This window comes from Lissotriton helveticus, chromosome 7 (assembly GCF_964261635.1).
Source record: "Lissotriton helveticus chromosome 7, aLisHel1.1, whole genome shotgun sequence".
NCBI classification, from domain to species: domain Eukaryota; kingdom Metazoa; phylum Chordata; class Amphibia; order Caudata; family Salamandridae; genus Lissotriton; species Lissotriton helveticus.
The window spans coordinates 12125867-12197955 of record NC_136068.1 but is presented as its reverse complement, the minus strand read 5'-3'; positions in this window follow the sequence as shown (position 1 = coordinate 12197955).

Here is a 72089-nt window from a genome sequence, read left to right as displayed (position 1 = left end):
TATCTACCTGACGGCTGGTGCTTCTTGATTTCTTCCTCCTTCTTCTACCTGAGAGGTGTGATCGCTGTCTGCTCCATCACCCAAAGGTTCCTTCATGTTAGCCTGTTGAACCCATGCTTGGTTTTCTGTATAGATCTTGGCTATATGGCTTAGCCTTGCCTCAGCAGTGATGGAGTTATGTCTGTCGAGATTTTCTCGACCAGAGCCATTTATTCCCCTAACTTCTTGTGTTTCTGGTTCTGAGATAACTCAGACCTTGATCCATTCCTCCTCAATGTGCTTCTGTTTGGATTCCATTTGAGGCATTTTCGATCCAAGTGGAAATCTCTCTATCTTTGCCTAGAGTCTGGTATACCAGATTTTTGATAAATCCATTTTTCTCAGCTCAGCTTGTGTGTGGACGCCCTTGGTATTTTGTTGTATTGCACATGTTGCCTTGTTAGTAGACCTTGTTTTGGTGTGCTTTTTCTTTCTCCCCCTGGAAAGCTGTTTGTCAGTCCCATATCCAGTTTCCCCTGTTTTTAATGGTGTGTCTGGGAATGTCTGTGCTTTCTTGTGCATTTCTCCATGCTTTTAGCTTGATTGTGTTGTTTTCATTCCATATGATGAATATTCTTCATTTCCTCGTGTGGCTGAGGCATCCAGTTTGTTCACGCTGTTTGCCCTTCAACCCTACTTCCACTTGGAGCATTAAAAGATCACTTGTTTCATATTGAATCATTGCAAAGTGTTGCATATGTTGAATAAGGGTGCTACTAAGAAAAATATTATCAACTGTTGTACAATTGTACGAAAAAATATTTGGCAAGTTCTGTAGTTGGCTCTTGGCGAGTGCCTCAGGAGAAGTAAATTTGTAGATTTGTAGAAAGCTGTTAAAAGTTTTTTCAGATGGTGCTGAAGTCTGCCCCCAGGTGATGGGGGTTAAAGTCCCCGGTGATCACTGTGGCGGTGCTCGGCGGTACTGAGGGTGCTGCACCCCACGCTGGCTGTATTGATGGCAGAGATGGCTTCCTGTGATTAAGGCTCCCAGGCCTGACCTCCCTGACTCTGTGCTCACCACGCTCCAGCAGCAGCGGCCCTGTTGGTGGCTTATAGGCAAGGAGTGGGGATTGGGAGCCCCTCAAATTTGTACCGTTACTGCCAGTGCCGGTGGGGCCGGAGGGCTGAGAATAGCCCGGCCCGCTCAAAGCTGCCGTCGCAGTCCAGGCTGTCTGGTCGGCTTGCTTTGCGTGCGTTTGTCGTCACTGCACATCAATATCTGATGAGGCCCCTGGTGATGAGGGAGGCCTACTCGATTTTGCTTCTTTTCAGAAGGATAGGAGATCCTAGAATCGAGAAACAGAGGGGGAGATTTACAGCAAAACATTCACACATACCCTGGGAGGAGTACGTCAGCAGCAGTCAGCAGTAGCCAGTGAGAGGAGCCTGGGAGCGGTGCCGCGAGCGGAGCCAGTGCGGAGCGGTGCCGGAGCGAAGTTGCGATCAGGGAGCAGAGAAGTCGTCGAGAGCCGTCGTTGAGAGTTGGTGCCCAGAGGTATCGGGGTCGAGCGGAGGCAGGTCGGTGTGGTTCCCCCGCTCCCCGCCCCCCTGCTCCCCCTGCAACCGCTTCTGGCATCCGCACCCTGCAGCCAGCAGCTCGCCATCCCCGCTCCTCTCCCGCCCCTCCCCCCTCCCCTGGCACATCGAGAAAAAGCAGTGCTGCGTGGAGGTGGGGGGGCAACAACAACAGGGGGGAACAAGCAAGCAAGCAGTCACCCGAAGCCATAGTCTAGCCGAAGAGGAGCAGAGTAGAGCCGCGCCGAGCCGTGCCAAGTTCTCCAGAGTCTCCAGTGAGCGCCGGAGAGCAAACAGCTTCCCCAGAGAGTACTAGAGAGTACCAGTGAGCCAGGAGGCAGCCGGGGGGGCCTGGGAGCCCGACACCCTCGCTGGGCATTTGGGTAGAAGGTCCAAGAGCTGCCGAGTGACCAGGGTACCTCTGCCCAGGGGGCTCGGAGCCAGGCGGAAAGGGGCAAAGGGTCATAGAGGTCAGGGTGGCAAAGAGCCCTCAGAACCCCTCTTCCCCCCTCATTCACCCCCAGGAATCCACAAGCGACGGAGCTGGCGTCGGCGACGGCGATAAGGCCACAGGAGTACTGCACAGTGGTCCCCCGAGCCCCCAAGCCCCCGAGGCATCTACAGAACGGCGAGAGCAACAGGGGCTACAGGAGTAACTCGAACGCCAAAGTCCCGCCAGAGAGAGCACAACTTATCCACCCACCAACCCACCGTTGGCCCTCACAAAGCCTCCAGAAGCCCACAACAATCAAACAACAAGTAAAATCCACTATCTCTAATCAAGATCCTCCCGCCTCAGCCAACGCAGTGGTGCGGTGCGGAGGGCAGTGAGGCCGATAGGAGAAAAGGAGAAAAAGGGAAGGGAGCAGGCTCTTCAAAACATTCACACCCCTTCCCCATCATGAGATCCGGGAAAATCAGAACAGATCCCACAATTAATTTTAAAAAAAGAAACCAACAACACTCCGGTAATACGAGTAAAAAATCCAACGATACCTCCGACGAGGACCGAGTAGACGTGCAAGACATAATTGCCAGCGCCCCCACCGTCAAGACGCCACAAACAATTCCAGGTCTAACAAATTCCAAGACTACAGACTTTTTAATTCTCCCTGCATCGCCATTGGTGCTGCACACGCAGAAATTAAACTCTGTCAATAGCAATAAAAGACACTGTCCCAGTCAGTGGGATCGCCGTTGACAGCCTTGCAGCCTCAGAGTAACACCTCTCGAGTGATCAGTGATAATCCTTGGAAAACTCCCAACAAACTAACATTCAAAGCACAAATTAATACAAGGGAAGTAGCTAACAACGTCAATGCACACAGTGAGTCATGCTCTGAACATTTGGCGTCACCAACGGCAAAAACACCAAACATGTCAGCGAAGCGCCGCTCATCAAGCCTGGGCTCTTACTTTGGACCAGTGGCACCTGACCCTGGGGCTGTCAACCCAGCCTTAAGAAGGGATATCAGTGACATATTTGACAAGGACACAACAGGCACAGAAATCGTCGAACAGGAACATGACGAACAGACAAAAGCCAACGTCCACCCAAACCTGGAACGAGCAAGGGCACAGCAGGGCCGACCAAGCACAGAGGTCCCACCAAAGGAGGATATATCATCACAATCCTCCCCTGGTTCGGACACATGGGGAGAAATAGATCGCATACGCACAGCCAGTCTAATAATTCAACATGAGGCAAACAGCCAAACACCGAACACCCCGTCTGGTCTATTTGCCCTCCACTACACCATTCGCTCACCGATCAAAACAACCCCACCAAAAGGACCAGAGCCCAAGAAAAAAAGGGAAAATCATGGCCAGGCACAGGTCAGGGTGGAGACCCACGGGTGTTGGGTCGGAACAAGCAAGGGGTCAATGCCAGGTCTAGTCCCCAATCTAGCAGTAACCAACTAGACAACCAGTCACCGGCGCAGGCTCCACTGTGGCCGCCATTCATAAGTTTCATGGAAACCATTTCCACAGCACTAATCCAACACTCCGAAAAATTTGAGTTACAGATAGATCTTCTTCAAATCCTGGCATCTCACGTGGTGGGCGTTGACAGAAAGATACTAGAGATAAATTCCCTTATAGAACGGGTACAGAAAGACCCGCACACATTGTACCACGAATGCCAGTGTATCGAAACAATGAACCACCTTAAAGTTCTACCGACCATTTTAGCTGACATGCTGTCAGAAGTACAAAACAAAACAAATGAGCATAAAAAAATCACGGAAACTCACGCCATAGAAAATCTTCCGGAAAATTTGTCAAGCACAACTAGTTGCGACACCTCAACCGGCGAGGACATTAGTGTGGACCCAACGGAAGGCAGCCCCACAATAAATCACTCACGAACAGTCCAGACAGCAATTCCAGAAGACAAAACATCCCAACACAAAGGCACTGAGGATTCAGCTAACCCAGGGAGTGAAGATCCCTGCTCCCTACCAAACGGGCAACAAAAACAAACTGCCTCCCTAACAAAACGTGAACGCAAGAGATTGAGGAAAGCCAGGCAAAACAAGCAGCAAGGAATAAAAGTAACATTACAGCCCAATAGGCATCAGGGCCAAGACCTCCCAGCGGCTAGCAACCAAAAAACGAACCTGACCTCAGAAACAACACCCCAAGAACGGAAGGGTAAAGACTTAAGCAAAAAGGTCCAGGAAGAGCAAGGGGAAACTTGGCAGGATCCCCTTCCACCAAGTCTGCCCCTGACAGCCACATTAATAGAACCTTCCAGTAGCCAAAGAGCACACCCTCCAACACAAGAGTACTCAAAAACGCAACCGGCGGGTTGCTCTTCTGTGCAGAAGCCGCAAGGAAAACAAAAAGGCATCATGCACTACTTTTCGATAACGACAAAGGCACAAAATGAAAAACCTACGCCCAACGTGCAGCAGCTAAGAGCCACCATTCAAGGCCTTGAGTTCCCAAGACCTCACCAACCCGCCTCCGCCGTTGAGCCAGCAGCTTAGCCCATTCCTTCCATCCAGGGCAACCCAGTTAAGACAGTCAAAACAATCACCCAAATCAGGAACGAGGATCAAAAAGAAGAGACGGATTCAAATTACCCAGCAGGTACACTAACACACGAAATCATCCCACACTATAGCTCCAGAGGGAAGCACGATATCCTCAATCGGAGCGCCATTCTAAAACTTACTAATGTGATTGAATCTCTGAGTCATTTGAACACAAACCATATCGAAAGCATTGAATTTAAACCAATCGCAAACACAAACGGTGGAGAAATGACAGTGGCTACATGGAAGGACCCCATGATAGCTAAAGAATTTTGGCAAAACAGACAATAATTTTCAAAATGGGGAATCGAAATTAGACCAGTAGCATTAGAAAGATATCCGGGCCCGTTATCCCTGTTGGCAGGGGAAGGATTACGACCAAACAGCGGAATACTTCGGGGGCAGTCGGCTGCTCGGAGAACATCAAGGGAGGATGGTCCAACCTACGTATCATTCACCATGGCACATTAGGAGGATCAAATAACAGACGCCAAATCTTACCCCCAACATCAAGTCCAGTGGACCACAAGACGAATGAAGCATGAACACCAAACTTGAAAGTATGCTCATGGAATATAAATGGGTTGGGGGGCAAAACAAAAGACGCAGAATTATCTGCATTTCTAAAACAATTTGACATCATTCTACTCCAAGAGACCTGGTCAACCATGCCCGAACCTATAGATGGCTTCAAAGAAATCTAACTATACGCCATCAAAAGAGGCCTATTAGGCAGGGCCGCTGGAGGCCTATCGATCTATTTGAACACCAGCATTCCTTGGTCCTACGTCACCATCGACACGGGACAAACATGGATCCAGTGCATTAAAATCAAGTTACCTCCTGATCCCTTTTTAGGACCACAGGGCGCTCAAGAGTCTCGGTCATTGGTAATCTGTAATACCTACATCCACCCGGAACCCAAGAAGAAATCGGAGAAAATTCTGACCGTAAAAGCGCTTGTCAAATCAATGCAATCCACTTACCCACAGGCAAGGTTGGTAGTGTCAGGCGACCTGAATATGTTTTTACTACAAAAGGACCATGTCCCAAACACCAACCAAAACAAACGGCAAAACCATTCCCCCTACGATAACGAACCTCCAGAAAAAGGACAAGTACGGCCAACAGTGCGCACAAATGTTCACCGATATCGGACTGATCACTCTGAATGGCCGCTTTCCGCAAGATCAGTTGGCATCCCTGACCAGAATCACCAAACAGGCTCAAGCTGTTTTAGATTACACCATAGTGGACCTAGAGGTATTACAAACAATAGTTACCTTCAGAATAATCCACAGATTGGAGAGCGATCATAGCCTACAATCAATTGAGCTCAGCTACCAATACTCCTGGGCACCAGCATGTAACGATTTGATTGAATCCCCGAGTCTATATAATCTCAAGCGATTAGTATGGAATGGAAAGAACGTCGAAGAAATTATGGTACATGTGAAAAAAGTGCATGCAGAAGTCATCGGGTACAGCCAAACGGCACACCAGGACAATTGGGAAAATATGATCACTACCCTAACGGACAGATTTGGTCATCAAACGTACACAAACAAAAGGAAACCATGCAAGGTATTCCAGGCACCCTTGGACTCAATAGTGTGCAAAAAAAGGATTTCAAATCAAGAAGTCAGAAAGTTATTAGGAAAAGGCAAGCTAAAGGGTGATGATGCCAAGCGCCAAATCCATAATCTAAGGCAAAAATATAAAAAAGACGTTTGGTTAGAAAAGTCAAAACAACAAACAGAAATGTGGCAACAACTATTAGAATCAAGCATATCAAACAATAACTGGAAATTTTGGGCAGAAATCGACAAAGTTGCAAATGGCTCCGCACAGGTCATCAAGTCAAACATTCTACAGGAAGATTGGATTCAGCATTTAGAGCAAACCCAAAATAACAATCTCCAATTATAGAATTTATACCATCTTACTTATCAACAACACGAAAAGCAAGAAGCGGACCAAAACTTTGACGAACACTGGATTACACCATTCCAAGTACAAATGGTCATCAAAAAACTAAGGTCAAAAGGCGCGCCAGGCCCAAATGGTTTGCCAAACGGGCTGTTCAAATACGATCAACCCTTCTGGCTGGAATACCTCACCCCATTGTACAACAACGCCTTCCAAACAGGAAGCATTCCTCCATCATGGAGAGGGAGCATTTTGCACCCAATATTTAAAGCAGGTACAAGAACTGACCCAGCAAATTACAGGCTGATCGCTCTAATCAACGTAGAGGCTAAAATATACGCATCCAATCTCTTGAGAGCCTTGGAAGACTGGGTCAGCTCTAATCACATTCTCCCAATAAATCAGACAGGGTTTAGGCCCGGAACCAACACTACATGTAATCTTCTCGCATTAAACCTTCTTGTCGAAAGAGCTAAGGAAAGGTCAACAAAACTGTATACCTGTTTTGTAGACTTAAAAGCGGCATTCGACACAGTACCAAGGGAGATTCTATGGCAAAAGATGGCCGATTGGGGTATACCCACGATCTTGTTACAAGCAATCGTAAACCTATACACATCCACCTGGGTCAAGATCAAACTAGGCAATGGCAATGGCAACAGAATGACATTTTTTTTTTATTCCCACTCAAATTGGCCTCAAGCAGGGATGCGTATTAGCTCCCACCCTTTTCAACATCTTCACCGCCAACCTTGATAACAGCATCTTGGAGATACAAAGACCCGCCAAAGTTAGCACATCACAAAATAAGGAGTCTACAGTACACTGATGACATAGTTTATGCAGCCAGACCCCCTTGGGTCTACAACGTTCCATCACAAGATTGCACAAATACATCAGTGCGAATGGGTTGCAATTTAACTACAATAAAACAAAGATTGTCTGTTTTGCACCACGGCAAGGGCGGCAATCTTTCAAATGGCACATTGCGGGTAACACCATAGATCGAAGCCCCTCTTACAAGTACCTGGGAGTAGTGGTCGACTCAAGATGGACACTAAAAACCCACCAACAGCACAGAAAAGCCCAGTCTAATAAACTACAGTTCGCTCTAAACTTATACCTCTTGAAGGTAATTGAGGCAAAGTTTCTACCATCTCTAACGTACGGTTCGGAACTATTCAGAGGCAAAGATGCAAACTTCCTGAATTTACAACAGTCAGAACTGTTTAAATACATGTTTCATATACCAAGGTTCGCATCACAAGCGCAAGTATGCCTTGAATTCGGGCTATCAAATCAGCACCAAGTCAGACAAGCCGCCATACTAAAAATGTGTTGGAAACTAAGAGCAGCACAAGAGGACACGTTGATGGGCCGCTGTTGGTCTGATATAAACAATCGAACAAACGCAAAAAATACTTGGAAAACATCATTGGAAGAAGCACTGACACAACTTAACATGCAAAATGCATAGAATACAAATTACACCTTTGCGGCCTTCAAAAAAAATAGCCAACAGTGCGGCAAAACGACAATCTTGGATCATCAACAAAGCAGTACTAGCAAAGAAAAAACATGGCTGGACGGTGCTAGCCACGTACGAGACAATTGCCCCGCAACCATACTTAGTTAACCACATAACAGCTCCTACACAACAAATGCTTCTAGGAATACGTCTGGGAACCTATACTTCAAAAGATCAGACTCCCGCATGGAAGCAAACATGGCCGACATCACTTTGCAGACTATGTGGCCGAACCGAAGAAACACTGATTCATATACTGTGCATTTGCCCACATTGACCAGTCTGAGACGTTACTATCTATTACATATATTTCGGTTTTATGTCGGCCTGCCATCATGTTAGCACTGAATAGTCATCAGCTGCAGACAGCTTGTAGGGCCGCCAAATTCTTGCAGAAGGCGAGCCTTCTAATCCTGAAAACTGAAAAAATGGGGACCACCGGCCCCAAACCGAAAGACTGATGAGCAAGGAATGGCTCAAAACACTGACAAAGTAATATGACTTTTTAAACGATCAATTTTTTTAAAGATTGTTGATGTATTTTTACTCAAGGCCAGTTTGAACAGGTCTTTCTTTTCTTTTATGTATTTAATATTGTAAAGGTTTTAATTACGCATATACAATAAATTACTTTACTTTATAAGTGTGAGAGTGCTTCTGCATGAGCAGGGCATCCCTACAATCCACAGAGTCCATTCTCCTGGGTTGAAAGTGCAACAGCCATTAAGACATATACAGTGACCATGCTTCATTACACGATGACCATCTTTAAACTGGCCGTAACAAACCCCATTGTGTTTGGTATCAAACATGTTGGAATCATACCCCAACACTGTAAACTGTCTTAGAGGTATGATTCCATGCTCTGTAAATCTCCTCCGAGAGGCCCTCAGTGCTCCCGGTACCAGTCTGTTAGACCCGGACAGCAAACTATAATGGCTGCTGTCAACCAGAAACATGATTCTTTCCTTCTGCTGCTCGAGCAGGGGAAGCTAAGCTTGAGCAGGGGAAGGCAGGACAATAGGTTTCTTGTCACAGGGAGGTGTGACCACCTCTCAGACAGGACTTAATGTAATGGTACAGGGTGTTGGCGCTTGCCAGCGCCACTAGACTGCTCTGAAGGGCACATTTAGTGCTCTCCTTGCATACTCCATTTGAAACCTGTTCAGGGAGCCGTTGGCTCCCGCTCTGGTGAAAAACTGGACTAAGGACATTAGAATATCCTCCCAACAGTCCAGCCCCTCTTCTGTGAGAAACCCCTGAATCGTTTCAACTCTTTCCTTAGGGTACTTGAGGGCTTATCTGTGGGTGATACCTTAGATTCGTCATGGTACAAGATTCAGACCCGAAACAACTTCAACTTCTACAGTCAGCGTTGTTCTTCTAAACCCCAGGAGAAGGGGGGAGAAAAATGGCAAAGCCAAACAGGACACTTCTCAAGGCCCTCAAAAACTTGCATCTGGGGGTGAATCCCAAAACTACAAAAAGGGTAAACAAAAACCTTGGTGTTATTAATGTAAAGACCCATTGGACAATAGATGCTGACTGTCCAAAGGCCAAGCATCCTACTACCACTGACCCTAAGGCAACTGCGCTTCCTAGCACCAGTACAAGTGTTAGTACAGCATCCAAGGGATTAGTTGGGTTAACCTTGGGTTCTGAGATGGGTTCTGGCTTAGTTAGCTCCAACTAAGGCTGTTCTAGTCTGTGATGGTGGCATTGATCTTGCCACCTTGCTTGAAATCCCCACTAACTTGGGCAAGTACTTACAACAACCTTTAAGCAATGACACAGGAACAATCTATTTCAGGGACACAGGGGCCAGTGTAACCATGTTGACAGAGAAACGTGTGTCCCCTGACCAAATCATACTTGGACAAATGTACAAAGTCCCCAAAGCTAGCAATGTCAGGGCTGATCATTCCTTGGCAGTTGTGAATCCCAGCTGGGGAGGGGTAACGGGATTTAAGAGAGTTGTGGTATCTCCAGACCTACCTGGAGGTTGTCTATTGGGCAAAGATTTGGACACTTCAGCCTGGTCTGAATTAGAGTTCAGGACTCATGCAGAGATGATGGGCATCTCTGCCAGTGCCTTTGCTGTAACCAGGGTTCAGGCCAAACAGCTCAGCACTGAAGGAGCACTGGGTGCTCTAGCAATGGGCCAGCTTGCTCCTAAGAGAAGGAACAGGAAGGGTAAGGAATTATCCTCTCAAACTCCCAGTGAGTATCTGTCTCCTGAAGGAGATGAGCTCAGTCCCTGTGAGGGAACTGCTCCAGAGGAACTTGGTCCTGACCAGGCAGTATTCTTAGAGGCTGAGGGCCCTTCAAGGACAAACTTGAGTTTGGAGCAGTACAAAAGGGGGTGGTGATGGACGGAGCATCTGAACCAATCAAACACTCACACCCAGTCAAAAGATCTGGGTTTGATCCATCACCGTTCTTTAGCCCACTCTGCCACCCCAGTTCAGACACAGCCATATGCAAATCAGTCTGACCCTGTGCCTCATGGGAACAGTCCAGCCCGAACTGCCAAGCCATGTCTTCCCTGGACCGGAAACAAGCTACAGAGGACCGGTTTCTGGCATTTCAGGCGACAAAGACAGGGTCCCATAGTCTCTCATTTCAGGTAATGGAGTTGGCTTCAGCCTAGGGGGATTCTTGGCTCTACACCTACTTGCATGCTAGGTACACTTAGGTACATCTAATTAGGGTTCTATCATAGGAGTATGCAAAATTACTGTCATTTATTTTTAAATCTACCTGTATTCATTGTTTTAGCACTATGGTTGGAATCTACCATCCATTTACTCTATTGATGCTTATAATCATTTATATCTGTTTCTGTTTTATGGTTGTTTCAGCACACCTATTTTACACTAGAATGACCCTGGTTCAATAAATGCATAGTGAAAATCCTCCCCACCGTTTTTTCTGTGTATCTCTCTGAGACAAAGTGATCATGAGTAACAGAGCATAAAGTACTGTACTGTGTCCACAATCCCTGATGGGACAGGGTTGTCATGTTCGATAGTTGCCAAGAACTCTTCTCTCGTTGGTAAGGAGTTTGCAATGGCATTGTGAAATAGCTGGTATACAGGTGAACATACCCGGTGGGGGTGTCTGGAATCAGTCTTGACACCAATTCCACAGACTACGTGCAGATCCTATATAGGTTTATAGGTAGTACACAACACCCTGAAGGGTATGATCATGGGACTCCCAGAAAAACTCAGGCGAAAATGGGATATCTTACTACCCTTCCTTTTCTTTGCTTACAGAGAGGTTCCTCTGTAGGGGGTTGGCTACAGCCCAGTTGAACTTCTGTTTGGACATCCAGTTAGGGCTTCATTGTGTCTAGTTAAGGAGGGATAGGTGCAACCTCTCAAATCTGTTAAACAAGAGATTGTGGACTATGTACTTGGCCTGCATTCCCATATGGCTGAGTATATAAAGAAAGCAAGTAGAAACCTTGAGGCCAGCCAGGAGCTTCAGAAAGCTTGGCATGACCAGAAGACTGTGCTGACTGTTTACCAGCCAGGACAGAAAGTATGGGTGTTAGAGCCTGTGGCCCCAGCAGATCTCCAGGACATCCTTGAGAAGAGAGGTGAGGTCACCTCCTTGGTAGACTTAGGCACTCTAAGAAGTCCCCACAGGGTACTTCATTTGAACCACCTGAATACTTTTGTGGACAGGGCTGACATAAGCTTGCTTACCCAATGACTTCTATTGAGCATGCAGTCATGTTCCCACTCTGCACACAACCTGCATTGGGTTCCTAGATATACACCTTGGGTGGTTCCTTGGGTCCCGGACTCCTGTACATCTTCTGGGTCCAGTCTCGACTTGAATTGTGGTTCGCATTCCACTATTTTAGTATATGGTTTGTCTCCCCTGGGTGATCACTGTGTATTTGTGCTACTTACCTGTACTGTCTCCAAAGTTTTGTGGGGCAGATTTACAAGCCCCTTGCGCCTCTTTTACGCCGCCGTTGCATCACATTTGAGACACAGCGGCAGCGCAAATCCAGCACCATATTGCGGGGTACTTACAACGTGACCCATCTGGGAGATGCGTCACATTGTAAAGCCCTGTACCACAAGAAGGCGTTCCTGCGCAGGGGGGCGTTCCGGTGCAGGAACGCCCCCTAAAAGTGGCTGAGTGAAATCTACAAGATTTCACTCAGTCACTTTTAGGGCCATGCACTGTCAAAACCGTGTGCCTGCTTGAAGCAGGCGTAAGGATTGACGCAGCATGTTAGAGGTCGGGCACCCCTGACCCTTGCTGGAGCTGCGTCGCACTTGCGATGAAACTCCAGCAATGCACCGATTTTCCGCGCTAGATGCGTCACGCATCTGCCCATCCGAGCGCCACGGTTACTGCATTGTAAATGCGGCACATCAGTGGTGGCGCACAGGTGGGCAGATGCATCGCAACTCTCTTCTGGCGCATCTCTGCAGAGATGTGCCAGAAGTCGTAAATCTGCCCCTGTGTGTATTGTATTTCCGTCTCCGGGTAGGGGATATTGCAAAGTGTTGGTGAGTTTTAATAATCAATACATATTTTTAGAACTACACTGTGTGGTTCTTTTTCACCTAATCTATACCATAAGATTATGCACTGGTAAACCAAGCTGCTTTACATTCCTTCTGAACTAAGCCTGAAGGCTGCTGTCCACAGCTACCAAGGTTGTCTAAGACTACTAAAATCACAATAAGTGTTTTCTGGACTAGTGCATGGTGCTACACTTACATAAGTGAGCACCATATACTATGCCAGCCTCCTATAGCCACTTTGTGAATAAGGAGAAGAGGCCAGCAGAACATAGCTAAAAGTGGCATTCTGGTGGCAATATCCCCTTTACATATGCCCCATCGTCTCTGTGCGAGAACTTTTCTTGGATGTTTTGACTCTTCAGATGCCTAAAATTAGATGGTATCTGCTTTTAGTGTTCCTCTGGCCACCTCCGAGTTAAAATTTGTTATTCAGCGAGATAGTAAGCTGAAGGGCATTTCCTAATGTGTTAGAAATGTTACCTTTACTCAGTTTTCTCTTCAAAAGGAAGGCAGGGCAAGATGAGGTGATCTGGTGTATTTTTCACTCCCATAACCAAAAATGCAGATATGTGTTGGATGAAGTGGTACCAACATAGATTTTGGTAAGACCTAGTATAGCATAACCACCATCAAAATGTGTTCAAAAAAAGCGCTGTTGATCTGAAGTCCTAGGGACTCATGCATGGTTCCAGCATATGATGAGAAGATGGCAAGTCAAGTTAGATTTAGATGTTGTTCAGTGATAAATGTGAGAGACGTGGTGTAAGTAGCAAGGAGACCAATGATACCTACAGTATGGAGCATTTTGAGACATTGTTGGACTGAGACGGGGGTGTCACTGGAGGCTTAGGGCCTGATTTAGATCTCGGAGGACAGGTCACCCCGCCGAAATGATGATGGATATCCCATCCGACGAAATATAAATCCCATAGGATATAATGGAATTTATATTTTGGTGGAAGGGGGACCATTACTGTTGTGATATAGTAACCCGTCCACCGAGATATAAATCAGGCCCTGAGTGTAATAGGGTTTATTTTCAGAACAAGGGAGGAAATCTAGTTGGTTAGTTTTTGAAGAAAGATTTTAGATTAGGATGCTGATTATACTTGTGAACCTTAAGTAGATATGCGTATTATAAACATATTTATGTATGCAAATAATGCTATTTTGCAGAAATTTGGTTGGAGGTTTTACAAAGATGGATATTTTTGCGGAAAAAAAATCAAAGGTTAAAATAACATTGTAGTTAGGTAGGGTAAAAAACTGAGTTTAAAGGGAAAATATAGTTCGACTTTTAAATACTAAAATATCCACTGAAATTCACCAGGTATAGTTTACTGATCTAACTATAATAACTGGCTCCCCTGCCATACACTGCTTATTCACCTAACATATTACATCACTTATGACATGTTTAATTTCATCTTTGATGGCATCACTGATGATAACTCAAATTATATCTTTGATGGCATCACCTATACCACAATAGTCATATACAGCATTCAGTTACTGTGTGAATGCTTGTAAGTGCATAGCATGGAAATAACGTAAGTCCTTGAGGCCAATGTGGTTATACATGGTGAAAGTTATATGAAAGCCTGGGCAAAGTTTGTGGCGTTCCACGGAACTCTGCGAAGTGCAAAAAAAACTCCACAGCGCCAGTGCCAAGTACTTGTCCGCCATGTGTAATCATCGTGAACGGCACCGTGCACAGTACTGCTTCCTTTCTGCCGTTCGAGTAGATTTTCACTCGAGCGGCAGCTTTCTCAACGCGAACGGACGGTTTCTCAATGCAGGCGGTTGCGAGGATACACGACCACTCGTAATGATCAATCTGAACGCCGCGTTGAGAAATCTTGCAGGGATTTTGATTTCCCATGGTTGCGCTCTCCAACTTCATGTTGACGATCGTGAAAAAGGAATAGTTTCACCGAGAGGTGGATTTTCCTCATTCTCGCTCGCCAACTTGACCTTTGCAGAACTCTGCAAGCTCCGTGTAATGCAGAGTGCAGAAAGCTCCTCAAACTCTGTGAGCGGAGTGGAGTTCACTGCCCAGACTTAGGGGGTCATTAGGATGGCGGACAGACCTTCGTCCGTCCGCCACCCCCGAGGAAGAAGGACCGTCCGCATGGGCAGCGGCGGTCTCTCCATGGAAATTAGGATGTGACCGCCAGCCTGGCGGTCACATCCCCTACATTTAACATTGCGGCGCATGCTGCTTCAAGCAGCACCCACCGCAAGGTTAAAAAGTGCATGTTGACCTTTGCATGCACGAAGCGGCAGGCACCGCGTGGTGCTTGCTGCTTCGTGCACGCAAAGGCAGGGGGGCACCATAGGTACCCCCCATGTGCACCCCCCTTCACCCCTGGGGGCCCGCAACTGGCCCCCAAAAAGAGACCGTATGCCTTTCCACGACGGAAATGCCGCCGTGGAAAGGCATAAGACCGCCGCCATCCTAATATGCCTGGCGGTGTCTGATAGACACCGCTAGCCATGTTAGAGCTTTTCCGCCGCGGTCGGAAGGCGACCGCGGCGGAAAAGCTGCGGACGGAAAAAATATCCCCCAGCCATCCTAATCTGATGGGGGGTCTTTTTCCAGTCCGATGCGGATTATCCGCTATCATAATCGGCCCCTTAGTTATATAGTACACTGTTTAAATACCACAACATTTTGGGGTGAAAGTATTACTCCATGGTAAACGAAGTAAAGGTTAGAGCACCTGAGTGGGTTGCAGAGGCATGCTTATAGGTTGTGGCCTGTTACAAACATCTGTTAGGTTTTTACAAGCCTGTTACAAGCATCTGTGACAAAGGAGAAATCTTATGTTGTCAATACATTATCTACTAGTGGGTGTCTGGACATGTTCCCATTTTAAATGGTTGTAATGCAGTGCTATAGACAAATTCTATAAAGCAATGAAGTTTATAAGGTGTACATGTTTATTTCCAGAAGTTCGCTGAAGATTTTGTCCTATAGCAGATTGTTAAATAATGTTGACTGTATGGGAATGCAGAGGCGGTTGATCTCACAGTGGCAGTTTAAGCTTCGTTCAAAGGTTGTATGCCTTTGTGCCCATCTCAGGGATGTGTGTAGTGTATTTTACAAAAATAAGGAGTGTTGTGCATAGGACCTACAAAATGTATCTTTTCAATGGCAAATGCATACCAGTCAATCTCTTCATTTAAACAGTGGTTCATGTGAAGTCTTTACGACGGTACTTCCATTTAGATGAATAGTAACATGTGTAGCATGTTAATTTTCTTCAAGTTCACAAACTTTAAAGGATTCTTTAACAGTGACTGGATGATGTCATCAGTGATGTTATTTCAGATGCAATTATTTGAGACTTCATCAGTGATGTCACCAGTGATTTAATTTATCTTGTCATAAGTGATGTAATATGTGAGATCATATGCAGTGCGGATCACTGACTTAATATCGAGGAACAAAATATAAACTACCAAAAATATTGATGCCAAAATATCGTAAGACAACATATCGAATTCCTATCTACAAACAGGCAAGTACAAAAATATTGAATCCAAAATATTGTTTAAAAATATATACTATCAAATTTCTTAAAAATAATGTAAAATTAAAAAAATATTCAAAATACATAACTAAAATAGACTTAAAATACTTAAATAACCTTAAAATTATTAAATAATTAATTTAAGTTATACAAAAAATAAAATGTTATTTGTTAAAACATATATATATATTAAAATAATATTAATACAAAATATACAATATTATTACCGTAGGATAGCGGGAGTGTAAAAATTACTATTCCCACTCCAGAAAGTGCAACAGTAGGGAAAGCGTTGGATAGCGTAGGGGAAAAAAAATACTATTCCCACTCCAGTTAGAGCAACAGTGGGGAAGGCGTTAGATAGCGTAGGGGTTAAAATTACTATTCCCACTCCAGAGAGTGCAACAGTAGGGAAGGTGTTGGATAGCGTAGGGGTAAAAATTACTATTCCCACTCCAGTGAGTGTAACAGTAGGGAAAGCGTTGGATAGCGTAGGGGTAAAAATTACTATTCCCACTCCAGAGAGTGCAACAGTAGGGAAAGCGTTGGATAGCGTAGGGGTAAAAATTACTATTCCCACTCCAGAGAGTGCAACAGTAGGGAAAGCGTTGAAAGGCGGAAGGGTAAAAATTACTATTCCCACTCCAGTGAGTGCAACAGTAGGAAAAGCGTTGGTTAGCGTAGGGGTAAACATTACTATTCCTATTCCAGAGAGTGCAACAGTAGGGAAAGTAAAGATTTAGGGCCTTATTTATGAAGGCCCTGCGTCGCCGGTACGTCACTTTTTCCCATTTTAAAAGTGACGCACCGGCGGCGCAAGAAATTCATAAATAAGGCCCTTAATATAATAATAAAAATTTATAAAATATCAATACCAATAATAAAATAATTACAATAAATTACCAATTTAATATTATGTAACAATTAACCAATTAAAAATACAAAGTAATATTAGTTATTACAATTAATTACCTATTAATACAAATTAATTACCAATTATCAATTAATTAACAAAAAATAAAAAATGAATACCAATAAATAAATAAAAATTATCTACTTAATTACAATTAAATTACTTCCCACCCTATTCCCTTGTAAACCCACAACCCACTACGTAAAATAAATTAATACAATAAACATAATTACATATTAATCAATTAATAAAAATAAATTACCAATTAAAAATTAATTACTAATTACAAATTAATTAATTACCTATTAAACTTCAATTACCAATTAATTCAAAATAAATACCAATAGATAAATTAACATATTTAATTAATTACAATTAAATTACTTTCCACTCTATTCCCCTATAAACCCACAACCGGCTACAGAATTAAATTACGCAAAAATTAAATAAAATATAAATTAATTAATTACCAAATAAAATTGAATTACCAATTAATTCAAAATAAATACCAATAAATAAATTAACATATTTTATTAATTACAATTAAATTACTTCCCACCCTGTTCCCCTATAAACCCACAACGCGCTACAGAATTAAATTACACAAAAATTAAATAACATAAAAAAACACTTTAAAAAATTTGATATTAATAAACATTCGATATATTTAAAAACCTACATTATATACTTCGATATTTTGAGTTTGTATATTTAAAAATTCAATATTAAATTACTTACCTTCAATTCGATATTTTTAACCACTGTCCATTCGATATTATGTCTATTCTATATTTTGACTTCGATATTATGTCCATTCGATATTATGTCTGTATACCATGCAGTGCATAGTCAGGAGCAAGTTATAGTTAGCTCCATAGATGATAACTGGTGAATTTTAGAGATTTTATGTTTGAAAAACATTTGTTTTCAGGTTATTTCAAGACCTAACTATAACTTAAGTTTTTTGAGTGAATTTCTGTGTGTTAGATTTTTTAACAAAAGCTAATATAATATCACCATATGTAACTATAATCTCACTTTAATCTTTGGTTACTCGCTGAATTTCTTGGGGCTTTTGATAATATTCATCCAACTCCCCTTGCTGAGTATGGTTTTGGTTCTGCACAGCAGGGGGCTGGTAGTAGGGCTTCTGGCTAGTCCCTGCATCTCAACCTCTGTGGGTGGCTAACCACCCATTGCTGTGCATGGCTTTCGACAGGCATCCAATCACCCGCTGCAAACAGCCTTTGGCTGTGTGCAGTGGGAGGTTGGTTCCAAAGCCTGGCTGTGGTCAGCGTCCCCCCGGGTGGCCACCTTCCTATGGGGTGCTAAAAATATTTGTGCACAATGGAAGGTTGGCGGCAGAGCCTCTTCTCTGCTGAGGCCCAGCACTCAATGCCCAGGGGGAAGCAACCCCCTATTCTAAGAACAGCCATCGGCTTGTCCATCGGGCGTGGGCGAAACTTGAGCGTGTCTCCAGCTGGAGTATTGCAGTACCTCACAGCTCACAGGAGGGCCTTTCTGGGTCCCCGCGGGATTATTGCAAAGCAAATGATAAGATTTTATTTTACATATTGGTCCCTGGGGGTCTCCCTCTGAGTCCCCAAACCTAGATGTGCCAGGAGTCTTGGTGCCCCAACCTTGCACACTTATAATTTATTTTATTTTACTATTTCAAGACATGAGGCCTGTAATGGTGACCACAACATTTTCCTCTCGGGTATGGTCAGCCAATCAGATGGCAGTACCAAAAAGGCTGATAGGAGGAAAAGCTCCCTCAACCCCTGAGAGGGAAACATTTCTTAAATATTTTCGGTCCTGCTTCCAACCTTCCAAACAAACGTAACTTTTTAACCCATGCATGACCACTCTGAGCACTTCTTTAAACATAAATGCTAAAAAAAAAGGCTCACAGAATAACTCCAAACAATGGAAAGATCACTTTTAGACCAGAGTTGTATGTTTTGACAATTTTGGTGTCATTTTGTTTCACCTTTATTTATTTTTTCGGAATTGACCTGGGAAATCAATGTTTTGGGACCGCCCATGATTTTTTGGCAGCCGCTTGAAGGATTGAGGCAACATTTACCTCTGGTCGCTCCCCACGCCACACTGCTCCTCCTAGTTGCCAGTGACTGCCCCTCTGCTGCTGCTGCCAAGGGTTCGCCGCTGGTGAGCCCTGGCACTTGTTCTGTTGTTTTTTTTCTTGGTTTTTGCTCTGTTGCTCTGTTGATCACCCATTCCTGGCTGTATATTTGTGTTTTTCTCCCTCTGTTTGTCGCTCGTTTTTTCACCCTTGCCCTATGTGCTCCCCCGCTCCCCGCTTCCCGCCGCTGCTCCCATGCGGCCCCACCCCCTTTTGCCTTCTGTGCCCACTGCCCTCTCCCATTGGCCGCCCCGCTCCCGCCTCCCAGCTGCTCCTCCCTCCCACTTTGCCTCTTATGGAGGGCGCCGCGCAGAAGCGCAGCGGATGCGCGCAGCGGGCGCCCCGATTGCGCGCCAAAGGCAAGCCCGTCTACGACCGTCCGTGCCCGGACCGCGCCCAGCATCTGAACCCCTGGACCCCGCGCCTCCCACAACACCAGACTGCGCTACGACCCCAGCACCCTCCACGCACTCAACACCGAATGATAGGACCCCTACTACCGAGCCACCCCGAAGGGCACCCAAGGGCCCTTCGCCTGCCAGAACTGCGGATACACCAGCATCCAGCCCACCAAAACACCAGCCAAAGAACCCAACCACCTCCGCTGCATCCTCCTCAACACTCGCTCCGCTCGCAAACACGCCATCGAACTCTGGGACCTCCTGGACTCCACCGACCCCGACATCGCGTTACTGACGGAAACCTGGCTGAACACCACCTCAGCACCAGACATCGCCATAGCCATCCCACAGGGCTACAAGATCTCCCGCAGAGACCGCACCAACGGAGTGGGAGGCAGAATCGCCATCGTCCACAAAGACTCCATCAGAATCTCAACTAACACCAACGACACCCTCACCACCGACGAGCACATGCACTTCGAGATCTACACCAACCCTAACAGGACCCTCAGAGGAACACTCATCTACAGACCTCCCGGACCCCGACCACAGTTCAGCGACACCATCACCGATCTCATCAGCACCCACGCCCTCGCCTCCACGGACTACATCCTCCTCGGGGACCTGAACTTCCACCTCGAGGACAACAACGACACCAACTCCACCACCCTGATCGACAACCTCGCCAACCTCGGACTCAAACAGCTCGTGACGACACCCACCCATGCCGCTGGACACACACTTGACCCCATCTTCTCCGCAAGTCCCCACGTCTCCTTCAACTACACCTCCGAACCCCACTGGACCGACCACAGATGCGTCCACTTCACCTTCAGGAAACCCACCACACACCACCGCACCCAACAACTGCCGCGCTGCTGCTGGGGCAAGGTCACCGAGGAACAACTAACAACCACCCTCGCCCGGAGACCACCCACCGACCCCACCAACCCAGACACCGCCGCATCCAACCTCACACAGTGGATCAACGACTGCGCCAACACCCTCTCCCCTCTCAAGACCGCCACAACCAACCACACCAACAAGAAAGCCTCCTGGTTCACCGAAAACCTCCGGATCTCCAAGCACACCTGTCGGAAGCTGGAGAAGAAATGGCTCTACGATCAAACACCAGACAGCCACACAGCCCTCAAAAGCGCCACCCGCAGGCACCACCAACTCATCAGGACCGCCAAGAGGACCGCCTTCAAGGACCGCCTAGACAACAACACGCACAACACCAAAGAGCTCTTCAGCATCGTGAAAGAACTCTCCAACCCCAGCTCCAACACCAACGACATCCCACCATCACAAGACCTGTGCGACTCCCTGGCTGCCTTCTTTCACGGCAAGATCACCAACATCCACGACAGCTTCAACTCCGACACCCCGCACCCACCATCGAGTCCACCACCCCTGCGACCACCACCTGCACCAGCCGCCTGACCCCCTGGTCCAACGCCAGCGACGAAGACACCATCAAAACCATGAACTCCATCCACTCCGGATCCCCATCTGACCCCTGCCCACACCACGTCTTCAACAAAGCCAGCACAACCATCGCGCCCCACCTCCGATAAAACAATCAACAGTTCCTTTGAGACAGCAACCTTCCCGGAAAGCTGGAAGCACGCCGAGATCAACGCCCTTCTGAAAAAGCCCAAGGCGGACCCCAAGGACCTCAAGAACTTCCGACCCATCTCCCTGCTCCCGTTCCCGGCAAAAGTGACAGAGAAGATCGGCAACAAACAGCTTACCCGCTACCTCGAAGACCACAACATCCTGGACCCCTCCCAATCCGGTTTTCGCAGCAACCACAGCAACGAGACCGCCCTGAACGCCGCCACTGACGACATCAGGATCCTGATGGACAAAGGAGAAACAGCCGCCCTCATCCTCCTGGACCTATCAGCAGCCTTTGACACAGTCTACCACCGCACCCTATCAGCATGCCTCCATGACACCGGAATTCAAGAGAAGGCTCTGGCCTGGACCACATCCTTCCTCTCCGTCAGAACCCAGAGCATCCGCCTCCCACCCTTCCGCCCAAAATCCCCCGAGATAATCCTCGGCGTCCCACAGGGATCGTCCTTCAGCCCGACGCTGTTCAATATCTACATGGCTCCACTCGCCCACGTTGCACGACAACATAACCTCAACATCATCTCCTATGCCGACGACACCCATCTGATCATATACCTCACCAAAAACCCCCACACCGCCAAAGCCAACCTTCACAGAGGAATGAAGGCCGTAGCCGACTGGATGAAGGACAGCAGACTGAAGCTGAACTCAGACAAGACGGAGGTCCTCGGACCCACCCCATCAGCCTGGGACGACTCCTGGTGGCCCACCTCGCTAGGCGCAGCCCCGGAACCCACAGACCACACACGCAACCTGGGGGCCATCCTCGGCTCCACCCTCTCCATGACCAGGCAAGTCAACGCCGTCTCCGCGTCCTGCTTCAACACCTTCTGAATGCTCAGCAGAATCTTCAAATGGATCCCCACCGACACTAGAAGAACCCTCACTTAGGCCCTCATCACCAGCAGACTAGACTACGGGAACGCCCTCTACTCAGGAACTACAAACAAGCTCCTGAGACGACTACAACGAATCCAGAACGCCTCGGCTCGAATGATCCTCGACGTCCCCCGCCGCAGCCACATCACACCCCACCTGAGAGGCCTGCACTGGCTCCCCGTCAACAAGAGGATCACCTTCAAACTCCTCATCCCCGCACACAAAGCACTACACAACATCAGACCCACCTACCTCGACAACCGACTCAGCTTCCACACCCCCACCCGAAGGCTCCGCTCAGCCAATTTCGCTCTCGCCACTGTCCCCCGGATCCGGAAAACCACAGCCGGTGGAAGATCCTTCTTCTACCTCGCCGCCAAGACCTGGAACACTCTCCCAACCAACCTACGACAGACTCAGGACCTGCTGGCCTTCAGAAGACTCCTGAAAACCTGGCTCTTCGACCTGTAGCGCCCCCCCCCCAGCACCTTGAGACCCTCACGGGTATGTAGAGCGCTTTATAAATGTAATGATTGATTGATTGATTGATTGATTGAAGAAGGGCAGAGGTGAATGAAGGATGTTTTAGGAAAGCTTCATGAAGATCAGTCAAACAGCACCAAAGGATGGGGTACAGGGTCGGTCCTTGAGTCCGGACCCCACTTCACACGGCCAAAGGTGAGAAGGTGAGAAGAAGCTGGCAACCACTGGGCATATTTTTTAAAAAATTTACCAAATTTAACTTGGAAAAACAATATATAGCCCCTGACAATGGGGCCGAACAAGAATCAACAAAGTAAAATTCTTCTTCCATGTTTTGTCAGAGTGGATGGACAACACAATAACCCTTGTCTACAATATCAAGCTGAGAGATTACATGCAATGAAAAACCTTTCCACGGCCTTTAACATACTGTAACAGCATTCTACTGTTACAGGCCTGATGGATTTACCATATACTTTTCACAATAAATAAGCCAGGCCTACTGTTTTTTTAATAATGTTTCAAATTAAACAAGGTGAGACCTTTGTCATCAGACACAACATTTTCCTGCACACCATTCAAGCCAATAGTTGTTATCATTGGGTTTTCACCATAACCAACTCAGGCCTACTGTTCTCAGCATAAACCTTCCCAAAAGGCAACCATCAGGGCTAAAATTGCTAAAGTAAACAGAACTAGAGTTACAGTACCTCTCCTAATAAGGTCTAATAATCATTCTCATAGTGCAGACCTTCTATCCCCAAAGAGTGTTAGAGGAGATCTCCAACGCCAAAGCCTCGCCTGCCACAGTAATCTGTGAAATTCCATGTGCCGAGGCACCGGCCTACAGGCTTTAGGATGGAGGACCAACAATTAAAAGCCTATGTCTTTAACACTTGCTTTTCACAACAAGCACTGGATAAGCCAATAAGTCTCCCCTTTGAAAAGCATTAGCGAAGGTATTGGCTTTACCTGTGCTTTTCTCAGGTACTGAACAACATCTGCAGAAAAAATATATAAATATATATTTTTGCTGATGCTGAACACATTTTTTTTTAAAAGCTATCCCATTGATACAAATATAATTTTTTTAATTATTATTTCACAATGGTGGGCACCCATCATGGAGCGGTAAATTAAAAATATATGAAAGTGCTGTAAAGCACCTTTATAGACAGGACATATTTAGGAGCAAAGTTCCTATCGACTTTAACAGATGCTTTTCACAATAAATATGCGAGGCCTAATGCCTTTATCAAAACCTTTCATAATAAACAGATCAGGCCTGTAGCATGGTCTGTGGCCTGTAGCCATGCTCTTTGGCCTGTAGCCGTGGTCTTTGGCCTGAAGCCATGGCCTTTGGCCTGTAGCTGTGGTATTTGGCCTGAAGCCATGGTCTTTGGCCTGTCGCTATGATCTTTGACCTGTATCCGTGGTCTCTGGCCTGTAGCCGTGGTCCTTGGCTTGTAGCCGTAGTCTTTGGCTTGTAGCCATGGCCTTTGGCCTGTAGCCATAGTCTTTGGCCTGAAGCTAAGGTCTATGGCCTGTAGCTATATTCTTTGGCCTGAAGCCATGGTCTTTGGCCTGTAGCCATGGTCTTTTGCCTGTAGCCAATGTCTTTGGCCTGAAGCCATGGTCCTTGGACTGTTGCCATGGTCGTTGGCCTGCAGCTATAATCTTTGGCCAGAAGCCATGGTCTTTGGCCTGTAGCTGTGGTTTTTGGCTTGTAGCTATGGTCTTTGGCCTGTAGCCATGGTCTTTGGCCTGTAGCCCTGGTCTTTGGCTTGCCACAATAACCAGCTGTGTCCTGCTGTATCAAGTATAAACATGATCACAAGCTAAAACGTGCAATACATGCAGTCTTTTTAGTGGAAGGTCACATTTAGAGCCAAGCAAATCCAGTTCTCAGGAGGATCAATGTGTGCATGGGGCATAAGCCCCCCTCTCGGTACGACTCTGAAAGCTCTTTTTTAATGATTACATAAGGGCTGGTGGTAGTTGTGTTGTCAAGCCAGACCTAACAAAGCAATATAGGTTAATAACTGTCCTCCTCCCATCTGTACTGCTCCCAGAAAAAACAACATCAATGATCAAATTATCAAAGACATTTTAAAAGAAGTACAAACCATGTGTATGCCCTGAAAAATCATGCTCGGAAAGCCAGACAAATAAACAGAATTAACACACCTGCTGTAGGATGCTGACTGTATATAGTATACCAAATTATGGTATAGTGTGCATAGAGTACAGGGAGTCCCCAGAAGTTTAGCAGAGGCTAAATTAGGTAAGTACTAACCGCTCTCTTTGTGGTAGTATGGGCGAGCAGCAGGCTTTCCAGAAGGTGAGTTAAGAATTTATTTATTCACTCAATCAAGGACTGATTACACACTCAGAGACAGAATCCAGACCAATTGGGTAAGTATAAAAAAGAAATACTTATGTTTTATTTTGGAACGAAGTAGGACTTGGCACACGTAAGTAAAATATACCCTCAAATGCAAGACTGTTCAAGGAAATGCAGTTGATGTTGAAGTTGAAATCTTTACAGGTTTTTATATGCTATGAAATGTTAAAAAGCACTTGTATCGCGCACAGCTACTCCAAGGACTGTCCCCGCGTGTGCCCCGCAGGTGATTAGATTAGAAGCAGAAAACTATATAAAAAGTAGGGTCTTCAGTCTCTTTCTGAAAACCTTAGGGTCACTCAGAACAGGCAACTCTACTGGGAGTTAGTTCCAGGCTACCGCACCCATCCGTGAGAGGGAGCTGCCATCGATCCTCTGCTTGCAAAACCTGGGCATGCCATAAGCTTGGTGGATGAACACAACTGCCTAGCCGGAGCATGGAACCTGAATCTTGCTCTCAGATAGGTTGGGCAAAATGCCCATAGGGATCGGAGTGAACAATTACCAGAGATTTAAACGCCACCCTCTCTTTCATCGGCAACCAATGGAGGCCACAAAGGTGTTGCCTAACGCTACCCTCTTAGGAAGGTTAAATATTAGTCTGGCTGCAGCATTCTGAACAACCAAAGTTTATTCAAAAGGTAGCCAGGCAGACCAACATACAACGCCTTGGCATAATCAATGCCGGATGCGATCAAGGCTTGGGTGAACATTTTCCTTACTGTAATGGCGAGCAGCAGTAGGAATTTCTTCAGTGCCTTCGGAGTTCCACAGCATAGTCCCGACAATTCTTTGCTCTGAGGGCCATAGCACAATTTTTCATCAAACCAGATGCCCAAGTTCTTAGTAGGTCCCCCGTGGGGCAAATACAGAGGAGACTCATCAGGCCAAGTGGAGCGCCAAAATTGCAGAGGGAAGTTACCAAAAAAATTAGTATCTCTGTCTTGTCCTCATTACACTTCAATCAGGCTAGAGTAAGCCACTGAAAGATAGCGGTCAGGCAGGTTTGGGCATAGGACAGGAGAAAAGGAGCTGAGTATCATCAGCATAAGAGATGACTTTGGCTCCAGGTTTATCTGCTCGCTGAATGAGGGGGGACACATAGATGTTAGGAGGTAAATACAGAGCATTGGGGAACCCCCATATTTAGATTCTGGATGGCAGCCGCAATAGACGGGATCCAGATTTGATCTGTTCTATCCTACAGATAGGATTTAAGCCAGTTCCAGGCTGACCTTACCATGCCAATTTCCTGAAGGCAGGCCAGGAGCAGGGCATGTGGGATGGTATCGGACACAGCCGATAGGTCCAAAAAGATCAGGGCAGCCCTGACCCCTGAATCTAAGGTTTCACGTATGGCCTCAGGTATGCGCTGGTTCCGTGCTGTCTGAAGATCTGAAACCAGATTTGGCTGGATTAAAAAGTTCATGCAATGCCACAAAGCCAGAGAGATGTTTGTTGAGGTGTTTTTCAAGGACCTTGGTCACAGCTGGAAGAAGGGAAATGGGATGATAGTTAGAAGGAAGTGCAGGATTCAGTGCAGGGGAACAATCATAGCCTGTTTCCAGGCAGATGGTACCCTGACTGACTTTAAGGATATGTAGTACTGAAAATTCTGGACCCGTTTCATAAACCTCATCGTATCATGACGATTTTAGTATCAGCGGACCGAGAATGACGAGTACACTATGTACGAGCATTTTCGTCGCACTCGAGTGGCGAGATCACCCTGAAATCAGGGATCTCGTGCTGAACCCGCGGGTTCCATTTTGTGCATGGCAGCCATTTTGTGGTTGCCCTCACATAGGCCGATGACTAAGGCCAAAACGAGTCTTAAGGACACATACGCCTTTGCTGACTTTTGCGTGACCTGGGCAAGTTGACTCCACTGCCTGAAGCCAAACCTGTTCGGCCAGTTCCTCTCCCAGTGGCCGATCAAGATTAAGATCAAGGCACAGCATACCATAAACCTTTCATTGCATACAAACCATGTCTAATCTTACACACACCTGTCCCTGTTTCCTTCTTTATGACCTGCTTTACGAGGAGGAGGTGCCCGATTTTATTAGGGGTCCGTCCGATATCTGATGAAAATGTTGGGCCTTGCCGGGAAATTGATTGTGGGCTGGACAAACTGAAAATGGGTTTGTCATCATGAATCTGCTTTTTCTTTGTCATCAAAATGTGTGAATGGTCAACTGTAAAATAAGGAATGTTTGCCTAAAGCATAATATTTTGTATAAAAAGGAATGGCTGGCTTTGTAAGTTGAGCAGTCTCCTGAGAATATACACCGTGTTGTACTTCTAGGATACCTGTTACTGGCTGCAGCCAATAAATTCGATCTTTGACTTCACCTAGAAGACTCTGTGTTTCTGTAGTCTGGGACAGGAAGGACTCGAAGTCTTAGGGTGTGTTCCCTGGCACCGCTGGGTTCTTAAAAACCCAGTACTTCAGATAAATTTTGCAGAGTATTAACAACAGGGTTAATAACCTCAGTTGCCCCTGCCAATAGTTTAGTCGGGCAGGGATACATCGGCGAGCCAGATTTAAGAGTTTTTATGGCTGCCGGCACGTCACTGAAGGATATGGCTTAAAAATCCTCCAGTTAAACCGGAGATGTGTGAATCTTCTTGGTAGGAGAATCCATTACGAACAGCAGGCTAAAACAGGCACCTTCATTGGCTTGTATAGCATGAACTTGTTGATAAAGTAGCTTGAAAGTTCATCTCACTATTCCTGCGACGGGGCATGGACACTGATATCAGATTTGGGGGAGAGATAGCCTTTAACAACTGCAAAGATTTCTTTGGCATTATTGCCTGAATGGGCAATACGCTCCGCATGAATAGAGGCTTTTAGATTTAAATATGGAAGCATAGTGTTTCTTTTGAGCCCTTTTAAAGATCACTCTATCATCTGGACTATACTTCTGTCTACATTTGCGTTCTAGCTTTTTGCACCGTTGTTTCCCTGCTTTTATGGAGCCGGAAAACCAAGGCGTTGTGGGGGAGTTCCTATTATACTTAGGCTGCACCAGAGGAGTGAAATAATCAACCCATTTGTCAATCCAGCTATTATAGCTCCCAAGTGCTTCCTCAATTCCTCCGACAGCACGGGAATGGATTTGGCTAACGCTAAAGTAAATTAATCAGGGTCGATCTTATTAACAGCTTTCCCCTGTTGTCTATTGCCTATAGTAGCCCGCTTTGGCTTATTCTGAACTTGCCAGGTGAATCTGAGCAGGGAATGGCCGACCAAATCACCCGCAAGGGGTCCTCCACTATTGGTGGCCTATTAGAGCAAACACGATCCAAAGTGTGGCCGACCCGATGGGTGGAAAGAGTGACCAAGTGTTGCAGATGGGCTTGATTCATGGAGTGAAGAAACTCCAACGTATCCCCAGCTTCTCGATTTTCCACATGGATGTTGAGGAGGATAAAATGAGAATACTGAAGCGCCAGCTGGCTGATCACATCGTCTAGGGCTTTGAGAAACATGCCAGCTGGACCAGGGGGCCTGTAAATCAGGACTCCCCATAACGTATATAGCGGGAGACATTGATACAAAAATCTAGTGCTTCAGATTCAGCTAGTTCCCCAAACTCATTCCATTGGCAATTCCAATGTTACCTTAACACCACTGCAACTCCACCACACGCCCCAATCTCCGATCAGCCCTGATGATTTTAAAGCCGTCCGGGATGGCCATCTCAATCACGGGACCAGGGCTCTCAATAACCAATTTCAGGGAGGAAGAGCAAATCAAGATGCTCAAAATTGAGTAAATCAATTATGTCCTGTCTATGCTTAGCCACAGACTAGGCATTAATTAGGGCCGCCTGAAACGTCTGCTTATATTGTCTCGTCGGAGGCTGCCTTCTAGGTTGAGGCGGGCACATAAGCCCAGACACTAGCCTGAAATTCCATTTGCTACATTCCCTACCATGTTCCCCCACCACATCCTAGCTGCAATTCCCTGTGCAGTTAGCGAGGTCTAAAATTAAAAGTGTCTTACTACTATACATTAGAGGAGGACAACGCGTGTTTTTATTGGAATTCCACCCCTTAAGATGGCATCTCGAGTCGTCACAACCAGGAAGACCATCTTCAGCCCATTCGGGGCTAGCTCGCTCGCCAGGAAACCCCGAGCACAACAAATTCAAATACAACAGCTTAACACAAATTCAACTGACAATATTAAAAAGAGTAAATGGGTCAGCGTAAAGCACTGAGGTATCAGCAGTAACAATCACCAGGCACTGGGTTTCAAAAGAGGTAAGACAAGATAAGACCAAATAAACAGTTAGGTAAACAAATGTTACTTAAAAGAAGTAGTTGATGAAACAGAGGTCAACCACTCATGGCTTTGCAAACAATTTAAATTACACAGTAATGACTTTCAAATTACATTTTAGTTACTTTTGGATTACTTTTAGTATTATGGTTGTATGCCTAGATAACACACCTTAGGATCTCACAATATAAGGTAAGACTTTTTCCACATTTGCAGTTTAGTTCTCTTTTCTCCATAGAAATATCAGTTCAACACAAAACAGTTTAGGCCCTAAAATCTCTTAACATGGGTACTTATGGGAGAAAAGTGTTAGTGGTTTCTCGGGTAAGCACAGAACTTACAAGTGGGAGCTTTGGGGGATCGGACCAAGGTTCCCCAGTGTCTAGATGGGCACTCAAGTTGCACCACCAGCAGCACTGGGGCGGCCGGGTGCAGAGTACAGAAGCCCAATGTTAGCCAATGGAGCTAAGGGGACTAAGGGGGCCTTCAGTTAGAGACTGCTGACAGGCAGGCCACTCGGTTGTGGGAGCAAGGTTCTTGGGCTTAAGGTCAGCACTGCAGGGCCAATGACCAACACAGGAGCTGCACCACCAGCGGCACTGGGGCAGCCAGGTGCATGGTGCCAAAAGGAAGTTGGTACCCTGTGCCCTTCAATGGAGACCTTCGGTTTTGCCAAGTTGCTGCAGGCTCAGGAAGGGAGGCTTCCTGAAGGCCATGGAGGTGCAGGGGTGTCTTCTTGCTTTGGGTTTCCTGACAAGTTCAGATTACGGTAGGTGGGACCCTTCAGGTTGAGGCTGTAGGTGTCCTCTTGAGGCTTGCAAGAGATCGAGGATCACCAGATCCTAGCCTGGGATTGCTGGGCCTATCTGCTTGTAGTATTGGGTTGTGGGTATTGGGTGCAGAGTGGTGCAGAATAGCAGAGTTGCTAGAATCCAGATTCTCTGGGTGAGTCTTTGCTTGAGAAAATCCGTCTCTCATGGGAGACTGAATTTGTAAGATAGTTGCAGGGCAGGTCCTCTGGACTCTGGGGGCTGCTGGCTGCTGAACTCTCTGAGGTTCTTGCTGTAGGCAGGTCGGGAAACAGGACAGGGCCAGAAGGACCTGGGCCAAAGCAGATGGTATCTATCTTCCTGGATCAGCATGGCTCTTCGCTCCTTCTTCTTCTTCCTCGCATCTCAAGAGGCACGGCTCAGGGTTTCCCCTAAAAACTAAATTTAGGGGCGTTTATAGGAGTGAGCTGGTTGAGTCCAATGTGTCCCTTCCTTGGGGTGGGTACCCCCGTTATAATGCCACCCTCCAGTAGGAGGGGGCATGAGCGTCTGCCTAATTGGCTGATCCCTCATCTTCAAGATGCTGGGGACTCAGATGTGTTCTTCACCACACCTCCCCCACCTGAGGGGTGGGCTGGCAAAGGTGGGCAAACCTCTCTCTGACCAGCTTAGTTTTTCAGCTGATTCTGTTGCCCAAAGCGGGGGCCAGAATAGGTGGGAGCCAGTTGCTGGGGGCAGCAAAAAGCAGGGATATTTTCCAAAGGCAACAGGTCTTTGGAGCTACCCCTTTCGGGGACCCAGCCCATCTTGGGGATGGAGGCTTGACACCTCTGCCCAGAATCAGCTATGTGTCTGGTCCCAGAGAGCGGAGGCTCTCTACCCAGGGGTCCAAAAACCTGTCTGGTGGTGGCAAATGGCAGGCAGATATTCAGTCACCCCACCAGGGCTGGCTGATTTTCAGGGGGCATCTCCAAGATGAACTCTGAGTGCATTTTAATATGAATCCAACACTGGCATCGGTGTGGGTTTAATGTTTTGAGAGGTTTGGTACCAAACTTCCCAGTTTTTGGTAAAGCCATTATGGAGCTGTGGAGTTCATAATGACCAAATCCCAGACCATATACTCTTTATGGCTTTACTACACTTATAATATCTAAGAATGAGCTTAGGCACTGTAGGGGTACAGGCTCATCAGATGTCAGGCAAAAAGTGGGGGGTAACCATGCAAAAAGAGTCTCTTTCCTACACCTTCTTGAAGGGCAAACAGTATGTTGTGGAAACACACAACTTCTGCCCTAACACAATATGCACTGCTAGCTCTCAACAGCTGGAAAGAGCCAAAGTCATTTGACTGATTATTATTTTCACATAGTTGTCTGGCACAGCTGCACTGTCAAGCCAGATGATAAAAACGCCACTGATTTAACAATTTTACTGCCAAGTTTAAATATGTCTTGGTCATTTTTGGTCCACAAGGATCATGTTTTTGCAAAACTCACCCAATAATCCAAGTCTCATTTCATGATGGGCTGTTAGGCTCCATCGTGGAAGATCATGGAACTAAATAGAATTTCACAGCGTTGATACACAATCTAATATTTATCAATTTAATATAATATTCACTCTACCTAGTGACAGCTTTAGATCTCTCCCATTGCTAGAGAAATGGGAGAAGACAAAGAAGAAAAGACAGATACAATTGTTGCCTTGGACTCTGAAGGGAATTCAAAGGCTTGGCCTTTTCATGTTGTTGTGATACTTTGGAACCCAGGCTCGAAGGAGTGGGTCAGCAAGAGTTGATTCCATGGGGAAGACATATTTATTTTGATAATATAAGTTTTTGGGACTTATTTAAGCTAAAGAATCACAACTAGTGTCCCGCCAACTGCAGTCAAATGACTTATGTGCCAAAATGAAAGGATTTATAGCGTGAAAAACCTTACATTTTATCTTTTGAAATTTCCAATTTTTAGATGTTGGAAGGAACTGAAAATCCTCAAATTTCTATAAGAGCCACTAAATATATGGTTGAATAAACTGACTGATTTATCTCCATAATATTATCTCTGTGGTGGAGGGAATTTAACCGGTGGACTGAAGTCTGGGCCTGCTTTAGAGCGAGACTGACGAATACTCCGTCCATCCAACCTGCCGTATAGAAAGACCCCTGCTTTCAATTGAAAAGACAGAATGTCAGACAATGGAGGGGGTGCGTCTGCCATCATTTTCAGAGCCCACCTTGAGGGCTCTGCGCCCACCATTTCTGTAATAGGTGGCTGTGAGGTAGGCCTTGCAATCGAGTTATGTTATGTGGGTTTGTAGAGCGGGGCTAATCCCCCAGGAGGCAGCCTTCGCGGCACATTGGAACTGACACAGTGCAGGGCAAATCGACACAGGATCTCGCACTGCAGCACTTGCAGCTCATCGGAAACGACACAGTGCAGCGCAACTCGACACAGGACCTCGCACTGCAGCACTTGCAGCTCATCGGAAACGACACAGTGCAGCGCAACTCGACACAGGACCTCGCACTGCAGCACTTGCAGCTCATCGGAAACGACACAGTGCAGCGCAACTCGACACAGGACCTCGCACTGCAGCACTTGCAGCTCATCGGAACCGACACAGGCCGACACAACACCCTGCATCAAGGACAGAAGGTACAATCCTCAGTAGGACTAACCTGGTTCCTATACCCAGCCCACACTTCATCGCAGTCGGTCACGCACAACCAAATAACTACGAGTGGCGCTTTGCACTTTTAGACACTATACTTACCCGACTTCTTTCAAATGTCATGTCTCCCTTTCAACTGATTGGATATTTTAGTGTCAGAATAAAGGTCGGTTCCACACATCCCGGTTTTACATTGATTTCGACTGCTAAACATTTGTGGTAAAAATCAAATCTATTGGGCATGTGCACAAGCCCTTGCCGCCAACAGAGCATCACTTCTTATTAAGCTCCTGTGATGTAGTGCCCTGCAACATATATGTAAAGTGGGGTTAAACTACCACTTTTCATGGCTTAGCGTTCCTTTATAAATATGCTGGCCTTTCACACAGGTATCTGTGCAACAGGGGTGTAAAATGGGTGTTGCTGTTGGCATTCCACTCCAACACCCATTGCTTTTTGACGCTGCCGCAGATTTGCAAGGATCTGTAAATCTGAAGCGTCAAAAACTAGCACCATGCAAGAGCAGGCAGTAGAATGGCAAAACAAGGAGAAATGAAATGTGTGCCACATTTTTCAGCACACATACAAAGAGCAAAACACAATTAAGAATGCAGCCCACCTAGAAGTAACACATCGCCATTATGGATTGTTTATAAAGAATGTACATGGTGTCCCTTCCTGCAAATAAACAATCCTAATTTTTTTATATCCAAGGTAAACACCTTCACATAAAGAACAACACAGGTACCCTTGCACCTGGTGCTCTTTTTCTCATAATTGTTAATGGAGATTAAGGCACATAGTTTACATTTTCTATATTTTTTATTTCTGTTGGCTGGTAAACTGAAATAATATAACTCACATATTTATTTTGGATTATTTGTGTACAACAAGAGAATTTGGCAGCCAAGGTTTTATAGTGGCTGGAAATATTTATTTGTTTCTTGATCCACCCAGCATTATGTGACTGACGGTTGAATTACTATTAATTAAGATACACTTCCTGCTATATATTCCCCATCCTAAAATAAGGGCTATTTTTTCAGGGTTTCTTACCTATGAGGGTGAGGGTCTTCAGGGAGTGATTACAAGGGCTGCTCTCTGAGGGTTTCTTACCTATGAGGGTGAGGGTCTTCAGGGAGTGAGTCCAAAGGTTGGTCTCTGAGGGTTTCTTACCTATGAGAGTGAGGGTCTTCAGGGAGTGAGTCTGAAGGGTGGTCTCTGAGGGTTTCTTACCTGTGAGGGTCTTCAGTAAGTCCAAAGGGTGGCCTCTGAGGGTTTCTTACCTATGAGGGTGACGGTCTTCAGGGAGTGAATTCATTGTTTGGTCACTGAGGGTTTCTTACCTATGAGGGTGAGGGTCTTCAGAGAGTGAGTCCAAAGGGTGGTCTCTGAGGGTTTCTTACCTATGAGGGTGAGGGTCTTCAGGGAGTGAGTCCAAAGGGTGGTCTCCGAGGGTTTCTTACCAATGAGGGTGAGGGTCTTCAGGGAGTGAGTCCAAAGGGTGGTCTCTGAGTGTTTCTTACCTATGAGGGTGAGGGTCTTCAGGGAGTGAGTCCAAAGGGTGGTCTCTGAGTGTTTTCTTACCTATGAGGGTGAGGGTCTTCAGGGAGTGAGTCCAAAGGGTGGTCTCTGAGGGTTTCTTACCTATGAGGGTCTTCAGTGAGTCCAAAGGGTGGTCTCTGAGGGTTTCTTACCTATGAGGGTCTTCAGGGAGTGAGTCCAAAGGGTGGTCTTGAAGGGTTTCTTACTTATGAGGGTGAGGGTCTTCAGGGAGTGAGTCCAAAGGGTGGTCTCGAAGGGTTTCTTACTTATGAGGGTGAGGGTCTTCAGGGAGTGAGTCCAAAGGGTGGTTTCTGAGGGTTTCTTACCTATGAGAGTGAGGGTCTTCAGAGAGTGAGTTCATAGTTTGGTCTCTGAGGGTTTCTTACCTATGAGGGTCTTCAGGGAGTGAGTCCAAAGGGTGGTCTCTGAGGGTTTCTTACCTATGAGGGTGAGGGTCTTCAAGGAGTGAGTCCAAAGGGTGGTCTCTGAGGGTTTCTTACCTATGAGGGTGAGGGTCTTCAGAGAGTGAGTTCATAGTTTGGTCTCTGAGGGTTTCTTACCTATGAGGGTCTTCAGGGAGTGAGTCCAAAGGGTGGTCTCTGAGGGTTTCTTACCTATGAGGGGGAGGGTCTTCAGGGAGTGAGTCCAAAGGGTGGTATCTGAGGGTTTCTTACCTATGAGGGTGAGGGTCTTCAGGGAGTGAGTCCAAAGGGTGGTCTCTGAGGGTTTCTTACCTAAGAGGGTGAGGGTCTTCAGGGAGTGAGTCCAAAGGGTGGTCTCTGAGGGTTTCTTACCTATGAGGGTGAGGGTCTTCAGGGAGTGAGTCCAAAGGGTGGTCTCTGAGGGTTTCTTACCTATGAGGGTGAGGGTCTTCAGGGAGTGAGTCCAAAGGGTGGTCTCTGAGTGTTTCTTACCTATGAGGGTGAGGGTCTTCAGGGAGTGAGTCCAAAGGGTGGTCTCTGAGTGTTTCTTACCTATGAGGGTGAGGGTCTTCAGGGAGTGAGTCCAAAGGGTGGTCTCTGAGGGTTTCTTACCTATGAGGGTGAGGGTCTTCAGGGAGTGAGTCCAAAGGGTGGTCTCTGAGTGTTTCTTACCTATGAGGGTGAGGGTCTTCATGGAGTGAGTCCAAAGGGTGGTCTCCGAGGGTTTCTTACCTATGAGGGTGAGGGTCTTCAGGGATTGAGTCCAAAGGGTGGTCTCCGAGGGTTTCTTACCCATGAGGGTGAGGGTCTTCAGGGAGTGAGTCCAAAGGGTGGTCTCCGAGGGTTTCTTACCCATGAGGGTGAGGGTCTTCAGGGAGTGAGTCCGAAGGGTGGTCTCTGAGGGTTTCTTACCCATGAGGGTGAGGGTCTTCAGAGAGTGAGTCCAAAGGGTGGTCTCTGAGGGTTTCTTACCTATGAGGGTGAGGGTCTTCAGGGAGTGAGTCCAAAGGGTGGTCTCTGAGGGTTTCTTACCTATGAGGGTGAGGGTCTTCAGGGAGTGAGTCCAAAGGGTGGTCTCTGAGGGTTTCTTACCTATGAGGGTGAGGGTCTTCAGGGAGTGAGTCTGAAGGGTGGTCTCTGAGGGTTTCTTACCTATGAGGGTGAGGGTCTTCAGGGAGTGAATCCAAAGGGTGGTCTCCGAGGGTTTCTTACCTATGAGGGTGAGGGTCTTCAGGGAGTGAGTCCAAAGGGTGGTCTCTGAGGGTTTCTTACCTATGAGGGTGAGGGTCTTCAGGGAGTGAGTCCAAAGGGTGGTCTCTGAGGGTTTCTTACCCATGAGGGTGAGGGTCTTCAGGGAGTGAGTCCAAAGGGTGGTCTCTGAGGGTTTCTTACCTATGAGGGTGAGGGTCTTCAGGGAGTGAGTCCAAAGGGTGGTCTCTGAGGGTTTCTTACCTATGAGGGTGAGGGTCTTCAGGGAGTGAGTCTGAAGGGTGGTCTCTGAGGGTTTCTTACCTATGAGGGTGAGGGTCTTCAGGGAGTGAATCCAAAGGGTGGTCTCCGAGGGTTTCTTACCTATGAGGGTGAGGGTCTTCAGGGAGTGAGTCCAAAGGGTGGTCTCTGAGGGTTTCTTACCTATGAGGGTGAGGGTCTTCAGGGAGTGAGTCCAAAGGGTGGTCTCTGAGGGTTTCTTACCTATGAGCGTGAGGGTCTTCAGGGAGTGAGTTCAAAGGGTGGTTTCTGAGGGTTTCTTACCTATGAGGGTGAGGGTCTTCAGGGAGTGAGTCCAAAGGGTGGTTTCTGAGGGTTTCTTACCTATGAGGGTGAGGGTCTTCAGGGAGTGAGTCCAAAGGGTGGTTTCTGAGGGTTTCTTACCTATGAGGGTGAGGGTCTTCAGGGAGTGAGTCCAGAGGTTGGTCTCTGAGGGTTTCTTACCTATGAGGGTGAGGGTCTTCAGGGAGTGAGTCCAAAGGGTGGTCTCTGAGGGTTTCTTACCTATGAGGGTGAGGGTCTTCAGGGAGTGAGTCCTAAGGGTGGTCTCCGAGGTTTTCTTACCTATGAGGGTGAGGGTCTTCGGGGAGTGAGTCCAAAGGGTGGTCTCTGAGGGTTTCCTACCTATGAGGGTGAGGGTCTTCAGGGAGTGAGTTCAAAGGGTGGTCTCTGAGTGTTTCTTACCTATGAGGGTGAGGGTCTTTAGGGAGTGAGTCTGAAGGGTGGTCTCTGAGGGTTTCTTACCTATGAGGGTGAGGGTCTTCAGGCAGGGAGTCCAAAGGCTGGTTTTCCACCAGGCTCTGTTGTCACCCATCCTTATAAAGAGTAAAGTCTCACACAGGGGGTCTGGACACGATCCTCTATATTTGGAGGTGCGGGTCTGTAATCCTGGGGGGCTCTGATGATGTCCATCCAGCTGCTGCAACCCCTGCACTCCCAGACCCTCCTGCTGAACTGCGATCTCTGCTACCCCCTTTGCCACCCTGAGCTTCAGAGCGCTTTGCTGTTCCTGGGAGGGCCCTGTCCCAGCTGCAGGGGTCCGGCTCCTCACTGCCTCCCTGTGCCCCCCCTCAGCCCCTGGTGCCCTGCTGCTCTGGAGAGGGCTTCATTATCCTTTGTTTACCTCACCAATGATGTCATTTACCTTGTCATGCCTGATGTTTGTGAGGTCATAAGCAGTCAGAGCTGGCTTTAGGGCAGTGTGACTGGTGCAGACTCACTGGGACATGACTTGGGGAGGGGGCGCTGCCTTGGGGGGGTGGGTCTGGGGTGGTGGGAGGAGGGGCTGCTGTCTTTAGCAATAACTTACGGTTTAAAAACACCTCCAGCAGAATTCCTTGTGCATACATTTTTCAGGCAGCATTAAAAATGTCCCGATAATTCTTGTGATTGCTGTTCCTGCTAGAGAGAGAGAAAGAGATCAGAGTTTTGTTGAGGGGCTCGTTTGGCACGCCATAAAGTAGCACAGAGAATTAATAAGCTTGCTGCAAATAACAATTACTGTGCACATCACAGATCTGTATTGTATGTGGATAGCTGAGTGGAATAATGCTTTTGTCACAGAGATTATTTAGTCACCGCAGTTAATAAGATACAACCCTAATATAGAATAGTGACTGTTACAAACTGTCATCAAAGAGCTGTATGCAAACTGCATAAAATAGGTTAGGACAGTCTGGGTTACCCCCCCCCCCCAGTCTTTCATTATCTATTCCTAAAGTTGCCTAAAAGTGTTTGTTTGGTTAGATATACATTCTTGTTAGTAAAGTCAGCCTATGCTGGAGATTTAAAATAAGTAATATGTATGAGAGATGGGCTGTGGAGCGATGAGGGGCACATTTGCCTGGTGGTAGTGAGGGAGTCCGAGCAGGTGGTAATGGGGGTAACTCCAAAAATGATTGTCGCACCGGACATCACCAGCTCTAAAGCCGACCCTGAAAGCAGTGCATGGTGGCAGAGCAAGTTCTAGTTAGCTCCATAAATTAAACATTTGGTGCCAATGGAGCCAGGTCTAACAATCACTGTAACTTATAGTTTTATTATCCCCGCTGAGCATGGTTTTGGCTGTGCACAGCTGAGGGCTGGTAGCAGGGTTTTCGGACAGTCCCTTCATCTAAACTTGAGTGGATGGTCAACCCATTGCACCGCATAGCTTTTTGCAGCCATCCATTCCCCTGCGGCAAACGGCCTTTGACTGTGTGCAGTAGGAGGTTAATTGAGGGACATGGCTGTGGTGAATCCCACTGTGAGAGGCCGGCTTAGTATATGGTGCTCACTTATTTAAGTATAGCACCCTGCACTAATACAGACAACCATTATGGTGATTTTAGTGGTCTTAGACCCCCATAGATAGATAGCTTTCTAAGTGGTTGATGTGGAGAGCAGCCTTCAAGCTTAGCTCAATAGGAGTGTAAAGCAGATTGTTTTACCAGAATTGTAATCTTATTGATATAGATTAAGTGAAAAAGAACCACGCAGTGCATTTATAAAATGTATTATTTATTATAAAGTACTCACGAACACAAACAAGTATCTCCTACCCAGAGATATACACAATACTTTGTGAAGAAAACGAGAAAGCAGCACAATATACACATTGGTCAGCCGGGGGACCAAAACATATACTTAAACATTGGGTTGCAAACGACGACTCAAGTCAAGACTATACCCAGAAGACGTAGAAGCATTGGGGACCCAAAGAACCACCCAAGGTAAGTAACCAGGTACTCCAAGGAGGCTGGTGCCGAGTGGGAACACAACTGTGTGCTCATTCAAGTCAATGGGTAAGTCACGGTAGCAATTTAAAAAAAGAAGGACCCTTTCCAGGGGACCTTGAAGAAACCCTGTGGGGGACAGGAGGTTGTAGAACCACCCCACTCGTGTATAGCCTAGGAACCCGACTGTATAAAAATTATCTCCAAACACTGAGAACTTCTGTTATGATTTTATTACTATGTATTATACATATCAATCAATTTTTTGGGGATATCAATCAACTGTTATAGTTTCTATGACAATGTTTTTTCAAACATTAAATCACAGAATGTTACCTGTATATATGAGAAATTGAGACCCTAACGCAATTGTTATAGTTATGAAATATGTAACCTCCTTTCTTTTCGGATATATAGACTGTTTTAAAAATTAAGAAGAGAAACAACACTCTTGAGGATATAACTATTTGAAATGTGTGCAATAGATGCATACATGAGCCAAATGTGCCAGATAAATAATGCTTCTGCCTCTGTCACATAGATGAAGTTATACTATCCAATACATGTTTTTTCCTTGCTGTTCATATGAAGACACCTAGTTGAACAAGAATGTATATATTATGTGTATATATTTAAGTCCACTGTAAATAACTTGGTTTTGTGATGTAAATATATTAAGATATGTTTTTTATAATCCATAGAGCAGTAGACGGTAACCTGAAGAAGGCTCAATAGCCGAAACGCGCGTTGTGTGACATCTACCGCTTTGCCTTCAACAATGCATTCAGCTTTATGTCTATTGGTTTTGTCTTTTTTCTAATATGGTTTTAATTGACTATTTGTTATATTGAAAAATAATCCTAAAAAAAGAGAAATACACAAAAAAAGAATATAAAATATGTAATTTCTCCCAAAAAATTGATTGATATGTATAATACATACTAATAAAATCATAACAGAAGTTCTCAGTGTTTGGAGATAATTTTTATACAGTTGGACTTTCTATCTTCAATCGTACATCTAGACTGTATTTATTTAAGTATTATTGGTATGTGTCACTTAGCTATAGACTTTCCTTAAACTCTGTCTGTTCCCTATGTATAGCAGGTGCTACGATTACTTATAGGGGTCCCCTTTTTTCTAATTATTTGTAAACTCATAGCCTGGTCTATGAGGGGATGTGTTAGTTGGTACGTTACAATATCTGTATTTTAACTTTATGTGTGTTTCATAATATATATAATTTTGTGTCTAATGTTACAGCAAGGTATTTTCAGGCAGCACATGTAAGTATTGCACTTACTATAGTCTAGACTATAGCAAAGCACTGTCATAGAATCATTCATTGTCAAATATAGCTGATACCATCTCATTACCTACTAAAATATGGCATCCCTAGAAACCTTTGGTTTCACTGATGCGGACTTTATGTCCATGGTAGGATCATCGGCCTCATTCGATAAAAGAACAACAAATGATATGGGTAATAATTCGGAATTAATCAAACTACTTGCTTTGAAGAAAAAAACTAAACGTATTGCACTTCATGGCGAATACATGCTACATTATCTCAAAGCTGGCATTATTCCACAGGGTCTTCAAATAAAAAACATACCTGGCCTATTTGCCCATATTAAAGATTTCTTAGAGAAATGGTCTCGCATCGCGAACCGTTGCTCAAGAGACCTAATGATGCTAATTGTAGAGACGGCAAAACAACTTATTGTAGAGTTACTTCAAGACATAGAAGAGCTAGAATCAAGAATTAAATCCTCCCCAGCGCTATCAGATGCCAAAAAAGCACTGGATGAAATTGAAAAAGAACTAAATTCATATAGCGACTACCTGATCAAACGTAAAGCAGACAAGCTGCAAAAAGATATCCGATATTTTAGCAAAGAACGCGTATATCCCTATCTTGCAGATGGGTTTTATACACAAACAGATGAAAACAACGATCCTATTCCAAATCAAACTAGTTCTAACCCCAATAGAAAATTCACAACATTCTCCAATACATCTAGCTCTGGAAGTGATGATGGACTGTTCACTCCTGATCTTAGAGGTCATGGATATACAGGAAGACAAAACAGACGTCCTTTTTTAGGGAGACGCTTCAACTACAGAAACAATTGGAGGCCCCGATATCAGGGTTACAATCAACAACAGTATCAGCAACCCTTCCAACAGCCAATATCATACCAACCACAAATTGCGTATCCCCAGCAATTTCAGGGACCTCAAGGGAGCTCCAACCAATACCAGCCAGAAGCATCATATCCCCAGCAATTCCAGGGACCTCAAGGGAATTCCAATCAATTCCTGGAGACAAGGAATGCAAAATACTGGAGGCAATAGAGACTATTCCCATCTTTAATTTAAGCAAAAGTATACTGAATCCATCTACTATATCTCTACTATCAAGGGGACTATATTTTGTTCCCCATGCCGGTATAAATAAATTTGAACTTTTCACTGACCTTATGACATTCCTACGTAAAGTGAGATTAAAGTTTTTTTTTCAAGATAACCATACCACTAATCAGGAAAACAATAAATCAGGGCTAGCTCCAAGATCAGTCTTTACTCCAACACTAGATCAGGTACCACCTGAAGTGGGCATATTTGAAAAAGTGGTATATAACAACTTTGTAAAGGCCACTAAATATATTCCCAAAACACCTTTCAATATCACACATGATGAACATTTAGCTATGGATACACTAAAAAACAACATCAAAGTTACTGTGAAATGTTGTGATAAAGGTGGTGGGATAGCGATCCTAGATACTCACAACTATATTGACAAAATTGAAAGTATGCTTAGTGATACAAGATATTACACCAAAATAACCAGAAATACAACTGGTGCTATTAAATCTAAAATTGGACGTCTCACTACTAAAGCATATAATGATGATATCATCTGCCGCAAAGAATTTGAATATCTTAATGTGGAATCGCCGAAATTAGCATGCATCTATGGAACCCCTAAGGTTCATAAAGATGCGCAAAATCCTCCGCTAAGACCCATTGTTAATACTATTGGCTCTGTCACCGAGCCAATCTCAAAATATCTGGATGCCATTTTACGCCCCTATATACAATTGATACCAGGCTACATCAAAGATACTAGTCAAATAATTAACCTTTTAGAAGACAAGCCCTACAATACAGAAACACAATGGCTAGTTACCCTGGGCGTGGAAAGCCTATATTCCAATATACCATATGAAGGAGCACTCCGTGCAGTGGAGTGGTTCATAGAAACCTACCAAGTGGACTGTGATAGCAGATCATTCTTGACTGTTTATCTATTATACTCAAAGAAAACATTTTTGAATTTCGGGGGACCCTTTACAAACAATCCAAAGGAGTAAGCATGGGAGCCTCTTGTGCTCCCACTATTGCTAACATTTATGTAGCATTTTTTGAACATATGTACATCTTCAAAGAGGAAGCCCCTTTCTTTGAAACAGTCCAATTTTGGTCACGGTACATCGATGACATCATTTTTATTTGGAATGATGATCTACCAGTCCTATTAGAATTTACACAATGGCTCAATCTTTGCGATAATAACCTGCAATTTACATCTCGCCACAGTAATGTAGAGATTGAGTTTTTGGACATCATCATCAAACACGAGAACAGACAGTTGTATGTAGATTTATACACAAAACCTACTGCGCGCAACACCATTCTCCACCATACAAGCTTCCACCCACTCACTCAAAAAAATGCAATCCCCTTTGGGCAATTTCCGAGACTGCGCAGAAATTGCACAAAAATCTCAGATTATGATCGGCAAGCTGAAGATATGAAGACCAAATTTAAAAACCGTGGATACCCTCATCGCATTATTCGACATGCATACAAACGAGCACGGTTTTACGATAGGCAACATTTACTTGCAGGAAACTCAAATACCACTGATCAAAATATGGTGTTTGTAACAAGACATTCTGTCCTCAATGAGAGGATAAGACAAATTATCTGCTCTAATTGGCACTTATTAAACATTAATAAACAAACGACAGAAGCTTTACAAAAACCAATGTTTGCCTACCGCAAAAACAGAAATCTTAAAGATATAGTAGTGAAATCTCGAATGCCACAAGACAAACCGTTCCTCCAACGAAGCATTACTGACTCACAGCCAGTTAGTGGAAATTTTAAATGTGGAATGTGCAAGTCGTGCCCACTCGCTATAGAGAGCAGTTCCTTCTGCTACAATGGAATTACTGTTGCAAATAAGGGCATGACAAACTGTAAAACCAAAAATTTGATTTATGTGCTCTTATGCCCATGCCAAAAGGCATATGTAGGGGAAACCTCTCGGTGTATGAATACTAGATTAACTGAGCACAGATCAGCTATTCGCACACAAAAAATGACTGCACCATTGGTAAGTCACTATGTAGAAAAACGACACTCACCAGATGATATACGTTGGTATATATTGGAAAAAATTGCATCCACAGCAGGGCTCTGCTGTGACAAAATAAGAAAAAAGCGAGAAGTTTACCATATATTCATGTTTAATACTGTGAATAATGGATTAAACTCTGAGATCCCTTGGGATCAAGCGATCATGTAATAACATAGAACTTTAGATATGGATCATTCATTCATTGAATATGATAGCCCCTATATTGAGAAATCTTTATCTATGCTATAAGTAAATTAATACATATGCTCAGCTAAACATCAAAAACTATACCACATAATTATCATGAAGGTACACTAGGAATATAGGACTCGTGATAAATAGAAACATACTAGAACAGCGATTTCCATCAAAACCACACCTCTGCTTGCCTTACATCTTTAACCTTATCCCTGGTCGACCAATCATCTTTTAACCAATTCTCATATACCACTCTCATGTGTGTCATTTATTTATTTTTTCTATATTCCGGTTTTGTTATTGTAATAAATATATATATCTGTTTCCTTTAGGTAATATCGAATATCGAATATCTATTACTCCTTAATATCTCATACCAACAATATCGTAAATATATATATATACATTTTTCATTTTTATTTATTCATTTTTTTTCATCTTTCCCACTCTTAGAAACTTTAACTTAAATTTCACTCTCATTTGTCTATCTATCTTCAACCTTTGGTCATATATAGTTTTAATAGTTCTATTTCTAAATATCAGCGAAATGCGTCTACCATTTCTTCTACCCCGGGTCATATTAACTCTTTAGAGTCCTATGTCTATTCCCATCACCAGATACTAGTGAAGTGCATCTACCATTTCTGCAACTTAGTTTTAGTCCTATCTTTATATCTATCTGTCTATGCCCCTCAATTGAAGCCAGCTGGACTATATAAAGCAGCTAACTCCGTTGAAGCGGCTGTTAACTTTGAGCGATCTAACGAACAGACGGCCGATTCGTGCAAATACCGGGAGTTGCAAACTATCAGCGTTTCACTACAGGTGAGAGATTACATCTAAGGGGCCAAGTTTTCTCATTTTCGCTATGCCGGTTTGGACACGGCAAGGTGTGCTTCCCTCTTTCTATCTAGGACTTTAAACATGATTATATATCGAGGGTTAGAAACTACCAACCCCTCGCCTTAGAACACACATAACATCTACGGTCTCATATCTTTCTCACTCGTTGTATTGTTCTGAACCCGCCAAGGTGCGCCCTAATAACTTTAAACCTGATGTTACTATGGGCACACGCAAACATAATCGTGCTTAAATATACAATGGGAATACCAAATCGATTAAGCTATTTCAATCCCCGGACCTTATGCAAATGGAAAATTACGCAATTAAATATTAAGAAGCCCTCTTTATATTAGACGGTCCACCATATAGTGAGATACTTTTTCTTCACAAAATTATCCAAAACGGGTAGTTCACTAAACTCTCCATGTATATATCTTCATTTTTAGATATGACAAAATGGATGTCATCAGCTAAACAGATCCTTACTCCTGGAAATCAACTTTCTATACAAAACCAGGTAAATGAAGAATTTTACTGTCTTGATCAACATTATAAAATCGTATAACAAAGACATAGATGTCGCTCAGTCTGACCACTCTTATTAATATACTCTCACGTATATGCTTCAATTACAGATTTTGACTGGTCTTGTTTGCTGATTTTATCGTGTATCATCATTATCGTCTTTCACTATAAGCCTACAATCAAGGTATATAACCTTAAGAAAGTGTTATTTACAACTTAGACACGCTGTGTATTTATCACTACTTCGACCATCTGCTTTGAAGTAAATGTTTTCTTAAATATTCCCTACCTTTATTCTCTTTTATCCAGGCAGTTCCTATCTACACTATATTGAGTGCCAAAAACACTGTATAAAACGAACAGGATCTATACTAGTGACTTCTAGTCATCATCTTTATCCATCGACTAGTTTTATGGCATCCACTTCTCCCTCAAGGTATAAGGAATTCTTTACAATTAAACATTTTCTTCTATTTAAGTATAGGCAATATAACCTCTTGAAGACTAGGTTGTCTTAAATCACCAAGTGCACATTGTAAAATCAATTTGGACGTCTAAAATTAGTACACTAATGAATACGTTACATCTCTAATTTTATAGATAACAAGAGATTCTCAATAAAGATGCACCAATTACATCTGAGCTAACAATCAGGTCTGAGTTCGCCTTAATTCTGTAAGTATGAACAAAATTATTAGCAACAACCATAAGCATAGTATTGATTTGTTAAAAATAGCTACAGTGTAGATTTTCTCAATAAACTTGAATGCTGAAGTTAGATATTAACATACAAGCGCCTTTTTATCTGGATCAGCGGTTTGCATATGATACCAACAGTTTAGTATGACATATTGATTAAATACCCATTTAAAAATAACATACCATGACTATGCAACTATGTCATCACTGTAACATTAGTGGGTATTACAAGTTTACTCTACACCTAGTCAGGGAAAAGATTATATTTGAGGATGTCTTGAGTGTCTATGACAGTGTTTTTTCAACTATTAAATCACAGAATGTTACCTTTACATAATAGAAATTGAGACCTTAACGCAACTGTTATAGTTTCTATGACAATGTTTTTTCAAACATTAAATCACAGAATGTTACCTGTATATATGAGAAATTGAGACCCTAACGCAATTGTTATAGTTATGAAATATGTAACCTCCTTTCTTTTCGGATATATAGACTGTTTTAAAAATTAAGAAGAGAAACAACACTCTTGAGGATATAACTATTTGAAATTTGTGCAATAGATGCATACATGAGCCAAATGTGCCAGATAAATAATGCTTCTGCCTCTGTCACATAGATGAAGTTATACTATCCAATACATGTTTTTTCCTTGCTATTCATATGAAGACACCTAGTTGAACAAGAATGTATATATTATGTGTATATATTTAAGTCCACTGTAAATAACTTGGTTTTGTGATGTAAATATATTAAGATATGTTTTTTATAATCCATAGAGCAGTAGACGGTAACCTGAAGAAGGCTCAATAGCCGAAACGCGCGTTGTGTGACATCTACCGCTTTGCCTTCAACAATGCATTCAGCTTTATGTCTATTGGTTTTGTCCTTTTTCTAATATGGTTTTAATTGACTATTTGTTATATTGAAAAATAATCCTAGAAAAAGAGAAATACACAAAAAAAGAATATAAAATATGTAATTTCTCCCAAAAAATTGATTGATATGTATAATACATACTAATAAAATCATAACAGAAGTTCTCAGTGTTTGGAGATAATTTTTATACAGTTGGACTTTCTATCTTCAATCGTACATCTAGACTGTATTTATTTAAGTATTATTGGTATGTGTCACTTAGCTATAGACTTTCCTTAAACTCTGTCTGTTCCCTATGTATAGCAGGTGCTACGATTACTTATAGGGGTCCCCTTTTTTCTAATTAGCCTAGGAACCCGGACACATGCACCAGGGAAGCCGGGTGCAAAGGTGTGAAGTGACAATGGTAACGCCATTGAACTCAATGGAGGACTTCAGGAAGATGCCGATGTTGAAGAAGTTGAACGTGTCCAGTGGAACCCAAAGGTGAGTTCAAGTGGTGAAATACCTACAAGCAAAGGAGACAGAGTCTGTGCCACTTGAGAGTGACCAGGAGGCACAGAAGGCGAATGCCCACCAATGTCAGGTGTTGCAGAGAGCTGATGATGACCTGGGAGTTGCAGCTGTGTAGACCCAGCGACACTGTGGAAGATCTGGAGCCATCACGAGCTGTCTCACGTCGGATGACAAGAGTTGAGGGGTTGGTGTCCGTCAAGAGCACCAAAAAGCTTTGACAACTGCAAAAAACTTACCAAGCGAAAAGGTGCGGAGCTTAGGACCAGGAAGGCCCAAGAGACTCACCAAGTGCAGGTGAGTCGGAGCAGGCCCCAAGCAACCATGAGAGCCCACTGGGATCAAAGAAGTACCTTGAGAGGACCCGAAGATCTCTGGAGACAAGAGTCGCCTAGCCTTAGCAACGGCCAGCGAACACGGTGCACAGGCACTCGGTTCCAGCTGTTCCGGCGAAGGATATTAGCATCAGATTCGGTGTGAGGGAAGGGCAGGCCTTGAGGGAGGTGTAGAACTGTCACCAGTGTTGCTGATCCTGTTCAAGTCTGTAGGAGCCCAGGATCAGCAAACCGATCATATATGCTGCGTTGACTGCAGTTGCAGAGGAGTGACTCCTTCACTCCAAAGGAGATTCTTTTGGATGTCTACAGGCCCTTTGAGGGACCTGTATGGAGCAAATACATGGGTGATGCAGTGGACTTACAGGACAATGACACTCAAAGCAGAGAGAGTCTTCCCGGTTGCAGTCTCGGTTTCCCAAAGCGATGTTCGATGCGGTCAGTCCGACTCGGTCAGCATGACGAGGTCAGAGTGTCCAGAAGGTTGAAGACGTAGAGATTAATCTGAATCAAATCCCAGGAAAAATCTAGAGACCCACTGATAGGTAACGCTACGGAAAGGGTTGGGATGATTCAGTAGTCCCTCCCAGAGGAGTGGCTAGACATTGGGGAGGATGCTCCCATATACTGGACAAGTTTCACACCAGAGCAGGAGAAATGGCTCCTGAACTGGTTTGAACTGAAGTATGCAAGGAGGGCACCAAGTGTGCCTTCCAATCAGTCTCAGTGGCACTAGCAAGCAACCCTACCCTGCCATTGTAGGAGAGTAGGGTCTGCTATCCGATGGTCACCCCAAATTTTTGCTTTTTGCTTCACTGGTTTATGACTTAATGTAGCTGTGGGCCTGCTAATCAGACCCACAGCCTGCTGTTCTCTCTCTAAAATAATGCCAATGCACACCAGGTGCATTACGAATTGGAACTGGTTCACCTTATTGGCCCCTGTTACAGTGTACCCAGGTACCCAGGGCATAGGTGTTTCCAAGGCCTACAAGGGGCTGCAGCATGTATTATGCCACCCATGGCCTGGCCTCCATATTTGACACAACTGGCTGATCACTCACCTGGGGAAAGTAGGTGTAATCACCCCTTACTTAAGTATAGTATGTCTATATCTAACTTAAAATGGACACATATGTTCCTATCAGCCACTCCTATGGAAGGCCTCATCAATCCTGGAGGCAGAGTGCTTGGAAATATGTGAGATGGTGCTATAGCATGAGCTGAGCCTGTCTGCAGCTTTTGGAACCACGTCCTTTAGCTGTTCCATGATACTGCCATACCATATACTCTTAAGTGCATTATGAACCTCGCGGTTAAATGCTATCTTTGGTTTGGATTTATAAAAACATGTCGAGTAAGGTGTCATACGAATTGGAACACTACCCCCTCGCCAGTTCGGCGACGGGGTTAGCATTCCACCCTTCTAGAGGGACACAACATGTACATAACCTGAAACCCGAGTAAAGTTAAACATGAGCCTCAGCATCACAAAATGGATGCTGCCACCACAGACACAAGTCTGACCTCCTGCTGCTGGGAGTCCTTCCAGCGAAGAAGGCTTGGTCAAAGGGTTTCCTGCCTTGGGAGGTGCTAGCACCACCCCAGACAGGATTTTGTGTATTGGGTAGGACAGGGCTGAATAGAATGAGACATGCCTGGGGCACACAAGGTGTCCCTGTGCATAAGCCAGTCCAAACCGGTGTTGGGGCTTCACAGCCCCAGTCTAGGCACGGATATGGACAAAGGAAAGGGGGTGTAGCCACCCCCCTTCCTGGTCCCACCCAGAGGAGGGACATAGCAGGTAATCCGGCCCCTAGATTTGGGATAAGAGTAGGAGCTGTGTCCCAAGACTTCAGATCATCCTGAACTCGACTTGAAACTAAGAAGAAAACTGGACTTCGACATTCTGCTGCACCAAAGACTGAAGAGAATCTCCCTTGTGGCCAAGGAGTGACCACCCTGTGAATACAGGCACCAACCAGCAACTCGACATCTGCTTTGCCGCCACCTCCCACCTCCCGCCAGGGCCCGAGCCCAGAGCCTGACAAGACCTGGATTCCCAGACATCTCACAGCCCGATCCACAGTCCCTGAAAAGAAGAGACCCGTGGAGGCATCGAGAGACGTGGGACCGGCCATCTTGAAAGACCCCCGAGAAGCTGACTGCGCAGCACCCAAGGCTCCCTCGATGACCTGCTTTGGGGTTTGAGAAGCCCCACCACCGAGCAGCATCTGCACCAAAGATCAGCCCCCCAGCATCTCCACGATCTGCTTGGGGCCCTTTTGCACTTTGCCACTCGACGCGTCATCGCGGTCATTTGCCACGTGTCTAGTGGCCATCTTGGCGACGGAATCTACAATCTAAACTGCTGGTCTGATTGCTCCAGACTGGCCCTTGCTCCTGTAAAAAGGAGTAGCCCCTCGGACCTTGTTGGTCCGAGAAATAAGCTTTCTTCACTTCCTGTGTGGCTTGCATTAGCCAAGGCCTGTTTGCTCCAATCAAGTTGCCGACACTGCCATCAGCTAGAGCCTTCGTGTGGCAGCTCGTGATCGATGCCTGGACATCCTCGACCTCTTCAAGTCCACGTGGCTGCGGAGACAAGCTGCACTTCATTGCCTTTTTGCACCCGATATCGCCTGGTTCCATCCTGGTTCCACGGTAGTCACTGGCTAGTGGCTTTGGACATTGTCCCCTCTGCTTTCAGGTCTTCACATTTTCAGATCCATCCTTGGATACACCGGAACTCTCCTCGATGACCCGCCTGCAGCATCTTCATCTCCAGGCACCATCGACCTGCGTGACGAAACTCGACACTACTTGGCACCTGTGCATTCGCTTCCTGTGGGTGAGGTAACTCAGCAACGCCAGTGTTCCTACACTGGTACATACCTCTAGTGCCTAGCTCTAAAGTTTTGTCCTTCTAGGTCAGTCGGAAGGTTCCTAAAACAGTAACTTTATAACTTTTACGCACCATTGACATTGCATTGGTGCATGCGTGCACTTTAAGCACTGCACCCGAGTCCCGCGGGCCTTTCCCGACTTCTTCACTGTTAGTCCCGAACAGCTCCAGCGATTCCCCAGGCCCTAGGCCTATTTCCTATCCAATTGGTGGTTCTTATACCACTATTTTAGTATATGGTTTAAGTGGCCCCTAGGGCTCATCCATATTGTGCAACTTTTGTATATTTAAACTGTGTTTTGTTTTAACGCATCTGCTTCTGTGCTCATAAACAGTATAGGGGATATTTGTAGTGAATAAATATATATATATATTTTCAATATATATCTGTATGGTGTCCTTTCATTTGATATTCAAGGGGATTGTGTATGGTAAAACAGCTTGCTTCACATGCCTTTACAGAGTTTAGCCTAAGACTGCTTTGTCCACGCTACTAGGATAGCTGGTCTATAAGGTTGACTTACAACCAATCATCAAAAGGGTTGCTTGGCATGGTACAAGGTGATCACTAGAACTAGTGAGCATCATATACCAGGCCAACTTCTCACATTGGTGAGCAGCGGTTGGGATTTGAGCTTGCTGTTGTTTTACCATTACAATCTTTGAGAGTATCATTTGAAAGATCATACAGGTACCTGTTAGGTACATATAAAACAAGACTAGTATACTTAAGTTCTACTGAACTTAGTTGTTGTAGAGGATAGGGAGTAGCACACCCTGACTACAACTACTAGATAGGTTTAGTAGGTAAACACGAGTGTAGGTAGATTGCAACATATCCACCCACACTAGAGCAATGTCTGGAGCAGAGGGGTCAACTGGACCTGCCCCTGTTGAGAGTGACCCTCCAAGGGCACCATCCAAATTTGCTATGTTAAACTTTAAAGAAATGAGGCAGCTGTGTACCTTAAGAGGTCTCAAGACGGGTCCATCCCCAACCATAGCACACCTCAGAGAGCTTTTAGACCAGTCTGAAGCTCTAAAGACCTCTAAAGCAGACCCCACAGGGAATTTTGAAGGAGGCTCTCCCACTGAAGATGATAATACTGACACCCCTGTCCCTGTTGTCCAGATAGATGAGGAGGACCAGAACACTGGAGATACTCAGCCTGAGGAGGAAGAGGAAGAGGAGGAAGAAGAAAGTGATTCTGATGATGAGAGACTTAGTCAGGTGCCAGTCAAGAGACTTAGCCAGGCTAACTTAAGCCTATTTGGGACTGAGTCAGGGTCAAACCCACTCAGGCCCCCAAGTGGACTTAACCAGGAGTCTAGGAGGAGAAGGAATCACTCAGGTGAATCTAACACCTCCCATGCTTCTAGAGGTTCTCATGGTCACTCCAGAAGGGGGATGATTAGCCCTCAGAGAAGGGAACATGAGGCCAACATGAGAGAGGCTGAGCTTAGGATCCAGAAGAGAGAGCTGGAAGTAGCCCTGATCCAAGAGAAGCTTGCTAAAGCAAGACAGCCTAGAGAGAGTGGATTAGGATCCACTGGTGGCAGCACTATCCCTACGGATAAAGACAGGTCCTATGACAATAGAAACCTGAGTAAGATTGTGCCCCCTACAAAAGTGGGGATGACATCCACATATGGATAACTGCACTTGAGAGAGCCTGCAGAGTACAGCAGATCCCTCAGGAGCAGTGGGCAGCAATCGTGTGGCTCTCCTTTGAAGGTAGAGGCAGAGACAGACTCCTCACAGTTAGTGATGGGGATTCTAGAAACTACCTGGTCCTGAAGAGTGCTCTGATTGATGGGTTAGGCTTAACCACTGAACAGTACAGGTTAATGTTCAGAGAGACCCAGAAGACACAGACTCAGGACTGGTCTGAATGTGTTGAATGTGCCACTAAGGCTCTGGAGGGCTGGCTGCTGGGAAGTAAGGTTACAGACTATGAAGGATTGTACAATTTGCTTATGAGAGAACACATTTTAAATAATTGTCAGAACCAGCAGTTGCATCAACATTTGGTTGACTCAGATCTGACCTCTCCCCAAGAATTGGGAAAGAGGGCAGACAAATGGGTTAGAACCAGAGTTAAGCAAAAGAACCAGAACCAGGGTGGTGACCAAAAGAAAACAGACCAGAAGGGTGGGGAGCAGAAAGCTAAAGACCAGAAGTCTTCAACAGGGCCCCAAACTAATACTGAGGGTGGGTCCCAAACTTCCAAGAAAAAGAGGAAAGAAGGTCAAAGAAAACCCTGGTGTAGTACTTGTAAAAACACCTCTCACTGGACCAGTGAATGTAAAAAGGGTGGAGCCCCCAACACTGCACCCCCCTTTGGCACCTGCACCCAATAGTACAGTCAGCAGTCTTGGTCCACAAACTAAGGGGGTAGTAGGTATCACCTTGGGAACTGAGGGAGAGTCTGGCCTAGTCAGAACCCCTACACAGGCTGTTCTGATTTGTGATGTGGACATAGATTTGTCCACTACTGTCAGCCCCAGTAATCTCGGCAAGTACAGGCCGACGCCTTTGATTAATGAAAAAGTGGCTCAAGCATACAGGGACACATCTGCCAGTGTCACTATGGTGACACCTAGCTTTGTGGACCATGGACAATACATACCAGGTGATAATTACCTGGTGACCAATGCCAGCAATGTCACTACTACACATAGTGTGGCACTTGTTAATTTTTCCTGGGGAGGGGTAACTGGCCTAAAAAGAGTTGTGGTTAGTGCTGATCTCCCAGTTGAATGTTTGTTGGGCAATGACCTGGAGAGCTCTCTATGGTCAGAAGTTGAGTACAGGACTCATGCAGAGATGTTAGGGATATCATCACATGTCCTTGCTGTGACCATGTCACAGGCCAAAAAGTGCCTCTCTGAACCTCAGGTCTTGGATCCTGGAACAATGGACCAAGCACCTTCCAAGAAGAAGAACATGAGGGTAAAGGCTGTGCCTTCCCAACTGCCGGCAAGTGAGGATCAGCCTTCACAGGAAGATGATCTTGAGACCCCTGAAAGAACTGTCCCTGAAGAGCTTGAACCTGATCAGGTTGAGTTTCTGGGGACAGGGGGACCTTCTAGGGCAGACTTGGGGCAGGCTCAGTTAACCTGTCCTTCCCTTGAACCCCTCAGACAGCAGGCTGCTGCTGAGGCTGCTGGGAATGCTCAAGGTACCCATAAAGTATATTGGGATGATGGGCTCCTTTATTCAGAGGGTAGAGACCCCAAGCCTGGTACAACCAGGAGGTTGGTCATACCTCTGCAATTTAGGGGCTTCCTTCTTACCTTGGCACATGATATTCCCTTAGCAGGACACCTAGGCCAGAATAAAACTTGGGACAGACTTGTCTGTCATTTTCACTGGCCTCACATGTCTGAAGATACCAAGGAGTTTTGTCGCTCCTGTGTGACCTTCCAAGCCAGTGGCAAAGCAGGTGATACCACAAAGGCCCCCCTGATACCACTACTTGTGGTGGGGGTACCCTTTGAAAGAGTGGGGATTGACATTGTAGGACCAATGGATCCCTCTACAGCATCTGGGCACAGATTCGTACTGGTGGTGGTGGACCATGCCACCAGGTACCCAGAGGCAATTCCACTTAGGTCCACAACAGCTCCTGTTGTGGCCAGGGCCTTACTTGGAGTTTTTTCCAGAGTGGGGTTTCCTAAGGAGGTAGTATCCGATAGAGGTGCCAACTTCATGTCAGGATACTTAACAGCTATGTGGAAGGAATGTGGTGTCAACTACAAGTTCACCACTCCCTATCATCCACAATGCAATGGGCTTGTTGAGAGGTACAACAAGACCCTAAAGGGTATGATCAAAGGATTACCTGAAAAGCTCAGGCGAAGATGGGATATCCTTCTGCCCTGCCTTCTGTTTGCTTACAGAGAGGTCCCACAAAAGGGGGTTGGCTTCAGCCCCTTTGAATTGTTGTTTGGGCACCCTGTAAGAGGACCCCTGTGTTTAGTGAGGGAAGGATGGGAGTTACCTCTCAGAAAACCCAAGCAAGACATAGTGGACTATGTACTTGGTCTCCGCTTCAGGATGGCTGAGTATATGGAGAAGGCATCCAAAAACCTTGAGGCCAGCCAAGAATTACAGAAAGCTTGGCATGACCAAAAGGTTGTCTTGACTGAGTACCAGCCTGGACAGAAAGTATGGGTGTTGGAGCCAGTGGCCCCAGCAGCACTCCAAGACAAATGGTCTGGACCCCATACTATCATTGAAAAGAAGGGAGAGGTCACCTACTTGGTGGACCTAGCAACTCCCAGGAGCCCCCACAGGGTGCTCCATGTTAACAGATTGAAGGCATATGTTGACAGGGCAGACGTGGGCTTGCTCATGGCTACAGATGAGGGGCAGGAGGAAGAGAGTGACCCTCTCCCAGCCCTGCTGACTCAGAACCCTGAAGATGGCTCAGTTGATGGTGTGGCCTTAGATGGCAGCCTCATTGAACATCAGCAAAATGACTGTAGACAAGTTTTGCAGTCATATAGACATATGTTCTCATTGACACCCAGTCAGACTAACTGGTGTACCCATGTGGTGGACACTGGTGACAGTCTTCCTGTGAAAAACAAGATTTACAGGCAACCTGACCATGTCAGGGACTGTATAAAGACTGAGGTGCAAAATGTGAGAAGTTGGCCTGGTATATGATGCTCACTAGTTCTAGTGATCACCTTGTACCATGCCAAGCAACCCTTATGATGATTGGTTGTAAGTCAACCTTAATAGACCAGCTATCCTAGTAGCGTGGACAAAGCAGTCTTAGGCTAAACTCTGTAAAGGCATGTGAAGCAAGCTGTTTTACCATACACAATCCCCTTCAATACCAAATGAAAGGACACCACACAGATATATATTGAATATATATATATATTTATTTACTACAAATATCCCCTATACTCTTTATGAGCACAGAAGCAAATGCGTTAAAACAAAACACAGTTTAAATATACAAAAGTTGCACAATATGGATGAGCCCTAGGGACCACCTAAACCATATACTAAAATAGTGGTATAAGAACCACTATGGGGAAAGGAAAGAGGCCTAGGGCCTGGGGAATCGCTGGAGCTGTTCGGGACTAGCAGTGATGAAGTCGGGAAAGGCCCGCGGGACTCGGGTGCAGTGCTCAAAGTGCACGCATGCACCAATGTTAAGTCAATGGTGCGTAAAAGTTACAAAGTTAGTGGTTTAGGAACATTCCGATGGACCTACAAGGATAAAACTTTAGACACAGGCACTAGAGGTGTATACCAGTGTGGGAACACCGGCGTTGCTGAGTTACCTCACCCACAGGAAGTGGGTGCACAGGTGCGAAGTTGTGTCGGGTTTCGTCACGCAGGTCGATGGTGCTTGGAGCTGAAGATGCTGCAGGCGGGTCGTCGAGGAGAGATCCGGTGGATCCAAGGGTGGATCTGAAGATGTGAAGACCTGAAAGCAGAGGGGACAATGTTCAAAGTCACTAGCCAGTGACTACCGTGGAACCAGGATGGAACCAGGCAATGTCGGGTGCAAACAGGTGAAGAGGTGCAGCTTGTCTCCACAGCCACGTAGACACAAAGTGGTCAAGGACGTCCAGGAGTCGATCACAAGCTGTCCCACAAAGGCTCTAGCTAATGGCAGTGTCGGCAACTTGATTGGAGCAAACAGGCCTTGGCTAATGCAAGCCACGCAGGAAGTGGAAAAAGCTTAACACTCGGACCAGCAAGGTCAGAGCGGGTGCTCCTTTTCAGGGTAACAATGGCCAGTCTGGAGCAACCAGACCAGCAGTGCAAGTCGTAGTTTTCATTGCCAAGATGGCCACTAGCCGCGTGGCAAGTGACCGGAATGGCACGTCGAGTGGCAAAGTGCAAAAGGGCCCCACGCAGACCGTGGAAATGCTGGGGGGCTGATCTTTGGTGCAAATGCTGCTCCGTGTTGTGGCTTCTCAAACCCCAAAGCACAGCATCGAGGGTGCCTCACGTGCTGCGCAGTCAGCTTTTCAAGGGTCATCCAAGATGTCCGGTCCTACGTCTCTCGGTGCCTCCATGGGTCCCTTCTTTGCAGGGACTGCGGATCGGGCTCTGGGATGTCTGGGAGTCTGGGTCTCATCAGGCTCTGGGCTCGGGCTCTGGCAGGAGGCAGCGGCAAAGCAGACGTCGAGTTGCTGGTTGGTGCCTGTATTCACAGGGTGGTCACTCCTTGGCCACAAGGGAGATTCTCTTCAGTCTTCTGTGCAGCAGAATGTCGAAGTCCAGTCTTCTTCTTAGTTTCAAGTCAAGTTCAGGATGATCTGAAGTCTTGGGACACAGCTCCTACTCTTATTCCAAATCTAGGGGCCGGATTACCTGCTAGGTCCCTCCTCTGGGTGGGACCAGGAAGGGGGGTGGTTACACCCCCTTTCCTTTGTCCAGCTTCGTGCCAAGACTGGGGCTGGAGAGCCCCAGCATCGGTTTGAACTGGCATATGCACAGGGACACCTTGTGTGCCCCAGACATGTCTGATTCTATTCAGCCCTGTCCTATCCAATACACAAAACCCTGTCTGGGGTTGTGCTAGCACCTCCCAAGGCAGGAAACCCTTTGTCCAAGCCTCCCTCGCTGGACGGACTCCCAGCAGCAGGAGATCAGACTTGTGTCTGTGGTGGCAGCATCCATTTTGTGATGCTGAGGCTCATGTTTAACTTTACCCGGGTTTCAGGTTATGTACATGTTGTGTCCCTCTAGAAGGGTGGAATGCTACCCCTGTTGCCAGAACTGGTGAGGGGGTAGTATTCCAATTCGTATGACACCTTACTCGACATGTTTTGATAAAGCCAAACCAAAGATAGCATTTAACCGCAAGGTTTATAATGCACTTAAGAGTATATGGTATGGCAGTATCATGGAACAGCTAAAGGAATTGGTTCCGAAAGCTGTAGACAGGCTCAGCTCATGCCAGAGCACCATCTCACATATTTCCAAGCACTCTACCTCCAGGATTTATGAGGCCTTCCATAGGAGTGGCTGATAGGAACATATGTGTCCATTTTAGGTTAGATATAGGCATACTACACATAAGTAAGGGGTGGTTACACCGACTTACCCCAGCTGAGTGATCAGCCAGTTGTGTCAAATATGAAGGCCAGGCCTGGGGTGGCACAATACGTGCTGCAGCCCCTGGTAGGCCTTGGAAGCACCTATGCCCTGGGTACCTGGGGTACACTGTTACAGGGGCCAATAAGGTGAACCAGTTCCAATTTTGTAATGCACCTAATGTGCATTGGCATCAATTTAGAGAGAGAAAAGCGGGCTGTGGGTCTGATTAGCAGGCCCACAGCCACATTAAGTCATAAACCAGTGAAGCAAAAAGCAAAAATGTGGGGTGACCATAGGACAGCAGACCCTACTCTCCTACACAAATGATGCTGGAATTAGGTGTTATTGAGCCTTCAGAGAGCCCCTGGGCTAGCCCAGTGGTTCTGGTCCCCAAAGATTACAAGAGAGAGATGAGGTTCTGTGTGGATTATAGAGGACTCAATGCTGTCACCAGGACAGATGCACACCCTATTCCAAGGGCAGATGAGCTCATAGACAAATTGGCTTCTGCCAAGTATTTGAGCACATTTGACTTGACAGCTGGCTATTGGCAAATCAGGTTAGCTGAGGAGTCTAAAGCCAAAACTGCAGGTGGGCATTACCAATTTGTGGTGATGCCCTTTGGTTTGAAAAATGCACCTGCCACCTTCCAAAGGTTGGTGAATCAAGTCCTTACTGGGTTGGATGACTTTTGTGCAGCATATCTGGATGATATTGCTGTCTTCAGCTCCACCTGGGAGGATCACCTGGTCCACCTGAAGGAAGTGCTAGAGGCTCTGCAAAAGGCAGGCCTCACTATCAAGGCCACAAAGTGCCAGATAGGGCAGAGTAAAGTTGTATACTTGGGCCACCTTGTAGGTGGAGGCCAAGTTCAACCACTGGAGAGTAAGATCCAGACCATAAAGAACTGGTCCCCTCCAACTACCCAGACTCATGTCAGAGCTTTCTTGGGTCTGACTGGGTACTACAGGAAGTTTGTTAAGAACTATGGGTCCATTGTGACACCTCGTAATGATCTGACATCAAAGAAGATGCCCAAAAAGGTTCAGTGGACAGTAAACTGTCAAAAGGCATTTGATGACCTGAAGAAGGCCATGTGCTCTGCACCTACCCTGAAGAGTCCTGACTACTCAAGAGAGTTCATTGTCCAAACAGATGCTTCTGAGTTGGGGGTGGGAGCTGTGCTTTGACAACTTAATGTAGATGGTCAAGACCAGCCCATTGCTTTTATTGGTAGAAGGCTGACCCCCAGAGAGAAACGTTGGTCAGCCATTGAGAGGGAGGCCTTTGCTGTGGTGTGGGCCCTGAAGAAGTTGAGACCATACTTGTTTGGCACTCACTTCAAGATTCAGACCGACCATAAGCCCCTCTTATGGCTTAATCAGATGAAGGGTGAAAACCCCAAACTGCTCTGGTGGTCCATTTCCCTACAGTGGATGGACTTTATAGTGGAGCACCGCCCAGGGACTGACCATGGTAATGCAGATGGTCTCTCCAGGTACTTCCACTTAGAATATGAAGACACAACTGGTCAAGGTTAGTCTAATGTCACTGCGTTTGGGGGGTTGTGCAGGAGAGTAGGGTCTGCTATCCTATGGTCACCCCAAATTTTTGCTTTTTGCTTCACTGATTTATGACTTAATGTGCCTGTGGGCCTGCTAATCAGACCCACAGCCTGCTGTTCTCTCTCTAAATTAATGCCAATGCACACCAGGTGCATTACGAATTGGAACTGGTTCACCTTATTGCCCCCTGTAACAGTGTACTCAGGTACCCAGGGCATAGGTGTTTCCAAGGCCTACCAGGGGCTGCAGCATGTATTATGCCACCCCTGGCCTGGCCTCCATATTTTACACAACTGGCTGATCACTCAGCTGGGGTAAGTCAGTATAATCACCCCTTACTTAGGTATAGTATGTCTATATCTAACTTAAAATGGACACATATGTTCCTATCAGCCACTCCTATGGAAGGCCTCATCAATCCTGGAGGCAGAGTGCTTGTAAATATGTGAGATGGTGCTCTAGCATGAGCTGAACCTGTCTGCAGCTTTGGGAACCACGTCCTTTAGCTGTTCCATGATACTGCCATACCATATACTCTTAAGTGCAATATGAACCTCGCGGTTAAATGCTATCTTTGGTTTGGCTTTATCAAAACATGTCGAGTAAGGTGTCATACGAATTGGAATACTACCCCCTCACCAGTTCTGGCGACGGGGGTAGCATTCCACCCTTCTAGAGGGACACGACATGTACATAACCTGAAACCCGGGTAAAGTTAAACATGAGCCTCATCATCACAAAATGGATGCTGCCACCACAGACACAAGTCTGACCTCCTGCTGCTGGGAGTCCTGCCAGCGAGGGAGGCTTGGACAAAGGGTTTCCTGCCTTGGGAGGTGCTAGCACCACCCCAGACAGGATTTTGTGTATTGGGTAGGACAGGGCTGAATAGAATGAGACATGCCTGGGGCACACAAGGTGTCCCTGTGCATAAGCCAGTCCGAACCGGTGCTGGGGCTTCACAGCCCCAGTCTTGGCGCGGAGATGGACAAAGGAACGGGGGTGTAGCCACCCCCCTTCCTGGTCCCACCCAGAGGAGGGACCTAGCAGGTAATCGGGCCCCTAGATCTGGAATAAGAGTAGGAGCCTTGTCCCAAGACTTCAGATCATCCTGAACTCGACTTGAAACTAAGAAGAAAACTGGACTTCGACATTCTGCTGCACAGTAGACTGAAGAGAATCTCCCTTGTGGCCAAGGAGTGACCACCCTGTGAATACAGGCACCAACCAGCAAATCGATGTCTGCTTTGCCGCCACCTCCCACCGTAGCCCGAGCCCAGAGCCCAACAAGACCTAAATTCCCAGACATCTCACAGCCCGATCCACAGTCCCTGAAAAGAAGAGACCCGTGGAGGCATCGAGAGACGTGGGACCGGCCATCTTGAAAGACCCCCGAGAAGCTGACTGCGCAGCACCCGAGGCTCCCTCGATGCTGTGCTTTGAGGTTTGAGAAGCCCCATCACTGAGCAGCCTCTGCACCAAAGATCAGCCCCCCAACATCTCCAGGATCTGCGTGAGGCCCTTTTGCACTTTGCCACTGGACGCATCATCCCGGTCATTTGCTACGTGGCTAGTGGCCATCTTGGCGATGAAATCTACAATCTAAACTGCTGGTCTGGTTGCTCCAGATTGGCCCTTGCTAACCTGTGAAAAGGAGTAGCCCCTCTGACCTTGCTGGTCTGAGAAAAAAGCTTTCTTCACTTTCTACGTGGCTTGCATTAGCCAAAGCCTGTTTGCTCCAATCAAGTTGCCGACACCGCCATCAGCTAGAGCCTTCGTGGGACAGCTCGTGATCGACTCCTGGACGTCCTCGACCTCTTTGTGTCCATGTGGCTGCGGAGACAAGCTGCACCTCATCGCCTGTTTGAACATTGTCCCCTCTGCTTTCAGGTCTTCACATCTTCAGATCCATCCTTGGATCCACCGGAGCTCTCCTCGACGACCCGCCTGCAACATCTTCATCTCCAGGCACCATCGACCTGCGTGACGAAACCCGACACTACTTGGCACCTGTGCACCCGCTTCCTGTGGGTGAGGTAACTCAGCAACGCCGGTGTTCCTACACTGGTACATACCTCTAGGGCCTAGCTCTGAAGTTTTGTCCTTTTGGGTCAGTCGGAAGGTTCCTAAAACAGTAACTTTATAACTTTTACACACCATTGACATTGCATTGGTGCATGCGTGCACTTTAAGCACTGGACCCGAGTCCCGCGGGCCTTTCCCGACTTCTTCACTGTTAGTCCCGAACAGCTCCAGCGATTCCCCAGGCCCTAGGCCTATTTCCTTTCCAATTGGTGGTTCTTATACCACTATTTTAGTATATGGTTTAAGTGGCCCCTAGGGCTCATCCATATTGTGCAACTTTTGTATATTTAAACTGTGTTTTGTTTTAACGCATCTGCTTCTGTGCTCATAAAGAGTATAGGGGATATTTGTAGTGAATAAATATATATGTATTTTCAATATATATTTGTGTGGTGTCCTTTCATTTGGTATTCAAGGGGATTGTGTATGGTAAAACAGCTTGCTTCACATGCCTTTACAGAGTTTAGTCTAAGACTGCTTTGTCCACGCTACTAGGATAGCTGGTCTATAAGGTTGACTTACAACCAATCATCATAAGGGTTGCTTGGCATGGTACAAGGTGATCACTAGAACTAGTGAGCATCATATACCAGGCCAACTTCTCACAGCCATAATACACTAAACCCTGTCTGGGACGTGGTCATGCCTCCCTGTAACAGGATATCTATTGTTCGACCTTCCCCCGCTCGATCTTGTCTCAGCAGCAGGAGGGCACAATCATGTCTCTGGCCGGCAGCAGCCCTAGCTTGCTGTCCGGTCTGGAATAATGGTACCGGGAGCACTGAGGGCTTCCCAGATGAGATTTGCAGTGCATGGAATCATACCTCTCACAGCGGCTATAATGTGGCGGTATGATTCCAACATGTTTGATACAACAAATGACAGGGTTTGTTACGGCCAGTTCAGAGTTACCCATTGCGTAATGACGCATTGCCACTCTATATATCGTAATGGCTGATACAACTTACGACCAGGGAGAATGGACTCCGAAGGTTGTAGGGGTGCCGTGCTCATGCAGGGGCACCCTCACACTTATAGCAGTGCACTCTGCCTTTTAGGTTTGAAAGGCATGCCTTAGGGGTGACTTAGAAGTAAGAATGGGTGGATTTTGCGAATTTGCAATCCGCGAACTTGCGTATTTACGGATACAGATTTATTTATTTTTGGTTTCGCAAGTGTTTCTGCCGTTTCGCGAGGGTTTTTTACCAGTTCGCAATCGCGAACTTACTTGTCGGGTAGCAACGGTCGCGACCATGTTGTTTCTACGTCTGGTTCATCACAGCACCCTCTTTTTCACCACTGCCACCCTCTGTTTCACCACTGCCACTCTCTGGCTCACCCATGCCACCCTCTGTTTCATAACTGTAGATTATGGGGGGAAAAGCACACCTGCCCTGCCTCAACTGACATGAATGAATTAGGGGCTGATTGATTAATGTTTCACTGAATTTGAACTTCCAGTCTGGCACCTGCTTCCTTATCTGTAATTGCTTTCTGTTGCAGTCTAATTTTTTTTAGCAGGACCTTTGGCATACTTGTAGCTATTCTCTGAGCCTGCTGTGAGGGTCAGAGCAGGGTCATAGAATAGTTGCAAGTAGGCAACTGAACTCTGGAGGGGCCCCTCAGGAAGCACTAGAGGGAATTGTTACTAATGTTAAGATTGAACTTTTGCACATGCTGAGTGCTTTCAGTTTTGCAAAAATCGTTTTTCTGCAATTTTGCGCGATTCGCGGGTCGCGAATTCGTGCGAGATCGATTTCGGAAGCCGCGAATTTGTGCGACTAAACGATTTGTTTTTTTGCGGCGTGTTTGTTTGCGTGATTTTTTGCGTGTTCGCAAGCCGCTTGTAGCGCAACGTTTGCGAAGTTACCCTAGCGGTCGTACATGGGCGCGGCAATCTTGTTTGCGTGACGTAATTCCGTTTCCGGGCGCTATGTGTAATCTCGCAAAGTGTGCGGCTCGCTAGTACATGTTCGTGTGTGATCGCGGGGAAAATCTCACGCGAACTTACCCACGCGGTCGTCAACGGGCTCGGCCATCTTGTTTTTCATTCATTGCTATGGTTTTGGGCATGCTTTCTGTATCCTCTGTCAATCTCTGCCATCCTTTGCTTGTTTGAAGTTTTTTTTGTTCTATTTTACTTATTATCTATCCCTCTTTTTTTCTAGCTCTATATTTCCGTGTTTTCTGCTACTCTGGGTTCATTTTAAACAATTTTTTTAACTCTTTTCTTTTCTTCTTCCCTATTCTATTTCTTCTTTATTATTTACCTTCCTTTCTGCCCAGACCATGGTAAAGGGAGCCGGGAAGCAGCCCGCAAAGGGGAAGGGTCCCGCACCCCGTGCCGGGTTCCCGTGCGGGCGTTTGAGGGGGGAGCAAGTTATAGCTCGGGAGATTTTTAGTGTGGAGGAGGTGGCCACACTAGTCTTTCATGTCCTCTCCAAGACCATCATGGGAGGCGGCAAGATCGCTACCGGCTACGGGATCCGGGAACGCCGGAAGCGGTGGGAGAAGGTGTGCCGGGCCATGTTTGAACACTCTGGAGTCCGGCGCACCTACAACCAGGTCACCCACCGCTGGACGGATCTCATGGACCGGGAACGCGACTTGCTGGACGTGCTCGGCGTCGAGATCCTCAGGCTTGGTGAGTAGTAGTAGCTATTTCTAGCTATTTCATCACTACTCTGTTTTCTCCCGCTCTGTGTGTTATTATATTGCACATTTTTGTTTTTTACCAAGAGCAATAATGCTGCCGATTACATTGTAGGTAAATTATATTTCAAAATCTTCTGTGCATTTCAGGTGCACTACTCTCCTTCTCGGTAGCCTTGCTACTATGCTTATTTGTTTTCTATTTTGTGTTCATTTCATTGGCCTGAGAAATTATGTATGAGTGTAGTGTAAAGAACTGCGTAATGCTAGACACTTAAGGTCAGATTTTCAATTACCGGCGCATCCCTGCAAAGTAGCAGGGATGCGCCAGTAATTGTGCGCCACGCCACCACCACCCATGGTGCGCCGTATTTACAATGCGGCGCACCATGGGCCCAAAACGTCACAGAAGCCTTACGCTTTGTTGGAGTTGCGTTTATGTTTTATGACAAAAAAAATAAATAAGCTCCAGCAATGCTCTGGGGTGCCCTATCTCCCCAATGCTGCGTCAAGCCGTACGTCTGCTTCAAGCAGGCGCTGGGTTTGAGTCACGCATCATTGTCCTAAAAGTGACTGATTGACATCTTGTAGATTTCCCTCAGCCACTTTTAGGATGCGTTCCTGCGCAGGAACGCCCTCCCTTGCGCCGGAACGCCCCCAGATGACGCAGGGCTTTACAACATGATGCATCTCCCATATGCATCACAATTTTTAGTGTTGTCGCTGATCTGCAATCACGATGGAGTTTGTCTGTCACTTCGCGTGCTGCGGACTGCTGCCTGCCAGTCCTAGGCGAACCTTTTTAGTAGTTTGTTTAGTGAGTTGCATAACTTTCCAAGTCGACGGTCCGCAAATCAAGCAATACTAATATCGTAGTAGACCACATGAGATAGGTCAATATATCCCGTTCAATAGTTGTCTATTTGCTATTTCGCCAAAAGATTTTGTTATTGTTCTTTTGAAATGTTTGATTTGGTTAACAACAATCATCCATGTTTTTGGGTCTTTCTTTCTTTCATGTTGTACATCAGCTCCCCCCAGGGGCAAGAGGACATTGGAGGAGGCTGCTGCTGCTGAACCAGGCCAGGATCGGTCAGGCGAGGGCTCCTTTGCTGGCCCCGGTAAGTTTTAATTTTAATATAGAGTACCTATTTTTTCCTAGCGTTCCTCATTCGATTTTTTATAAATCGTCTTTGATCTTCTTGTACACTGTATCTAAATTCTTATCCTGCCTCGACTATGACTCCCTGTGGTATTGCTAGATTATTCTTATTTGTCTGTCTGTGTAGCTAACTAAGATTGAACATTTGGCAAAAGGTGTTAAACGAAACTCCCATTCTAGTCAGCAATAGCTCTATGCTCTGAGTGCAGTCCATAATGTCTTTTTAAGTCTTCTAAATGTTTATGCTTTGACAATTACCAACAATAAAAAGTTGAATCACCACCAAGAAAGAATAAGATACTAATTTACTTTTGCTTTGGATAGGAGGACAATCCATACTACTACTGTTGCAGGGATAAATCTGTACAAACAGAACTATGGACACTAAAGTGCATTGTTTATCAATTATAATAGGCACAGGTCGACTTTCCACATACCTCAGTGATATCAGACTTTGAAGAACCCCTAATCTCCTTACTGACTAGATAGTGTGGCAGAGTCATTTAGCTCCCGAATTCATCGATGATTGATCCCCAATGATGATTATCCAACGCAGGACAAGAGTATGGAGTCAGAGTCCAGAAGTGTCAGAGGCACGGGCTCATGCATTGCAAATTGCAAAACCTTTTGCTCATTCACTCATGACCAAAAACCACAGAGTCTATTTAAGTTTTAACGCTTTATTAAAAGTAAAAATATTTATTGAAATCAAGCTTGTCATAAAACATAAACGGTTGATTAAAAATGGAAAAGTGCTTATAGTGATTTATTTCACACATTTATTGTGGGCGAGCCGAGCCCTCACCTGGTTTGAACTTTAATTTTTCTTTTTGGTGCTGAATCGTTGGTCCCTCCGTCCTGGTGATGATGATTTGTTCTTAGAAGTGAAGATTCTGTCTGTTATGAGACAAATGGTGCGTGTTAAAAAGCAAGCATTCATCAGTTGTGCCAAAAAGTGCGCAAGACAACACCTTTCCCTGGAAAAAGGGACATTTTTACTTTAGAGTAGACAGTCACAAATCATTAGCTTGTTTTCGGTATTCACATTTCTTCATTCCTAGACAAAATACTAGTGATTGATGTATGTCTATGACATCTAACATTCTTAAATGTACTTTGTAGGTGGAACATCTGGTGCTGGGCCGAGCGCGGAGGTGGAGGAGGAAAGTTGTGGGGAGGAGGCGGTGCAAGTGCCGGACCAAACTGCTGTGCTGGTTGCCACGGTAGTGGCGGGCAGTGGTAAACTCTTATATTCCGTACTTATTGAGATTGCAGACTGCATAGTGTGCTCCCCGTGAGAAAACGTAAGGTTTGTCCAGATGAGAGACATGAAGAAGAATGATTGACATATAGTTTGAATGGATGGATGCCTGGATCATGGTACTATCTGGCTCTTAGATAGCATATGTGTATCTCGAGAGAGTAGACGGTCACTGGATGAACTAAGTGTTACTTTGAAGAGCATGTAACACCGCACCCGCACGTCCGTCCCAGTGTAGGAAAGGCAAGGAAAAGAAGTTGTAATTTTGTCCGAATACTACCATGAATAGTAGCAGTAGTTTGTATTGCAAGCACAGCATATATCCGGCTATTACGATGGCCGCTCACTACATCTGTTAATAAGTTTAGTAGAACTCGGTCATTCTTGTGTGGATGTATCACTGTTCACTCAATAAAAAGCAAAGCACCTAAAGTCATCCCATAAATAAGCAAATACATACCATGTGCAGTGATAGATAATCAGACTATTTATCTTCTTCATTTTCCTTTTCTAGTATCTATTCATTGGCACTGTAGGGTGAAAGTTAAATTAATTAAGCAGTAGCCCTTGTAACAGAGTATTCTCAGTGCCACCCGTAATAGAAAAGTAAGAGCATCACCACCTGCATGTACTGGACTGGTACAGTAACGCAAGTCTGTCTCACTCATCATGGCGGGCGTCTGTTTTTCTCGGGTGCAAGTTGACTGCGCTGGCATTATGCCGGCTTGCAGAAGTTAACGTACCAGTTTTGCTAAACAAGAGAGAAGAAGAAGAATAAGACTGTTGTACTGTCATAGTCGACTCTAATGGAGTGAGTCCATAGTGCTCATAGAATTGATTCCTTAAACTCCCACTAATGTTAGAGCAAGGATGAAGAAGTGGGAGGTTAGATAGATACTGGCCACAATAGTTATGTACTGCGCTTCCAAGTTGCTAGTTCTACTGTGACACAACTTTCTGCTGAATCATTTTGTGTTAATCTTAAAGAGCATTGGTTACAGACTATGTCTTTCTTTCTTCATATAGATGCTCTTTCCAAACCAACAGGAAGGAGCTGGCTGAAAGGGCCCGGCAACGGAGGCTGGAGGCGACTGATGCCGAATATCGGCGGCTGGTGGCCCAGCAGGAGGAGGACACGCAGAGTACGTCAACAACATCCACGGCGACACCTGCATCCTCCTCCGCGCTCCCTGGGTCAGCCAGTCAGCGCAGGTCTCCAGCGGTACGGAGCCGGGGTACCGCAGCCACCCACCACCACCGAGCAGCAAAGAAATCAGCTGCCCCCCACAGCAGTTGCAAAAAAAGGATGCACTGCCTTTCCCTGAGGGTTTCCTACCTCGAGCAGGAGCTCCTCAACACCAAGACCCTGCTTGAGACCCTCCGCAAGGAGCATGCTGACCTGGCCCGAAAAGTCAACAGCAGCCAGTAGGAGGAGACTGTCCCTTGCCCCTTTTTTAAAGACTTCTTGGGGGTGGGAATTGGGAGTTGGGTTTTCTACTTTTTTGGACTTCGTTTTCAGGGACATTCGTTGGGGTTCGGGGGGGGGTTGGGTCTTGCGGGAGATTTATGTTACTGGATATATAAATATACTTTAAACTTTATCTTAGCATACGTGTTTTTTACTGCTTTTGAGGCTGGTGGGTGGGGGTTTAACAGTCCTGAAACTTAAGTGGCATCTTGATTCAAGTTGTGTAAGTACTAATGGCCCAAATGTTTTCATAACTAAGTGCCTCTCACAGAGTAAGTGAATTCAATAGTCCTAGGACTAGTGTCAGTCTCTCGTCTCTCCTAATACTTCATTATACTACCTTCCCCAAACGCTTATCTTACCTGTAATTTGTGTTTGGAAATAGGGCTAGGCACAGGGCTGGCTGCACGCGAAATGGCGATTAAGGTTGGCAATCCTGGGTGGATGAAATGTCATCATTGCGGTGGTACTTGTGGTGTTACACAGTGGCAGTTGCAGCATCTGAAAAAAAAGAAAATGAAACCTTCTTTGTCCTTACCGTAGCATTAAAACGGTACGATAGAGAATATAGCAGGTGACAGTACACTAGAACAGTGCCACAATGTAGCCTAACAAATGGTAAATTATTTAAAGTATAACTACTACTTGCGTTGAATTTCTTTGACATTGACTACTATTACAAGAAATAGTACTGAAGGTGAAGGACACAGCAGCGTAATAATTTCATTTGCCACGTCTAGGAGGAGGATGTTCTTGATGACCAATCAAGTTGATGGCGCACATGAAAATCTGCTTTCATTTGCCAATAGTGACTCGGTGTCAAGCTGAGTAAGAATATATCCTCGGATTCCTTCACCATCCTGTTGCTATGACCTTATCCTCCCCAGCAAGTGTGTGGAATTATTGATGTCATTTAGTCACACATCAATCAAAACCACACAGCCCGGGGGAAGAGGGTTAGGGACGGGTTTGGAAAATGGATGGGAATGGGGGTTTTTGGGAAAGTTTTGTTGAGAGAATAAAAAAAAGCACAGCATGGACAAACAATAATTGAAGATAAACAAATCTTTGGGTACAAAGCTAACCATGAATCTTTTAAGTGACATAAAGGAAGTGCATGCACTACTGCATGCATGGTTACTGAAAAGTAACTAGTACTTTCGACAACCCTGAATGAAAGAATGCGACAGTACAGGGCTGCAGTAATAATTATGCGTTTTCACTTGCCTATCTCTGCACTCAGAGAAACACTTCGTACATTAAATTAGGTTTGAAAAATAGCAGCAGTAAAACCTATCCAATGGCTGTAGGGGTGAATTTAGAAGCAGAGATCAAAGAAATGCAGAGTCACACTCATAGAAGTTCACAGCAATAACATTACTTAAAAGATCATTAGAAAAGAATGGATACTGTATCTGTATGTTGTTGTAGTTGTCCTGTTGAATTTGGGAAGTTGTAAGATGCATCCAACCATTCCTCTTATTAGCTGGACTCCTCCATGCCATCTGACGCTCCGTCCATCAATGTTGGTGACCAGAAGACACCCTGTCCACTGCCTGCCGGATGCTGAATTGCGGCTCGCTAATGTCAAGCCTGACTTCATCCTTTTTTTCCCATTGCACAGGCTGAAACCCGGCCTGTAATAATTGATGGAAAAACAGGAAGTGATATTAGAACACCACTGACAAATAAATATAAGGTATGTACGCTGTGTAGTGCAAAAAGTCACACTTTGAGATTCCTAATAGACAGTACAATATTTTTGAAAGTGCCTACTCTGTCTGAGTCTCCTTTTGAAGGATGAATAAGTATGGGTGAATTAATTTAGCGGATCCTTCCCCTCAAGCTAGGTGTTCTGTAAACTGTGTTTTAGAACAAAATTAGACCTTCCCAGCAGTGCTCCCAGACCCTTACTAAACCCAGTCGCAAAAATGTAGAAGACCCTAAGAAGACCCCCAATCAGATCTCAAAAAACGAGGCCTAGTAGAAAATGGTGACAAAACGTACTTTGAAAGTAAAGTAGGCCCAGATCCCCCCTTACCCACCGTGGATTGTATTCAAACAACTTGCAAGCAAGCAAATGTATCCATACCCAGCATCGCTCCAAGACTCGCAAACCCCCCCACAAACAGCCCCCGCCCAAACACATGCAATACAATACTGCTAACCCTAACGAGCCCTAAGTTAAGAATAGTGGCAAACGCTTTCTTTAACTAGGTCAAATCCCCCCTTCCCCACCATGGATTTTCTCAAAACCACTTTTATCCGGTACTAGACCTTCCCAGCAATGGCCCCAGAGCCGTCAACCCAGGCGGAAACAAGTAGAAGACCCCCAAACAGCCAAAAAGCAAAACTACAAAAGTGGGGACAGTAATTTTCCTGGCAAATTCACAACATCACTCCACGCGCGCTCTGCAGCTAGGCCCTGACTCCCCTTTGCCACCATGGATTTTCTTCAAACCACTTGCAATGAAAAGTATCCATACCCAGCGTTGCTCAAAGACCCCAAAACCCACCACAAACACCAGGTACCCCCCCAAACAGGCCACCGAAAACATGATAGTGAGCAAAAAGGCAAAAACTTTTTTTTCTCCGATTTTCTCCAAAACACTTTTATCCGGTACTAGACCTTCCCAGCAATGGCCCCAGAGCCGTCAACCCAGGCGGAAACAAGTAGAAGACCCCCAAACAGCCAAAAAGCAAAACTACAAAAGTGGGGACAGTAATTTTCCTGGCAAATTCCCAACATCACTCCACGCGCGCTCTGCAGCTAGGCCTTAACTCCCCTTTGCCACCACTTGCAATGAAAAGTATCCATACCCAGCATTGCTCAAAGACCCCAACACCCACCCACAAACACCAGGAAGCCTCCCAAACAGGCCCCCAAAAACGCTGTAGTGAGCGAAATGTCAGAAAATTCAAAAACGTTTTCCTCATGGATTTTCTCCAAAACACTTTTATCCGGTATTAGACCTTCCCAGCAATGCCCCAAGACCCGCCAACCCACCCGCAAAAAAACACAACACCCCCAAACAGGCAAAAAGCAAAAATGGAAAATCTCATACCTAGAATTATTTTTCGGCCTTCTTTCAATTCTGTCCAAACGCGCTGTGCAGCAAGGTCATAACTCGACTTTTCCACCATGGATGTCCTGGAAAACAAATGCAATCAAAATTAGACTGTGCCAGCGTTGCTCCCAGACCCCAAAACCCACCCACAAACACCAGGAACCCCCCCAAACAGGCCACCGAAAACAGGCAAAAACTTTTTTTGCTCCAATTTTCTACCAAACACTTTTATCCGGTACTAGACCTTCCCAGCAATGGCCCCAGAGCCGTCTACTCACCCGCAAAGAGGTAGAACACCCCCACAAGTGCAGAGTCTTTCTTCATTGGGCGTAATCCAGCCATCTGCTTTGAGGGAAATAGGAGTCTGGAGGAGGAGGATAGAGGAGCATGTTCTTGTGAACTTGTGTACCTGAGGAATGCAGACTGCGGCACCTTCAAATCAATTAGCAAATAAGTGAAGACAGTTCTGCTGATGGGCTTGTTTTTTGTGATTAGGTGATTAAAGTTTTTGTTATATAGATTTTGCAAAACAAAGAAAGAGACACACAGGAATAAAAGTGAATAAGGACGAAACAGAAAGTTAGTGATTAATAGACTCTTTTATTTTCAAGGCTCGGTGTCAGGGAAGAAGAGCTCGTCCTCAAACTCTGCGAATTCATACGGGAGTAGGTCACTTAACAGAGAAGAACTTCCCTCATCTAAGTTGATGTCCTCCTCGTCTTCTTCCTGCGTGCATTCTCGTATTTTGTAATCTGGTGGTATGAAGTGCTGATTCATCTTGATCATTGTTAACCTCTCCACATTTTTGGGCGAGAGGCGGGTCCTTTTGGAAGTTACAATGCCACCAGCAGCACTGAAAACACGTTCAGAAGACACGCTTGCAAGTGGGCAAGACAAGTAATTTATAGCCAGGTTGGTGATCTCTGGCCAAGCAACTGTTTTCCCATGCCAATACGCCAATGGGTCATGAGAAAGATGGACCTCTGTTGAGTCATTCAGATAGGCCTGCACCATCAACTCAAGGTTCTCCCGGGTTCCTCCACTTTGCTTACTTTTTTCTGGGACCATTTCAGAAGCAAATCCAAGCTCAGTTAGCCAATCCTCTTCATCACAAGATATTACTGTTGTGTCTGGGGCAGATTATACGGTTGCTGGTGTCGTTAACGGCTGAGAGGGCAAATCACTCACTTCTGCCACAGCCACAAATGCAGAAGGGGATTTTTTTGACTGCGGATGGCCTGCTGATGCTGATGTACTGCCTTTTCCTTCAATTTCCTGCCGTTCTCTTTCAAACCGAGTGGCTGACACAGCTAGCCAATGTTTGTACTTTGTAACATCTGCGTCATCAAAAGGAAAGAATACTCTGCCTGCCACTGCCTTTTTGTACCGTGGATCCAGAATAGTAGCACAAATGTAATGCTGTTCAGTCTTGATCATTTCAAGGCGATCATCGGCAAGTAGGCGGTGTAATAACTTCTCCGCCAACTCTAATGCTTCTTCCT